This window comes from Dermochelys coriacea, chromosome 5 (assembly GCF_009764565.3).
Source record: "Dermochelys coriacea isolate rDerCor1 chromosome 5, rDerCor1.pri.v4, whole genome shotgun sequence".
Lineage (NCBI taxonomy): Eukaryota > Metazoa > Chordata > Testudines > Dermochelyidae > Dermochelys > Dermochelys coriacea.
Genome location: NC_050072.1, coordinates 35,310,037 through 35,378,908, shown reverse-complemented (window position 1 = coordinate 35,378,908; position 68,872 = coordinate 35,310,037). Strand labels below are relative to the sequence as shown.

The 68,872-nt window shown below is 40.2% G+C and overlaps 3 protein-coding genes across 5 annotated transcripts in view; 1 reads left to right on the top strand and 2 right to left on the bottom strand.

Annotated features, from left to right (window-relative positions):
- Positions 1-10,510: 10,510 nt before the first annotated feature.
- CDC20B (cell division cycle 20B) lies at positions 10,511-58,206 on the top strand. 2 transcript variants are annotated; one of them, XM_038402645.2, is made up of 12 exons: positions 10,511-10,811; positions 11,175-11,246; positions 32,079-32,304; positions 34,048-34,178; positions 37,949-38,048; positions 44,049-44,168; positions 45,956-46,056; positions 47,064-47,158; positions 49,792-50,020; positions 52,194-52,319; positions 53,105-53,222; positions 57,070-58,206. In XM_038402645.2, the coding sequence occupies exons 1-12, from the start codon at positions 10,749-10,751 to the stop codon at positions 57,168-57,170; spliced, it is 1,482 nt and encodes a 493-aa protein (XP_038258573.1). In that variant the 5' UTR covers positions 10,511-10,748; the 3' UTR covers positions 57,171-58,206. The 2 variants fall into 2 exon arrangements, with proteins under 2 accessions (XP_038258573.1, XP_043370327.1); XM_043514392.1 differs by having other exon boundaries at positions 45,956-46,152.
- On the bottom strand, positions 19,049-24,413 carry GPX8 (glutathione peroxidase 8 (putative)). 2 transcript variants are annotated; one of them, XM_038402646.2, is made up of 3 exons: positions 24,144-24,397; positions 23,235-23,496; positions 19,049-19,667 (listed from the first exon to the last, which is right to left on the bottom strand). In XM_038402646.2, the coding sequence occupies exons 1-3, from the start codon at positions 24,345-24,347 to the stop codon at positions 19,504-19,506; spliced, it is 630 nt and encodes a 209-aa protein (XP_038258574.1). In that variant the 5' UTR covers positions 24,348-24,397; the 3' UTR covers positions 19,049-19,503. The 2 variants fall into 2 exon arrangements, with proteins under 2 accessions (XP_038258574.1, XP_038258576.1); XM_038402648.2 differs by lacking the exon at positions 23,235-23,496 and having other exon boundaries at positions 24,144-24,413.
- Positions 58,207-63,453: 5,247 nt separating the features above from the next.
- Positions 63,454-68,872, bottom strand: part of GZMA (granzyme A) — a 12,359-nt gene continuing 6,940 nt past the window's right edge. The window contains 2 exon segments of the mRNA XM_043514391.1: positions 63,454-64,418; positions 66,799-67,071. Coding sequence (XP_043370326.1) covers positions 64,257-64,418; positions 66,799-67,071 — 435 coding nt within the window. The 3' untranslated portion in view covers positions 63,454-64,256.

Genomic DNA, 68,872 nt, shown 5'->3' with positions numbered 1-68,872 from the left:
CCAATCCACCTCAGGATGAACACTTTTCACAAAGCGATCACTCCATATCTGACCTTAGTCTTTTTCCTCAAAGGAAACCTGCAAAATACCTTCAAAAAGACGAGCCTGGGAACTTGAATTCATGATTTTTAGTGTCCAGCAAAGTTATGAACTTAATAAAGACACTGGATTTATAGCTTATTGCAACAATCTGTAACCCACTAACTAATTCCTGTGAATACAGAAGTGTTAACTGGCCACTTCATCTTGAATGGTCTCTGGGAATGTGTGTTAATTACTTTTGCTAAACATTCTATTCCACCTTGCATGTAGCTTTGACACTCTGAGTACCTTTTCCAGACCTGACGAAGAGCTTTGTGCAAGCTCAAAAGCTTGTCTCTTTCAGCTACAGAAGTTGATCCAGTAAAAGATATTGCCTCACTCACCTGGCCTCCAATATCCTGGGACCAACATGACTAAATGGATGGATTTAGTTGGGGTTGGCCCTGCTCTGAGCAAGGGGTTGGAATAGATGATCTCCTCGGGTCTCTTCTAATCCTAATCTTCTATGATTCTATACTACAACACTGCAGTGAATACATTAACATTTAAATGCCTTTTGTTGCTGTTGACCATAGCTTTACTTAGTGGTAAAGCTTGATAAGTTTGAATGGCTGATCTATGGATATTGCATTAAAAACTGGAATTGGGAAGGGTTTAATAGGGTTTATTATCCAAACTCTGGCCAAAATTCTCCTTTCAGATTCATATGGTAGATATCAAATTTGATTTTCTGCTTGATGTGTGTAAAAACAGCAGAGCACCATAGCTGAGATTTGCTATGCTGAGCACAGCAAAACTAGCAACAGGGATCTAAATCCATCAAATCTGCAGATTTCAATTTTCTGGCTATATACATTGAGATGTAGGATGATTGGTCCAGAATTTGGCAGGCTGCCGCAAATTATCAATGTACAAGAGAAAGGAGTTTCTGCCTAGTATATGACACTGCAGTTTCAGGTTTATCCTCTTTTCTGGGAGGGTTACTCCTGAGTACCCTGATTTTGTGTGATGTGGGCTATTTAATTTGATTTGTTTTAGTAACTGATGGCAGGGATACCTAGAGCCCTGAATAGATACCCATTCTTAATCTTTGTATAAATCTAAATTATTAATATTAATATCCTGCCTATTGCTGAAGAGGCAATGGAGAGACTGTCATATTTTCATGTGTAGTGGTGGCTATTCATTAATTCAGGAGGTCTGGATTTCAGTATGAAATATTATTGGACGAGGTAACCAGGATATCTCTGGCCATGAACCCAAAGGTTTTGTTGTTGTGGTGGAGTCACCAGGTTAATTCCTTTAAACAGAGTGGAGGTCTTACATTGTATATAGTCCACAAAATTGACATATATGATCATTTTGATTTTGAAACCTAGGCAAGATTAAGAAGGATTTTTTGATAAAACAACTAACACTACTGGTTTTGAACAGCTGACTATCAATGTGCACAGGAGAAGAAGAAGGAAAAAAAAAAAGAGCAGACAATGAACAATGGGATTAATTGAAAAACCCAGGGAAAGATCATCCACTATTAGAATTTTTGTCATACAGACCGAAAGATCTATAGGGATTTCCCACCCCTCCCCCAACAGAGGGAAATCAGGCATTGGATCAGGAAACAGATCTTTCTCTTCTAGAAGAGTTTCTAACTCATTGCTTTCTTTGCATTTCTTTTCTGAATGCATTCGATGAAGTGAGCTGTAGCTCACGAAAGCTTATGATCAAACAAATTTGTTAGTCTCTAAGGTGCCACAAGTACTCCTTTTCTTTGTAATGTGCTGTGTAAACAACTATATTGTAAATTGCAACTTTTACCTTTCAATAAAGTGGTAAGTTAAAAACCCACTACAATTGTGAGCTAGCAGTGCAGTATATGTGACCCTGAAATCCTCAAACTGTTTGATTACATACTAAATGATATTTCTCTGGGGCCAGGGTTTTAAATAGAGTACTAATTTGTTTTGCTTTTTCCTTGTTTAACATTTTTAACATTGTTGTTTTAAACAAATAATCCACCATTTATGAACTACAGACTGACAGCTGACGCAAATCCTGTCACATGCCAAAGTATTTCTTAGTCTACTTACACACACACCTGCGAACTATATTAGTCATTATTGCTAAATTTAACATGGAAAATAAAAGGAGATTGAGCAACGTTAAGGTGTGGTACAAACTGACAAAAGCCTGAAAAAGTTAAGGACGAAACTCCATCTTTCATGTGCCAGTTTGTGCCTACATAATGCAGCATATATACTTGAGGTTAGCTATTTCTTGCAATGTCCATAATACCTTCGCATAATGGAGCACATGCAGAACAGAGTTCCTGGTTCAGCTTTGTATTTCCTGGTTTGTACCATTTGTGTAACACACGTAATGTTGTTTAACCTCTCAACTGCTGTGTGGACATAATGGACAGTCACCTTCAGTTTTTGTTGCTACAAGAAGGATGCCTGGAGTGAAAGGTTGTCCAGTGGATAGACCATTGTACTGGCAATTGAAAACCTGGGTTTTGTAGCTTTACCAGTGATTTGCTGTATGATGTTGGGCAAGTCATTTTACCTTCCTGGACTCTGTTTCCTGTTTCCCTTCTGATACCTTTTCTGTCTTGCCCATTTAGACTTCTCTTTGGGGTAGGGATGGTCTTTTACAATGTGTTTGTATGGTACCTATCACTATGGGGCTCTGATAATGGCTGGGGCTTCTAGGTAATAAAAATGTTAGTTCCCAGGGAGAAATGGTAGAAATAAAGGGAAGGTATCCTCTTCTTCCATGATCCTAAACTAGATACATCAAATTGCATCACATTCCACTCACTGGGAAAACAGAGCACTGTGTACTGTTGATGTGCCCTTTGTATTTATTTATATTACAGGAATCCCCAGAGACTCCAGTCATGATCAGAACTACTTTATTCTCCGCACTGTAGAAGCACAGTAAGAAACAGTATCTGCCCCAAAGAACCTACATTTTAAAGACAGGATATTAGCAGTGGGTGTAGCACGCAGCAGAGGGTGTTGTAGTAAGTGGAGGACCCAAACAGTGGTAGGAAAGTATGGCTACATAGAGTAGTTACATGCGTAATTTGCAAGGTCACAATAGGGTATGGAGGGAGAGTCCCTAACCAATATTTTTGTTTGTATGGAATTTACATCACTGTCATCAGCTAATCAAACAAGATTCCTTGAAACCCTGCCACACTTTCTACTCTCTTGAGTAGATACAGGATATTTAGAGACCTGTCATACTTTCCAGAGCTTCAAAGTAGCAGCCGTGTTAGTCTGTATTCGCAAAAAGAAAAGGAGTACTTGTGGCACCTTAGAGACTAACAAATTTATTAGAGCATAAGCTTTCGTGAGCTACAGCTCACTTCATCGGATGCATTATGCTCTATGCTCTAATAAATTTGTTAGTCTCTAAGGTGCCACAAGTACTCCTTTTCTTTTTACTTTCCAGAGCAAAAGTGTTTGGGAAGCAGTTGTCATATGAACTCCTTAAATTTAGCATATACATATCTATGGAAGAGGATTCTGGTATTCCTATGACAGGTTTTAGAATAGTAGCTGTGTTAGTCTGTATTCACAAAAAGAAAAGGAGCATAAGCTTTCGTGAGTACAGCTCACTTCATCGGATGCAACCATTACAATGCGGTTCTTTGGACCATGAATGTTCTTCCATTGTTTTTATTCTCTGTGCAGAATTTCACACAATTGCTTTACACGCATTCAAGAAAGCATAAAAGGGAGAATGCTCTAATTCATTCATTGTATGCAGTGTTGGTCCCAGGACATTAAAGAGACAAGTTGGGTGAAGTAATATCTTTTATTGGACCAACTTCTGTTGGTGAGAGAAACAAGCTACCCAGAGCTTACTCAGAGCTCTTCTTCGGGTCTGGGAAGAAGGGCTCTGTGTAAGCTTGAAAGCTTGTCTTTCTCACCAACAGAACTTGATCCAGTAACCTCACCCACCTTGTCCCTCTAATCCACTCAGACATATCTGAACAGACAAGGGATGGGGGAAGAAATGAGGAGCTCTTCACTGAACTAAGAAATAATAGAGACAATACTGGAAGAAAAATTAGCATCCTTAGGTGTATGAGTCCACAAGAAAAGGTAGGTCAGAGTGGGCACAACATAAGTCTTCCTCCAAGTAACGAGGCAGCTGGGAGCCCTTCAGATGGATCTGTTTCTCACGAGAAAAAGCCTCCAGCTAACAAAAGTGAAAGGGATCTGGGAGTAACATTGACAGATACCCTGTTACACAAGTGATCCAAGACTCTGTTGTACATATTACCTCCCCTATATCTGATAGAAAAATGATTCAGATGATAAAGGTAAAGGAAGAACAGGTGAAGTAATCCTGGTCACCCCAAGGTGGCCAAGAAACGTGAATATGACTTTCAGTGTCAAGAACAAGGACTAGTCCTTCATCTACACTCCAAACCTCTACATTTTATAGCCTGGACACTAAAAATGAATAAATGGATGAAAACACCTGTGTTTTTTTTTAAACAGTTACTTAGACCTCCTTTTCTTCAGGACATCTACTCAGCAAGCTTATCATAATACCTGGACCATATTTTCTTTTTGATACAAGGGTAGAAACTTGAACTCCTAAAACTCAGACATTCCAGCAAAACTTAATTGCTGAAAAACAGGAAGACAATTTTGGAAAACTATAGTCAATATATTTTCTTTCAAATTTTTGTAGCAATTCAGAATCTGAGTGAAAGTTTCACTAAATTTTAAAAAATGCCCACTGTCTTCAGTTATAGTTAAAAGTTACCTGGTTATGTATGAAGTTTTAAAAGTTACTTATTACATTTTGGAAGCACTAGTTTGGGCAGCAAGTGGATGGGCTATGATTACGTGAACATTCTTACTGGGCAACAAGTCTTCAGCTGCCTCTAGTTCTGCAGAGGGGATACAACCTAGAAGTCAGGACTAGTGGTAATGTTATTCAGAGAAAACTTTCAATGTCTCTGTAATTAGATAACAAATTTTCTATTCCACGCACAATTCATGTGAAACTCTAGTGAAATTCCAGGGGTCTGATTCTCATTTATGCTCAGGTCACTATTGCCAAAGCAATGTAATCTGGCCTTAGTGTAAATAGAAATTAGGCCCAATGGGATTTTTGCCTGAGTAAGGCCTGCAGGATTCGGTCCTAAGACTATAAAACTAATTGAGATGGGAAATAATTGCATTTTGTTATATTAAAAACTCTGATGTTTTCATGCTATTGTATCTAAATTATTTGTTAAATACAGAAATTAATTTTGCAGAAAAGGTAAGGATTTATGCTTATTTTGAATTAAAAAAGTCTTAAGATAATGGGTTAAAGTTGATTTTTCGCAGCATTTATGGCACCTGCATCCTGAATGGATAGATCTTTTCTCTTTAGAATAATTTGACATCCTCGCATTAGACAATGTGGGTGAGATACTATACCAGCACCACCTAGAGCCAGTAGAGGCAAATAGCCAGTAGAGGCAAATTGCACTGTTTTCATTTATAAACGCCGTGTTTTAGGGCTTTAGTCTATGCTGCAAAAAGTACTGTAGACTGAAAATTGGAAGACCATGTTTTTAGCATGTAGGTAAAATAATTTTTATTTTCCAAATCACTAGTTTTTTGTTAAATTGAGTCAATGTGATATTTAAGAGGCCTCCTAATTAAAATGGCTTTTGTTTTTTCTGTTTAACTTTGAAGAATCTTCAGTTTAAAAATACCATGGATTGATTCCTCAGAAGCTCTAAATAAGCACTGAGGACAACAGAAGTTGTCAGCATCTCCCTGATCTTTAGGCCAGTTTTCTGCTAGTTCCATCCTCAGAGAAATTAAAGCAGCCTCAGGACTGCTTAAAACTACACCAGCTTGTAGAAGGCCCCATGGGTCATTACAACAGGTGGTGATCACCAGCTCACAACATGAACCAAGAGTGATGCAAAGAGACCAACATGGGATCAAAGATTTGACTCTATCTGTGTAAAGTGAAGCCCACAATCCAATTGATTCTAAACTGCTCTATGCGGTTGTTATAAGAGTTGTTCTTTTATTTAACTTTAATTAATCTGCTTTAGTGAGACCCAAAACAAAATGTGTGTAATGTACGACACAAAGGAAAATCTCCCACCTGCCAATTGATTTAGTAGGATTAATACTGAGGGGAGCATGGAACCAGGGAATGAATTAAATGGAAACTTGTCATTGAGACTGTTTACTCCTTGGCTCCATCTGTCACTCTGATATGGCTCCCATAAATACATGCAAAACCCCAACTGCACAGAGGTGTCACAGAGAAGCTGCTACAGGCTCTGGGGAATGTCTCTGCTACCCTTCCATCTTCAAATTTAGGGTCTTCTCTGCTCCTTTCTTACTGTTTCATTCCCCTTTGCACCTCACAGCTCCTACTGACACACACAGAGCAATGAGCAACCGGATGGGGCAGAGAGACAAAAATCCTGTGTATTTGTATATGCTGTTCTGCCCAGATGGTGGTTCCCATTCACTCCTAATGCTCTCTCTGGGCTTCTTCTCCTACATTCACAAGTACTTGACAGAATAATATGTAGCAATTTTCTAACACTTTCCATCTGAAGGTCTCAAACCACTTTACAAAGCAGCCACATCCCTATTTTATAGATAAGGAACATGGGGCACAGAGAATTTAAGGCCAAAGGGTTCAAATTTAGGTGCCTGATGTTAGGAAGTTAAATGCAGATTTAGGCACCTAAATAAACTGCCTACTTTTCAGAGGTACACACAGCTTTCATTGACTTTCAAAGAGAAGGGATGGGAAGGAGGGTGGAGGAAGGAGCAATGGGAATGAGAAAGGGATCTTTTTCTTGGTAAAGAGGCCTGACTATTTAAGTGTGTTAATGCTGGTGATAGTTGTAAGCCTATCGGAACTTTCTATCTCTTGGGCAATCGGAAGAGGCCTGGAAGAGCTCACCTGACCCACCTGTAATTGTAGGGAAGGTGTGTATGTGGGACAAGCTTTTCTCAGATCCTCAGGCAAAAGGAAGTGCCCCATGGAAAATATGTTGAATAAGGCAAAGAAAGGCAGCTTAGTGGTTTTATGCCCGATGTCAGCAGGTGCTCAGCCCTTAACTGCTATTCTAAAAACAAAACACTTTTTGTTTCAAAATTCAGTTAAGGTTCCTAAGCCACAACGTTGTATTTACCTATCACATTGTTTACAAACCCCCACACACTTAAAACAAGGAAATGAGTATTAAGGCACATGATAAGTCTTACTGTATTAATCAATAAACACTTTTTTCTGACCAAGTACAAATAAATCCATATTTCACAACAACCCTAACTCTAAACTTTTTCTGTGTAGTAGGTGTTTTTTGTCTATCTTGATTTCAGTATTTAAATATGCTTAAGATAAACTGGTAAATGGATAAACATTTTATCATGCTTTCTCCTTTGCTACCCAACATGCATCACGAAAGCTTATGCTCAAATAAATTTGTTAGCCTCTAAGGTTGCCACAAGTCCTCCTTTTCTTTTTACAAATAAATAAGTTAAATTTGTCAACGACAATGGATCTTTGGCAATGTATTTATAACAGGGTTCTTGAGAATGAAGTCTTACAGTAGTTTAATAGGAAGGTGCATAACTATATATCCTTGGGAAATTTTGCTACAACTGTGAACTTGCATTTGAGGCAGATGAATATATATCATTAATGTGTACATGTATGGTTTTTGTTTCTTCTTCTAAAGGGTTTTTATTGCATTTATATTTTGAGATGCTGTTGAATGAATACTATTTATTTTGGATTGGTCTTAAGGTGGTTGTGTTGTGATGAAATACACATTTTTAAAATTTCAAGAAAGCAAAGAAAATTGGGATCAACAAAAGCAAAGTTAGGCCAAAGCTGAGCACTTTTGAGAAACCCACACGTTACATTTTGATAGATCATAATTCAAATTGACAAACAAAGGCCAATAATATTATTTTAGGAATTTACTCCAAATCAAATTCACTGAAGAGCTCACAATGGACCAGATTGTGAACCCTTTGCACACATTGTTGAACACTTAAACATGACTAGTCCCATTACATTCATTTCAAGGCTACTCAGGGAAATAACTGCTCATCAGTGTGAACAAGAAGTTCATACTATGGTCCAAAATGACAATTCCATATACATAATAGTTAATAATTCTTGCTTGGTTATTGCTTATTCATGGAGCATTCATCCATCATATTGGTGGTTGCACATGCTGTAATGCATGCCAGCATTTACTACTGTCCAATTATTTTGCACTGTAACATTATATGACAATGTTTACTAAAGAATATTATTGTAAGAGGAATTAATATTCAGTTAAACGATCTAAAGTGTTGCAAATACGACCATGTGGGGGTGAAATGCTTACAAAACTTACTGTATTATTTATTTTTAAGGAAATCATTTAAAACAAGGTTAAGTGACTCTGACATTTTGCATTTCACAAATAAATTGTGGGATTATGAAATGACACTTATGAAATAAATCAAGCAGAAAGTAATATTGTATTTGTATTGTGGTATTCATTTAAGTATTACTCAAAGAGAAAGTGCTAGCAAACATTCTTCTTCATGACCTTGCTTCCCAAGTGCCTCATCAGAGTTGTGTGTACAGTCACGCAGCTATAAAACTAAAGCTGGTTGTGAAACGGATTTTTTTCCTGCAAAATAATTTGAAGGAAAAATCCACTTTTAAAAATTTCTCATCAGAATAGTCCAGTCTTTCCACAGGAAGTTTAGAAAATGTGGGGAAGTGTTTCTACCCCACTTTACCACCCCAGAGGAAGATGGTAGCGGCTCATCTGCCTTATTTAATGCATACTTTGGTCTTGTCCTTAAAACTGGTTACATAGGTGAGTAGTTTCATGCATGTGAATATTCCCAGAAGTTCAAATCAAATCTGTGAGATATTTTTATGTGGTGTGTTTAAAGCTTTTGGCCAGCAGTGTTTCTAACACTGCTCTCCCCATACAGTACACAAAACATGAATGACATATCCTTTTTTTAAAAAAAAAATCCAGGAGTTTTTTGTTTTAGAGATATCACATATAGTATAAAAAGAACAGGAGGACTTGTGGCACTTTAAAGACTAACATTTATTTGAGCATAAACTTTCTTGAGTTATAGCTCACTTCATCCGAGGCATGCAGTGAATTATGCTCAAATAAATTTGTTATCTCTAAGGTGCCACAAGTACTCCTTTTCTTTTTGCGGATACAGACTAACAGGGCTGCTACTCTGAAACCTGTCACATATAGTTCTTGCAAAATGACATCACACTAATGACAACACTGATTATGCTAATGACAGCACACAGATTTCCAAATAAATCAACACATATAGTCACATATAGTTCTTGCAAAATGACATCACACTAATGACAACACTGATTATGCTAATGACAGCACACAGATTTCCAAATAAATCAACGTATCAAGGATTAATTAGATGAATAGGACCATTTCTTAGGAAGAGAGGGGAGGACTTGTCGATGCCCGTTATTTCTGGAGTAAAACAGACACATCCCCTGCCCCCCGCCCCACCGCATCCATTTTAGAGACTAAACAGGCCTGTGATGACGGTTTTGCATCCAAACCGGGTCAAGACTCACACTTCCAAAGGGAAAAGAGGCGTTTGCTAAAAAGTGGCATAAAATATTTCGCTGGCTCGTCATTTCATTTCATGCACTTTTCCTCGGTCCCCCCCCCCCTCCGTCCCGCCCCCGAAGTTTGGCATAAAGTGAAATGTGGGGGGGAGGGAAGGGAGGAAGAAAGAGCCCAATGTAACATTTGATGAAAGCCAGCGAGTGGCTTTCGGCTCCTCAGCTCTGGAGCTGACGGCTCGGGAGATTCAGCTTCCTAGCGCCTGCAGCCGGGATCGCTGCTGCTGCCGAGCGATCCTCTGCCCCGCAACTCAGCCCCAGCTAACGCGCCCCAGGCTGCGGTGTGGCGGCCAGCAGGCTGGGATGGGGGCAGGGCAGCTCCGCCAAGCCCGTTAGAGGGAGGGCCTGGCGAGCCAAGCCCCGCTTCTTTGCCCGCCATCGGTGGCAGCAGAGGGACCCCCGCGAGCCTTGGCGCTGCGGCCAGCAGCTCCGCCCCGCTGCAGACAATGAGGAGGCTCGAGCCGCCCAGCCACCGCGGGCCCGGGAGCAGGAGCCTCCAGGGAGGGAGCGGGCAGGCCCCGCCGTTTACCTGCGTTCCGCGCCCCAGCGTTCCCAAGAAGGGAATCCCCGTCAGTCACAGAGCCGGGCGGCCAATCAGCTGCCAGGGCAGGGAATTCCCGCTTTGCCTGCCGCGCGTGCGGTCTGTTTAAATGGCACGTCGGTCCCTCTGGGAGATCTCATCGGGGACAGGCAGGGTGAGAGTGGGGAGGAGGGGAGCGGAGCGGAGAGGAGCTTGGGCGGCAAGGGGTGGTCAGGGGATAAGGGGGCTCCGAGAGGGCAGAGTGTAAGGCAAGCAGAAGGCGCAGGAGGGAGTTTAAATAAGAAGGGTGGCTGTTAAGGGCAGCTAGCGCATCAATCTGTCCTTGAAGAGAGGCAAAAAGCCAGATTGGCTCAGGACCCTGGTGTCTCAAAAGTGAGTGATATTTATTCGCCTGGGTGCACATAAGTCAATATAGCTACATTATAAATAAGTACTTTTTAAGGTAGATAATCGTGGCAGGAGCTTATCTTCAGAGATGGAGTGGAAATTAGAAAGATCTGCTTCTAGGAAGGTCAAGACAGATGAAGACATGTTGTGGGTAAATGTCATTCATTTTTCTTTTTTTCTAACTCACCAGTGCTTTGCTGGAGTTGAGTAAAGTGATTATCTTCTCACCATTACACAGTACAATAATTGTGGAACAAGTCATAAAGATCATACTTTTTCCTAACTCAGGCAGAACTCATGAAGTTAGCTGAGAGTTTTATTTTAGCAGAGTGTGGAAAAGGGCCAACAGACTTCAATAATTTTGGTACAAGAGGGGGAAGGACTGCAGGATTTGATCTTCCACAAACATCTGGTTTCATGTGACCAGTGATTTAGACTGGGGATAAAAGTAGTTGTTGCTCAGATGATACATGAACATTTAACAGCTTTGTTTGTACTTCTGTATTTTTTTAAGGAGAAAGTAATGAAAACACTTGGGAAAGATCTTAAGCAGATGAGAAAACAAAGTTTACAGAAGTTCACTAAGGTAAGTACATATACAAAAAAATCTGCTTTGTATATTTTTAGGGGCAGGGAGGAAGGGACAGAAAAAGTAGAAAATCTATATAATAATGAACACAAAAATAAAGTTTTAAGAGATTTTTTCCCTGTGTTATTAGAGTCACTACAAATGAAGCTCATTTAAATGCATAATGTGAAACTGTAGACAAATGTACATAAGCTACTCTAGTGGCAAAGTGGCAGTGATATAATGAAAACTTCAGAAGTAGATCCTGGGATTCTTTCTTCATAAGGTTATGGGGACTGATTACTGAATATAAGCTACTTGATCTGGTTGAAGTGGGTGCAGGCATGTGGGAAGATGCCTGTCCATGCAGTATCATAAGCCAGCTGGCACATACTTGTGTGGTTGCATGGTAAAGAATAGAAGAAACAATGAAGAGTGAAAACATAGCGGATAGATCTAAATTTACAGTTTACCATGTGTTAATCACCAACAGTGTGCTTGGCAATGTACGAGATGCAAAATACAGACAGCCCTTGCCTCAAAAGCGTACGGTGTAAATCTGGTGAGTCACTTTAGTAGAATCCTAAATGAGATTCAGATACACTTAGGGATGGAGGCAATGTAAAGGGAGACTCCTAGACTGGAAATTTTAGAGCAGATAAACAGAGTGCATTAAAGACAGAATATAGTACAGAAGTGTAGTAATCACTGACATGCAAGTATATTACTTTACTGTTAAGTATCAGGGGATAGCCATGTTAGTCTGTATCCACAAAACCAACAAGGAGTCCGGTGGCTCCTTAAAGTCTAACAGATTTATTTGGGCATTTAGTGTTAACATTCATACAAGCAATACTATTGGGAAGGCACAATGCTAGAGTAAACATGTTGAACAATAGCTAAGCTATAGAAAGCTGTCTGTGGGACACAGAAAATGGCCAGGAAGCACTGATGGAGCACAAGGATGTGACAGTTTGGCAGTGCATTGCTAGCTGGCTGTTAAGAACTTGATATATGAACAGTTGCTAGCTGCACTCCACGTTGTTGCATTCAAAAGCATCATGGAAGTCATGGAAATGGCAACCTCTTGTGGACTGTGATGGGAATCAGATCCATATTAACCAACTCATTCATTTGGCTTCTGCCTATCCGTGGCAACTGGACAAATCATTGTTCGTATAGGTGGGGTTTTTTTTTGATAATTCAGGAGTATTGCAAGATAGAATTCCTTTTGAGTGGTATAAGAGCCCGGTTTTGAAAAGCAAAGAGAAAGGACCACAATCTGTCCTTATTTACATCCATACAACCTCTTTGGTTCTGCCTTCAGTAACATCCATACAGCTCACTACCCATACGAGTCCTAAAATCCACATTTATAATAATTAAATACCGTGAAGGTGAATTTTTACAGCAACATCAATTTTGCTCATTATGGGCCTGATACAAAGGCCCATTGAAGTCAATGGGACTACTCACATGCTTAAAGTTAGCCACGTGCTTAATTGCCTTGCTGAATCAGGGCATGAGCTAGAATGGTTACCAAAAAAGGGCAGAATTTAGCTTGATTCTGATTTAAATTACACCAGTGTTAATCCAGGGTGATTCCAGTTAAATCCAGTAAAACTGATGTGAATGAAAAGCGAATCTAGTCTAACACCCTCTGAAGTTTTGGCTGACAATTTAGGGCCTGATTCAGATCTCACTTTTCACTGCTTTACACTATTGTAATTCAACTGACTTCCTTGGAATTAGTCTGTATTTCCAGTAATGTAACTAAGATCAGAATCATGCCCTTGATATTTATTGCATGTAAGTATTTACATTTTGGGTTGAAATACATATTGAGTTAATTTTGAAAGAGGTTAGCAACATTGAAATTAGATGGAAAATAGAGTGATTGCTCAAATGGATCTTTAACTTTTCCATCACTTCACTTTGCAAAGTTCCTGTTACGAATAAAATTCAGTCACACCGTCTTTAAAAAGGAAATACGTTGCCTTGCTCAGACTCCCTGTGTCTGGTAGGCAGTGTACTGTTAGCTGGCTGCTTTGTGTGAATCTAGCAGTCTCTACTACACTGTCACCTGCTGCAGGGCCAGCTCCCTGTTATTTTAATGAGATGAACTATGAAGGCATCAGGATACCAACTTATGAGAACATTGGTGATAACTAAATGTGTGTGCTAGGAAGGCAGTGTATTGTTAGCTGGTTGAAAATCTGACACCAGCTAACTTACACCTGCTATCTTATTGCACGTACTGTGATCATCCAACTGCTGCAAAACTTATTTTACATGACAGGTTTCAGAGTAGCAGCTGTGTTAGTCTGTATTCGCAAAAAGAAAAGGAGGACTTGTGGAACCTTAGAGACTAACAAATTTATTTGAGCATAAGCTTTCGTGAGCTACAGCTCACTTCATTGGATGCCTTCAGTGGAAAATACAGTGGGGAGATTTATATACACAGAGAACTTGAAACAATGGGTGACACTTATGCTCAAATAAATTTGTTAGTCTCTAAGGTGCCACAAATCCTCCTTTTCTTTTTATTTTACATGGTGCATCTTGTAGGCCCTTTTTATTTTCTGCTGTAAAGGGTATAATCAAACAATAGTGAAACCTAATATTTACTGTTATCGCTGTTTCACACACTCCTGTTATCCAAAGTACAAAGAGAGAACTTTTGTTTAGTTTTAAATGCTTTTAAATTTTGATCAGCACTTAGAGACCAATATGATAGGAGGCCTTACAAATACTTAAGTCAGATAGACAGGTAGTAGAATTGAAATCATATCAAACAATCACAAATTAACTGACAACTTTCTTTTTAGCAAGACAAGCAATGATTTTCCTAAATTCTTTCCTTTGAAATGTTCTTGCTATTTTATATGGAATATGTCAATACATTAATAAAACAACATTAGGCAAAATTTATATTTTTTTCAATGAGCAATTAAAAGCCGATAGAGTTTAAAAACTGACAAACCCAAAGGTGTTCAATCAAATGTCTTACCACATACCCCAAAATTATATTTTATTGTCATCATGACATTTCCACTATTGTACTGGCGGGAGAGGAAAGGGGAACAGTGTCTTGGAAAAAAAAAAGAAAAGGAGTACTTGTGGCACCTTAGAGACTAACAAATTTATTTGAACATAAGCTTTCGTGTGCTACAGCTCACTTCAGCGGATGCATTCAGTGGAATATACAGTGGGGAGATTTATATACACAGAGAACATGAAACAATGGATGACAATTTGCTTAAGGCATCTACAATCCTGGTGTCCAAGTGCTGGTATTCATTTGATAAAATCCCCCAAAAAAATGCATCTGATGAAGTGAGCTGTAGCTCACGAAAGCTTATGCTCGAATAAATTTGTTAGTCTCTAAGGTGCCACAAGTACTCCTTTTCTTTTTTTGCGAATACAGATTAACATGGCTGCTACTCTGAAACCAGTGTCTTGAAAATGGTTCCCATCTTCTCCAAGTGCCTTCAAATTTGTCAACATCTTTGTGGTTCTGAAGTACTAAAAATGTATGTAGTGTTTCTAGGGGTTCTCACCAGTTCCACATAGAGAAGAACTCTAACCTGAATGTTATGATCCTGCATAATGAAGACCAAAGAGATCGACTTTTTTTATTTTGTTAACGCACATATATATATAATATGCCGGCTACAGTCACTGCATTACTGCTTTGCAAGAAGTATCAGCCTCATACTGAATATTGTTTAATTTCTTTCCCTGTCCTTATGTTAACACCCTTGATTGGTACAATGCCATTAGGTTCTGAAAACCACTCAATTCCCACTGATTTTCATGGGTGTAAAAGGTGCTTTGAACTTTGTGGGACTGGTCCCTTTATCCTTGTGTATCATTTCTCCGTTCTCAGTGATTTTTGCAACATCTCCTAATGTAGCATTATTTGTCAATATTATTAATGTTCTATTAACTCCTCTTCAGGATCACTAATTCAGATGTTCAGGAAAACTAGGGTTATTGTCTTCTGCAGCACACTTATTGGATGCCTCCCTCAGATCAATGCACTGTCATTTACCATTCACATTGCTAGGCACTTTGTCAGTTTTCAGTTCAAGGGAAATGGTTGATAGCCAGCTAATTTAAATTAATTTAAAAAAAAAATAAAGTTTGTTTCTTGATAGGAGTATTTCAATATTAGCTTAAGGCATCTACAATCCTGGTGTCCAAGTGCTGGTATTCATTTGATAAAATCCATGCCTTGTATTTGTATCTAGGCAGTTCTTATTTTAAAAAAACAGACTATTTCATTATATGAGCTCCCAGATAAGCCAAGTAACACATATAGCCCATCATTCTTGCAAACTCTCCAAGTGAAGACCTTCCAGTGAAACAGCGTGTGTGTATATGTGGAGGGCTTGCAGCATTAAGGCCCATAATAGAATTAGTTTTGTGTATGTGCTGATTAGGCAGTGTATTGTTAGTTAGCTGCTGTTCACATACCAGCAACTAAATACACGTCCACATTAGCACACAACCTTGCATCAATATTTAGACAAGCAGATTACAAGTGGTTATTATGAGCCTCTCTGTAAAGATTGTTGGCCAGATCCTCAGCAGATCTGGCCCACAACTGTAAATGTGTGTTGGCATAGCTCCATTGACTTTAGTGGCCACTAAGCCAAATTATACCAGCAGAGTATCTGGCCTATAGATATTGTGGTTTGTTTGACATTAGGAGTTAATATGTTTGGGTCTGATCCTACAAAATTTTACTTATATGAATAATCACATTGACTTCAAAGGGACTACTTGCACATGTGAATATTGCTTTAAGGTTTAGGTCCCATATGAAAATGTGCATTTCGTACAATATTATGTAACGTAACTTTATAATCTTGAAACATTCAGAGAGGATATAAAAAGATTCCTAAGGGAACCAGAGACACAGTTTGGGAATTGTTTGATTTTGCTTGACACTACTTCTGTTGGTCGTTTTGGGGTCAGAACATCCAACAGAGAGGAGGTGAGATACTCCAGCTCAAGTCAGGTTGGTTGAAATGTATTTGGAAAATTTATATTCTTGGTGGCTCTTTACGAAGGAAAGGAGTCCCAGGTTAAACCATTCCTGCTGTAGATTATGGGGAAGAAGTAAAGATCTGTGGAAATGGGTAATGGGAAATTTGATTTCCAAGATATACCCAGACACCAGCACTTAATTTGTGCCAGGGCTTGCCAGGGCTGAGCCGCGGCACCTCTAGGCTTGGCAGTTCATAGCACTGGTACCTCTGGGCTTGCTGCATCAATTATGAAAGTAAAAAAAAATTTTGAGCTCTGGCACCTAATTGCTTGAGCTCTGGCATCTCTTTCATTACCAAACACACTTAAAGGACTCAAGATACAAGTTTTCCTTCAGGTTTCCCACTGGAGAGCTCCTTGCTCTCCCCTGGGTGTCTTCCTCAGCCAGCTCAGTACAAAGGCCTCTGGCCCTCAGGAAGAAACCATCAGTCCACACTCCTCCCCAGTCACCTTTATACACTGCTGGGTTTTCTCCCTTTTAAGTCCTACACCCTACCCAGGTGTGGTAGGGTGGTACTAATTGAATAGGGCTGCCAGGCCCCATGCCTCTTGAGCCAGAAAGGGGCAGGCTGCCCTGTCACAATATCCTTTACTCTCACTACCAGCCTGGATGAAACTACTAGTCAGACTAATGACTCTGAGGTGAATGCCCCAAAAGCCTATCCTTCCCACTCCCCAGCACCTTTGTGTAGATTACAAAGGATATGTGGTACAGTTTGCCTCTTACATAATCTCTGGGAAATTAGTATCCACCCACAAAGCTGTGTGAATAACTGCACATTAATGACTGCTGTTTACGTGTACCTACATTCCACAAATAGTCAGGGCTGGATCAACCTTTTGTGGGCCTGACGCCAAACATATTTGTGGGCCCCCATGGAGGCAATGGAGCACGGTCCGAGGAGGTCAGTCCCCAGAGCAAGGGGCCAGCCAGGGGCAATGAGGCATGGCATGGCAGGGGCGGCCCAGCTCCGCCCAGCCCAGTGCGAGGGCACTGTTTACAAACCAGCAGTTGCCAGATGCCCAGTGGGCCGCCTGGCCCTGTGCTGCCAGCGTGCCCCTTTCCCTCAGGGGGTGGGCCCATGTTGTGCCACACAGCCCCCGCCCCGCCCAACACTCCCCGACTCCCTATGGCCAGAGCTCCCCCGGACCCACTATGCCCAGCACCCACCCCAGACTCCTCCACAAATGCACAGGGCCCTGCACAACACCAGCCCTGCTCAGCGCCCCCCTGCCCACAACCCCACCACAAGTGCTCAGCACCCCCCGCAGAACCTCCACACCCTAGTGCCCCAACAAACAATCTTCCCCACCCCCTCACAGCCCAGCAACCTCCCCCCACGCAGACCCATGAGAGACCCACTCCCCCACGCCCTGCCTCCCGGCCACACTCACCCGCCCTGCTGGGAGGTGTCTGTCTGCCAGGCTGAGCTGGCAGTGCAGCCAGGGTTGGTCCTGGGGCAGGGAATCGCTCCGGCCCCTTGGGAGTGGCGTGATCAGCCAGGCCAGGGCCTGCCCTGGCCAGGTCCCTGAGGGCCCACTTGCCTGGAGAGGACCAGCCAAGCCTCCCCTCCCCCACACTGTCGTCCGCCCCCACCAGCTGAGACCTGAGACTGGCCACACTTCTGCACCACTCCCAGGCAGCTCAGCTCCGGGAGACAGGTGGGGCCACACAGGTGGTGGGAATCAGAGACTTCCTGGAGCCGGAGGTGCACTGGGGTCCGGCCAGGGGACAGAGAGAAGTAGGGGTCTGGGGATGGGGACGGAGAGGAACCCTCAGTCAGCCGAGGCTGAGAGGAGCAAGTGGTGGGTGGGGGAGCCAGCTGGGTCTCAGGGCGCAGTGCAAGCGGAGCAGGCCAGGGCCGCTTCTGAGCATGGGCCTGGCTCCATGGCACCATTGTAAACCCGGCACTGTGAACAGTACAAGGGCGAAATTCCTCCCTCCAGCTTGGCCCCATGTGCATCGGGGGATTCATTTCTAGTGTTCCCAGTGCTGCTCTCCCTCCAGGTTTCTGGCATTGAGAACAACTTCACCTTCCATTGGCAGTTTTGGCTATGCCCCTTCCCTCCCCAGCAATGCCTTCTTTTGGCCTGGGGGCTCCCCAATGAAGCCACAGCCTCCAACCAGATTCAGCTTCAAGATCCTCACAGTTTCCCCTCTCCCCCACCACAAATGGTGAGAAAGTGTGAATACTTTACTAACTTTGGTTTGAGAATGCCACACATAACCACCCATCTTTATTCATCATTACACTTCAGCTCTTCCAGATGTGATATTTACTATAGCGTATCCGCTCTTAGAATTATTCTAGTAATTTATCCTGCTTTGTCTCAGACTGTAAAATACAGCCACAATGCCTGATGAATCCCAGCTTGTCTGCTGCTTGATTCACAAAGTTTAGCAATCTAAGTTTGCCTAGCTCCAAATAAAATAGGGGCTGATCTTAACATTGCTTTAGTGTTAGATTCTCCAGAATGCTCTCAGTGTGTATGACTGCACAGTGTCACAGAACATTTGTGAAATATATCAAAATACACACAATGTAGGCTAGGAACCATTTTGTGATTCTTCTCTTTTTTAATAAACAATCTTCATAGAACTATCTATTTACAATTTTTTTTTAAAACTTAGTTTGTAATTTTCACAATTCATCAGCTTTCCTCTGTTAATGTAGCAAAGCTGGTATTTTCAGTGGCATTCAATTTTAACTACTCTGGTGTGATGCTTCTGGATTGATACAATGGCCATAAAGAAATTCAGTCACAGAAGTTTCATGATTAGCAATCAAATATAAAAAAATCCCTAACACTGTTACAAGTAGCTGGGAAACAAAGCTCTGGGCTTGATAAATTAGTCAACTTCATATTCATACAAATCCTCTGTCTTCTTTTTTAAGCATTTTCATGTTGGTGACATTGTTAACCATTGGCAGCAGTGTGAACTTACAGGGAACATTAGCAATTTTATGCCAAACTAAGGGTCTGATCCTGCAAAGTGCTGAGTGCCTTGCAATACTCATTGACTTTATTGGTGCTCAGCATGTCGCAGGATTGGGCCCTATATTAGCGCTTAAATAATTTGTAATTATTCTCAGTACTGCCATTAAAACCAAAGAGAAATTTAAACACTTGATGGTCTTGCTTCTAGCATCATTTAACAGGAATGTATTAAGATTGTCTATACATGCGGTAAAATGGATTCACAGACTGAATGGTCTTTTCAGAGATCTTCTTTCTTTTTCAAGATGATCTGCCTGATCAGGGATGCTACTTCTGGCTTGATGTTTTCTATGGGCTCTTCAGGTCTCCAAAATTTCACAACTTTACCTTCTGGGCTGACAAGATACTTCCAGAAATTCCACCTAGGCTCTTTCTTTGAAGAATCTGCAGAAAAGGCATCAGATACTTTTAATGGCCTCAAATACTGCTACCCTTGCAATTGCTTATCCACAGAGCAGCTATTCTTTAACAGTCTTTTGAAAAAAGGAAACTCCCATTCTGTGTTAAGTCTCTTGATCTGGATGTTTGGATGGTTCTATTGATCGAGGAGGGTGAAATGAAAGAATTTTTCCCCTTCTCTTTGAAGCAGTGTAAGAGCCAAATACTCTCTTCTGCTTCCTGGGGAGCATGACATGGGAGAGTGCTGCCACCTCTGTAATTAAACCTCTTCTCCCTGCTCTACAGATGCCCTCAGTAAGGGCTCCATAGTATTTTCAGCTCTATGGGCTGGCAGGGGGCAGGTGGGTACAGGAGATGGGGATGTTGGGGGTGAAGGCTGGGTCAATTTCTGCATGATTCTACCCCCTCAGTCTCATGGGGCAAAGCCTCAGAGGTTACTCTGTCCTATGGAATTTCTGGGAGTGGAGGTTTCTGGGGACGACAGGCTGTTAAGAAACACCTGGCAGCATGGCTCCCAAAGGCAGCAGCAGTAGAGTCTCTTGCCTTTGCCATGTCCCTGGAGACCCTCATGGATCCTGCAGGTTTAGTTGATGGAGCCCCTGGCCCTTTCTTGGGGGAACTCATAGCCTGATGGAAGAATTTAAAGAAAATTGTGAGTTCAGAATGATCACTTCTATAGGGGAATAAGCCATGTAGTGGAGAATAGGGTTCTACATTAATTCATTAAAAGTAGCTTGGCAGAATTTGATGGTATTTTTTTTCATTTTGATGGATAATATCAATGTTTGTTTTTAAGTCATTTTTAATTTTTTTTCAATTTAAATTTTCACAGTTGCACAAAACTATGGGTTTTAGGCATTTTTTCTGATTTTTAGCAATTAACATTTTCACAGTAGTGGGAAATTAGGGTTGTATGAGACAATGGGGGTGTCGGACAATATTTATTTAATGACAGCAGATGGTTAGATTTAAAAAGTTAAAGCTTTATAATCGTTAAAACACAAACTGTCACATCGCATGTCAAAATATACAGATATACAAAGTAAATATCCTTAAGTCAACTCTAATAAGTTCTTAAAATGCCTTTTTCTTACTTTAGATTATCTGTACATTTCAATGATCATCAATTGAAATATTTTTTCGTCATTTGTGTGTATACTGTGAAGTCGATGTTTACTGACATTTACAGATACAAATCTAATCCTTCCAAACCTAATTAAAAGCCACTGGCCCAAGTCTGCCACTGAACCATATTCATAACTTCCACAGCCTTAATAGGAATTTTCCATGGCAAGGGATGGCGGGATATGTTCTATGTCATGTTGATCCTTTTCTGTTTAATAATTGTATCTTGATTTAATTGTTATATCTAGGATCAAGCTGAATTGCACACAGTGCAAGTCAGAAGAGGAGGTCTTGGGGTGGTATAAACTCACCATTGCCCTCCTCCTGATTCTGGGCTAGAGTACAGAGCTAGACTCCCAGTGTAAATTAGAGCAGCTTGATGACTGCTTTAATTTACAGCAACTGCAATAGCTCCCACAGTCCAAAACCACTGCTGGAGATCAATGAGATTTAGCAGTGTCCTGAGCATAACCCCATTGCACTGGCCAAGCCCCCCTTTTGCTGTTACGTTGGGTTGAAGGAGTGAAATGACAGTGCTTAATTTGTGCCAGGGCTTGTCAGGGCAGAGCCCTGGCACCTTTAGGCTTGGCAATTTATAGCCCCGGTATCTCTGGGCTTGCTACATCAGTTATTAAAGTAAAAAAATTGCTACAGCCCTGGCACCTAATTGCTTGAGCCCCAGCACCTGTTTCATTACAAATTAAGCACTTCATAAGAGTCTCTGCACCATCTCTATGCTGCTGGAGGATCCTCCTTGCACTAGGACAATTGCTCTGGGGCTGGATAGACTAGATGTATGGTCAGAATCAGCTGGTGGTATAGGGCAAAACTGTCCCAGTGTGGCTGAGAATTTGACCTAGAAAGTATTAAATGTATAAGAAAGTGAAAATATCATCCCCTTTGGGCAGAAGCTACACAGTAAATTCCTTTGAGGCAGGGGACTGCAGGAAGGGAAAGGATGAATTTAATAAAATACTTTCAAAATATACAAATAGCAAAAAAACTGATTTTTTTGTCTATGTCAAACAAGGTATTATGCATTTTAGAACAGAAAGAGTGAATGTGGTATCTCTCTCTCTCCATGGGTATGGATGAGTATTTATTTAATATAGTGAATGGGGCATAGTCTGCACTAATTTATACCATCTGTAATGTAACTGAAGTCAAACACTCTCCTTGTCTTCATGATCATAATGCACAAGCATATCTGAGGGGATATTAGGATTGAAGGGAGTATAAACTAGTGCAGAATTTGATCTATTGTTTTTAGTTAGGTGAAAAGAAAACATATTTGAAATTCAGACTGGTGAAAAGATTTACAAAATCTGCAGCATCTTGTTGTTTTGCTAGTGATATGGCAAGTGATTTTTGAAACTTATCTTCTTTAAAAGTACTTAACTGGCCCCCATCACCAGAGCACCTGAGCACCGCATGCTCATGGAACCCTATGAGGCTGGGAAGCATCACTATCTCTGTTTCCCAGATGAGGAACTGAGGGTAAGTGACTTACTCGAAGTCACAGAGGAAAACTGTGGCAGAGCATAGAATTGAACATATCTCTCCCAAGTTACAGGCTAGTTCCCTGACAACTGGACCATCTTTCCTCTATTATACAGAAATTCAATGATAACCAAAGACCTGATCCAAAGCACATTGAAGTCAGTGGGAGTCTTTCAATTGGCTTAATTGAACTTTAATTTAAGCCCTAAGTAAATACAGCCTCATTCCTATTTGTGAGAATACAGGGCCCATCCCTACAAACCCCTACTCATATGAGTAAGTTCCAGTGGCTTCTCATGTGAAAGAGGCATAGTTGTGAGAATAGGTTTTGCAGATTGGATCCCAAAAATTTAAAAAATGAGTTAATGTAAACCAGTGATTATTTCCCACTGTTCATGCATAACTTGCATCTAAGTCAATAAGATATACATATCTGGTAAGAGGGGAATTTGCTGATCTACACATGTTTGTATTAACTGTTGAACTATTAAGAAATATAAGACAATAATGGAGATACTTCTCTATTAAATTCTCTCAGAATGGTTAATATAGTGTTTTGAACAACTTTTCATGTAAAATATTTTGTAATGATAATAAAAAATAGACAACAACAGTTAAATCAGGCCACTACGTTTGCTTTAAAAATAATATTGTAAAGAGCAGGTAACATTTTGGTTAAGAGTAACCTCATATACATTTGAAAAGATTTGGTTTAATGTTTTAGAAACCTTTGATTAATTCCTAGCAGATGGAAACTGAGATGTCTTCTGTCCCTGTTCCTTCTCCTCCCTCCCCTCCCATTTCTTTACCTTTCTGTTCTTCTGCCATTTTTTCTGTTCTCCCCTTATGTTTTTGGGGAAAAAATCAATATAAATGAAAAAATATTGCAATTATATGCAGCATAATACATAATAGGCAAATATTTACCTATCAGAAATTTAAATGCAGGTTCTGTTTCAGATCCTAGAATCTTAATTTTGTGGAAAATAGGGAAAGTTGCTCCATAGTTTCCCTTGGCAAAAGATTCTATTTCCTGGCTTGAGCTAGGCTCCGATTCTCCAAACTGATTGCACGGAAAGGCCAGCACAGTGAAGTGGGATGGACCAAACTCTCTGTGTAATTCCTGCAGCGTGATGTAATTTTTGTCTGTGTGCTGGCAGTAACTGGCCACGTTTACAACCAAAGACGCCTTCAGAGAAATAGAAGGTGGAACATTTAGAAAGAAACTGCAAGTTCCTAAATTACTTCAAGTCTTAAAGATATAACTCCCAATAGCATAATCTGTCCAGCTTGAATATTATCTGTGATCATCGGAGCATAATCTCATTAGATACATTAAGAATATCAGAAGCTGAAATCAGGTATACTTTAAGATACATTCTTTTAATAAAAATCACTATACCCTTGAAAAGGATAAAATGTTTTTTAATTACAGTTTAGTTTTAAAAGCACACATGCAAAGTCAGACATTTAAGGTTTGTGCATAATAAACAGTCTCACATTATATATTTTAGATCAGCCTCTAAAGTATAATTGCAATATGCTGACATTCTTAGCTACTGTGGTTAAAATATATTTGTTGCATTGTTAGAGCATTTCAGTTATAACAAATCATATTGAATGACCATTTTACATTATTGATTATCACTAAATTTAATATAGCAAGTTAAAATTCATCTGTACTGCTAGCTTAGCACTAAATATTGAAGGAACAGGGGATTTTAGCAAATCTCCCCATAATGCTACAGTGTTTTTTACCATATGCAAATTGAGTATACCTGTTGCTCTCTAAAGATTTAGTAAACAAAGAAATAGTGCTTTGAAGATGCAACTTACTTTGCCTCTGTACTTCTCCAGAGAAACGGTCCTCCCTCTGGAATCCTTCACTTCAAAAGAATAAAAATCTTTGATTTTAGGTTTTAAGAATTTGAGCTGCAACAGGCAGAGCATCACTGTACACAAAACCATCGACAGGAAAACAACAAGCACCCTTGCTTTGGGCACTGAACATTTTAAAGAATAAGTTGTGAGAGGCTCCATTTTGGAGAATTTTGAGGGAAGTCTCAGCAGGCCTGGAATGTGAGGAGGAGCTGAAACTTGAAACCTGCAGCTGCTCTACGCAGACCGTTGTAGCTGCTCATTTTGTCCCAAACTTAGGAGAAATGTTTCTGGGTTTGAAAGCTGCTGCTGGTTCCCCAGACGTAAGCCAGTATGAAACACTAGTTTGATAATATGCACAAATGTGTCTCAGTGAGATAGAGATAAATTAAAACTCAGTGTCAATTACATTAAAAAAATAGTTCCGCTTAACTGGCCTACACAAATAGACACAGAGAGCATGTTCTCTTGTCATTGACATTAATTTTACACCCATGTAACACCACTGACTTCAAGGGAGGTAGAGCCTGATTCAAAGCCCATTGAAATCAATGGAAACACTTTGGGTCTGCTGTGCAAATGCCTGTGCTCTAAGTTGTCCAAGGTAACAAAAGTTTAACTCAGTTTGTTACATAAAATTGTTCATAAAATTCAGCAAACATGAAAGAGCAAATTAGTCCAGACAAAAATGGTCTATTGACTCCACCCCAGGACTGCGTTAAGACTGTGACTGGAAATAAATGGAGTATAGAACTGGAAATTAATAGACCCAAATTGGTGTGTTGGAAATTAGGCCTAACTGGCAAACAAAATAATAAGGGGATGGGCTATTCTGCCCACCACTTCCTGTTGGGGTCCTTAAAAAGAGACATTGTGGGGGAGGTGGGGAGGATCAAAATGGTAGAGAGGTGAACTAGAAGTAAGATTTACCATCATGGCTTCCACTTCCATCTTCTGAGATCCCAGAATCTACCACAACACTGTTGGACCTTCACTGTCCTGATCCTGAGAGATGTCCTGGCCAGACTGGGCCAGAAAAAGTGACCCAGGTGACATCACTGGCTCTGGCTAAATTCCAGATGCTACCTAGAACGTGAGATTTGGTTTCCTGCTGTCTTACCTTATTTATTCTCTTTCCTGTCTCTCTTCCTTTCCTTCTGTTTTATAAGAATCTGTTTTCACCAGCCAAACCTGCATCTTTTCCAACACTGCTGTGAGACCATGACTAGCTAGGCAGCTAAAAGCAATGTATGGATGCTGGATGCTGGTACAAGTTTGCCAGGTTTTGGAGTGACTGATAAGACCGTGTGCTGAGTCCACGTTTCTTTAGCAATGAGGTTGCAGGTGAAAGTCAGCACTAGAGACAGAAGCTGAATTTTCTATCTTTTCTGTTCTCTTCTCTTCCCTTTGATACGTGTTTGACTTATTTTGTCTTCAAGGAAATGAGACTGTACCTTTAACAACACCAGGTCCAGGCCATCTCAACTTCTTTTCATTTCACCAAAAAAGGCTAGTTATTACCATCATTAATACCATCTAAAAGACTGTCAGACTGAAGGATTTCCAGATAAAACTATAAAGGGAAATGGAATGAGGAATATAGTTAAAATCCTTAATTAATACATTACATTTCAAATGCTTTAACTGTTTTTTTTTCTTTTCTGTATGTTTAATAAAAAGTTTAAAAGATTTTGAAAGATGTGTTTGTCATGGAACTAAGCAGTGTCTGTACCCAAGCCCCTGAACCATGTTCAACTGTTTAGTATTGTACAGTGACAAGGTCATATTAACACCTTTTACTCTCTGAGCCCATTTATTCCATTGAATTTGACGCAATAGGTCCCAATGAGCTTTGGGTCCCATTGACTTCAATGAGCTTTGGATCAGGACATTAATCTAGATTTACCATTGAGAGAAAGTCAAGCTCAAACCATTTTTTGGGGGTGGGCGTGGTGTGTGGAAAGCTAGTACAGAAGAAGGGCATAGTTTTGCTACTGTGTATCTGGCTTTTAATTCTGGCTGAGGACTGGAGAGGAAGAAGGGAATGCATCAGAAAGAGGTGAAGTTGCTGGAGGTTTGGAATCCCAGATATACACAGGTTCCAGGGGGGCTTCTCAAGAAAAATGTGAAGATGCTCTACAAGTATTTTAGTGACACAATTCTGAAACCCTCTGCCTTTATTGTATTTTTTTAAAAATAAGTCTTCCTCTGTGTCATTCTGGATCACACCTGTCAATTCCCATTACTTGAACTGACATTTTTGAAAGCATCACTATGTACCTGTGGTAAAAGTTGCACTTACTGGATTTTTTCTCTTTTCTTTTCTCTTATTTTGTTGGTTTTCCTCTTCTTTGTTTTTTTATACTCCTCCATCACTTCTGACCTCATGTCTCCCGACACTGCCTGTCCCCCCTCTTCTTCTTTCTCTCTGTTCTTTCATCTCCTGATTTCCTTTCTTCTTTCCACACTCCCATTTTCAGCCTTCTCTATGACAGATTTGGTCACAGAGACCCCCTTGGGACTACCACCTGATGAGCTGAGACTACCTCTGAGCCCATTTTCTCTGCCAGTTTGGGCCTGCAGAACTCTGCCTTGTTGAGCCAGACACACCAGTCTGCTCCAACACAGACCCAGGGTCTGAACCACGCACCCCAAAGCTGCAGACTTAACTGAAAACAGTGTAAGAAGTGCTCCTGTCTCCAGCACCCAGATACCCAGTTCCCAAATAAATCTGGTTTACTCTGTATAAAGCTTATGCAGGATAAACTCATAAGTTGTCTGCCCTCTATAACACTGATAGCTAGATATGCACAGCTGTTTGCTCCCCCAGGTATTAATTGCTAACTCTGGGTTAATTAATAAACAAAAGTGATTTTATTAAGTATAACAAGTAGGATTTAAGTGGTTCCAAGTAATAACAGACAGAACAAAGTAAGTTACCAAGCAAAATAAAGAAAAACATGCAAGTCTAAACCTAATACATTAAGAAACTGATTACAGATAAATCTCACCCTCAGAGATGTTCCAATAAGCTTTTTTCACAGACTAGACTCCTTTCTAGTCTGGGCCCAATCCTTTCCACTGGTACAGTCCTTGTTCCAGCTCAGGTGGTAGCTAGAGGATTTCTCATGACTGCTGCCCCTTTGTTCTGTTCCACCCCCTTGTATAGCTTTGGCTCAGGACGGGAATCTTTTGTTTCTCTGAGTCTCTACCCCCCTTCTAAATAGAAAAGCACCAGGTTTAAGATGGATTCCAATACCAGGTGACATGATCACATGTCCTGGGAAACCTAAGCCTTCATTCTTCCTGGCCTGACTCACATGAAGGCTTGCAAATAAACAGAGCCATTTATAACCAATTGTCCTAGTTGATAGGATCCATCAAGATTCCAAACCACCATTAATGGCCCATATTTTGCATAATTACAAAGAATGTCAGAGTTATATTTCATATTTCTAGTTTCAGATACAAGAATGATACATTTATACAGATTGGATGATCACACTCAGTAGATTATAAGCTTTGTAATGATACCTTACAAGAGACCTTTTGCATTAAACATATTGCAGTTACATTATATTCACACACATTAGCATATTTTCATAGAATCCTATGGAGTGCAATGTCACATCCTGATTTTCTTTCTTCTTTCTACACTCCCATTTTCAGCCTTCTGTAAGCTATCATTTGTCTTTCACTTCATTCCAGCTTCCAATTTCCCCTTATTCCCCTCTGCTCTGAATCCTTAAATTCCATTCAGGAATTATTCCTTTCTTGGTCATTTCTTGCCTCTCCATCAGTCTATCTCTGACTCACACAAAAAACTTGCTAGATCACCTGCGCAATATTCTACATCTATATTGTGAAGGGGTGATCAGAATGGAGTGCAGTGTTTCAAGAATGAAATCCTGGCCCTATTGAAGTCAATGGGAGTTATATAAGGATTTCATCCCAAATGAGAGCATACCTTGGATTTAGATAATAGCATAATACTGTTTCCAGTATTTTCTATCATATTCTTTATACAGCTACACATTTTGTTTTCTGTTTTTGACTAACACTTCACAATGAATGTGTTTACATCAAGCTGTCAAGATGACCCGAGGTCTTTTCATGAAAGGTTACAATCTACTTTGCATTTGTCAGCACTGACTTTCTGCCATTGTGCTGCTCATTCACTTAGCTTTCTTAGGCTTTCTTAGCTTAACAGAAAGATTGAGAGCAATCATTAAGTAAAATCAGATATTTGTGTGTATGACTCCCCTTAGTGTGCGGTAAGTGGAGCTTTGGAGTGCTGGCTGGGATCAGGTGTTCCAGCAGCATGTATGTAGAAGGGTTCAAATGCATCATTGAAAACAAACAAAAATACAATCGAAAGGTAACATATAAAAACAATTTTGACTTAAGAAAAGTCTGAATTTGTCTTTTAATTCTGGGAAATCTATGCAGTAGTTTAGCCTTCCCGGGGTTTGGCTTGCATTTGTTACTGTTATTACTATTATTGCTAAAATCTTTTCTAAAGCTCTCTAAAATGCAGAAAATCGTATCTGAAATTTCAAAAATGTCTGGGGGAAGAGCTCTAGGTTCTCCCATTTAAATATTGTTCTTCCCTATTGTCTCTCCATAGCTTCCCCATTCTTGTTTGCATAGCTGCATGCCTGAGTGCAGCCACTGAGTCTCTCAAAGTTTCCTGCTTCTAATACAGTGAGAGACTTTCTGGAGGAAAGATGATTTAGGGGTTACGGGTGCTAGTCCAGAACTTGGGTAACTCAGGTTAAATTACCTGACCTATCACAGACCACCTGTGTGAACTTGGGCAAGTCACTTAGCTTGTCTGGGCTTCAGTTCCCCATCTGTGAAATGGGGGTAATAGTTTTGGCCTTCCTTGCAAGGATATTGTGAGGCTAAATATGTTAATGATTGTGAGATGCTCTGCTACTATATAAGAATCTAAGGGTATGTGTTCACTTACAGTCCTGCAGCGGCGCAGCCTCTATCTATTGATTTTATTTGGGCTAGATTTCCATTTTTTGAAGGGTGCTTGATTGACTTGGAAAAGCTCCGTACCTTGCCATTTCATCATGCTTTTTTTCTTTTTGCTTACTGTTTCCTTTTGTGTTTAGTGCTATACATTTCTTCTCTGACTCTGTAGCTTCCATGCAGAGTTTAAGAATTTTAATTTCCTTATTTCAGGTGCTTTGCAACTAGCATAATTACTTTTAAAAATCTTCCCGCAGAAAGTTAAATACCCGGATGCTAGATTTTGGTACTATCCCTCCCCACAAGGGTATTGAACTTAGTTATAATGTGGTTGCTATAACTTAGTGGCTCAATGATAGTTATACCTTGAACCAACACCTGCGTGCTATGTAGTACTATGATGAGAGTAGCTGCTCCTCTTCTGTGCTCCAGAACTAGTTGATCCTGTCAAACTGTCCTGCAATGGCATGAGTAGCAACTTCAGGGCAGCCTGTTAAGAAGCAGGGCACAAAGCCCAAGCTAGTTGTGAGTTCCATACTTTGATTTCACAAGCCAATTATCAACTGTAAACTCCTCAAGTACTATAAGACCCTTAATATGTCACAGACAATCTCCTTGGGTACTCTCTATCTTGCATCCAGGTAAGCTTGGCTTTGTGGTAGATGGCCCCTTACACCAAAAATCACAACAATATTCAAATTACTCCCAGTCCCAAAGGACCAGTCATTTATCCCAGATCAGTTGCATTGTAGATCTCAAACCAAAGACAATACTTGTAGCCAATCCTATAATAATCTATCTAATGGTTTATTAACTAGGGAAACAAAATAAGAGAGTTATTCACAAGATTAAAGCAGATAAACATACACACATGCAAATGAGTTACAGTCATAAGTTTCAAAAAGTAGTACCTTCTATAATAAGCAAGCTTTATATGTCCCTTAGGGCTAACCCAGCTAAACACTGGGGATCTCTTGCTTATGCCTAGAAAATCTTGCCCTTGAGAGTCTAAGCAACAGAGAAATACAGTTTCTTCTAGACAGGGATTTTTATTTCTTTTCCCTCTTCTCTGAGCTGCCACTTCAGTTGATGGGAGGAATTCATTTGAACTTATCCTCTTGATGAGTGGGAAAAGCAACCAATAAAGTCTTTTGTCCTCTGATGTTCCATAATAATTTGTCTGATGTTGATGGGCCTTCTCTGTTGGGCAGGACATCACACCTTTTGTTGTAGGTCAGCATTTCCCATTAATTAACATCTCACTCTGGTCTGGTGCTTTAGAGTCACAGTCAGAGGCTTACAGTGTAAATGCTCAAATATTACCTTACAATATGGGATACAGATGTTATAAGTATGGGTGGCAGGTATAAGAGGCTTGGAGAGGCTAAGCCTCCCCACACGGGGCAAGAAATGCCGGATGTGGCGCATCGCTCTTTGGAGGCCAGCCGGTGCCTTTGGAGCACCGCTGGCAGAAGCTCCTGAGAAGTGTGTGGGAGACACTGGCACCTGGACCATGGCTCTGCCCGCACTCTGCCCCAAGGCCCCACTCCCCCCCGACCTCTTCCCCCATTACTCCCCTGTGCCACACCTCTTCCTCCTAAGACCTCCCCTTGCTATGCCTCTTTCCCCATAGCCCCCCATATCTGCTGCTTGAGCTTCTCTGCCAACACCCCTGAGGCCTCCCCACTTGCTGCTCACGACTCTCTGCTCTCACCCCAGAGGCCCTCCCCAAGCCTCCTGCTTGCTTTTCTCCGTCCCCTCCCGCAAGAGGCCCCCTGCCCACTGCTCGGAGAGGAGGGGCAGAGAGGAGAGGGCTGAAGGGCCTCAGGAGAAGAGGCCAAGAAGGGGCAGGGTCTCTGGGTGGAGTGGGTGGGGGATTGGGCCACAGTCCAGGCACCAGTGGCCCCCCCACTTATTGCGAGCTTCTGGCACTCGCGCTCAGCCACCCCAAATGCAAGAGTCACACACCACCTATGGGTTATAATCCATACAGCAATTTACAAGCATTCAATAAAATCTAAACACTAAGCACGTTTTTACAACCTTAATACCTATTTTAACAACAGTAATATACACAGGTGAGGCTGACTAATTCCAGCTATATATTTGTCAGCATCCAAGTGAAGCATGGGGACCTTGGCATAAGCTGGCACCTAGTTTGCCAGTGTCACAGATCCATGAACCTTTCATTTAAGAAATTGTTAAGGTGTTAAGAAATTGTGTCCTGAAGTGACCAGTTTATATGCGAGAAGTTGAAATGACCCATTATTGCTTTATTAGTTGTACTTACCTCTTTGGTCTCTGTTAGCATTGCACACCCAATGTTTTTCTCCTGATCTGGATGTCAGTAGTATGTTTTATATTCTGATGGCTTTGGAATTATATCTAGTGACGCTGTATTGTCCTTTGGGGAAAATCTTACTCCTTTAATGTGGATTTGAAGGACCTTGTTAGCAGTGGCACTGATGTGCACCCACATGCCAATAGTCATGGGAGTTCTGAGAGGAGTTGAGGGAGGAGCAGGGACAGTACATTTGGATTTGTGACCACCTGGATCCACTAGCCATTCCTCTTTGTAGAGCAGAGACACAGGCACTGCAGAGGTTGCAGTTGTGTTCCCAGAACAGCTGCACTGCTACTCTGCAGATCTGCAGGTCATGGGGAGAAAACTTCTTTCCAGGTGGCTCCCAGAGAGGTCCTCTGCATAACCTGCAGTTACATGGGCTACATGCTGGGAGGCAGGATTGCCCATATGCATTAACAGTGAAAAGGCTTTTCTACAGATAAATAAAATGATACAAGTGCCAACACTATATTAAGTCATTTGGATTGTTTGACAATCCATGGGTTTAATAACCATTAACCTTCCTATCACATAATTATTACAGCTAAATTCTCTACTCTTTTAAATAGATGCCTGATTCAGGAAAGCCCACCTATTCAAGATTTAAAAGTTGCATTGTGAAGAAACTGACATCCAGTGTCCCTGTTGCTAGTAGCCCTATCATCACAAGATGGCAGCAGACACATGCAAGAAATCACCCTGAGCAAACTTTCACAGAGTGTCAGCCTATTAATCTCTTTCCAGCTGATGGATCTGAGCTAGTAAGGACTCCTGCGAAGATCTCAACAATCCCAGGTCAGTCTGCAGGTAGAAGAACAGCATGGGGACTGGATCACTCTGGAGATTCACAAGGGCCTCTAAAGTCCCCAGTTAATTTGCAAAGCTGGTAGTGACCAAAAGTGGTGGGTTCAGTGTCCCACCTGAGATGTATGTGTTGATGTCAGTCCAGTTCCTAGTGGATAAGTATTATTATTAGAGAGACAAGGTGAGCAAGGTAATATCTTCTATTGGACCAACTTCTGTTGGAGAGAGAGACAAGCTTTCGAGCCACACGGAGCTCTTCTTCAGGTCTGGGAAAGGTACTCCCAGCATCACTGCAAAATGCAAAGTATTATCATTTGTACATAGCAGCATAAGTGTGCAGGAGCTTTAGAGGGAGAATAAAAGCACAGGGCCTGATTCATCTTAGTAGAATTACGCTGCTCTTAAACTGGTGTAAAAGGAGAATTAGGCCCATGACCCCATCCTGTGGAATGTACAACCTAGCATAGATAGGGCATGACATGCTGGTAATGCAGGGACAGGTGACATCAGGGAAGGCAAAGGGAAAAAAAGAGCCAGATCCTTGTGTCCAGACAAGCTGCTTTCAGTGTAGGACCACTTTGGGCCCCTGGTCCTCGGGGGTAGATGGGGGCTGAGTGCTCTGAGATGCACAGGTTTGTAACAATACCTTCAATGGTTTTACACCAGCTGAGATTGCCTGGAATGCTGATGCTCAGTCTGTAAACTGGTTTCTTGGTGAGGGAGGTGATACTCCCTCACTGCAAGTTGCAGGTTCAGACATCTGTCAGATCATTTCCTGGCCTGGCTTGGACCAGCTCTGGCAGCCCAGAGGTTGTGTGGTATGTAGAGGGTCTTGGGAGGAGACCCAGGCTTGTGTCTGTCCTTGTGTGTGTTGGCAGAGAGGAGTTATGAGGGAGCAGGCAGTGAACTGGCCAGACCTATGGTAGCTTTAACTGAGAACCTGAGGCTGTGTGGGTCGGCTGAGCTCAGTGCTGGCTCACTGAAAGAACAACCATGAAAAGGGTACACAGTTTCCTTGCTTCTTCCGGGGTGTCTGAGATTTGATTCCCATATGCAGCAATATCGAGGACAGAGGGGGAAGTCATTCACTCATTGCATGCACACAGTTGGCTGAGTTATGGGACAAAGTGAGATCCATATTTACCTGATTCAGGATCCAAATCATTAGACACCTAATAAAGGTTGCTCCTAAAAATAGAGAGTGAGTTGTCACCCTGTTCCTACCAGCCAAAGACTGTTAGGGACACTTGCAATGTGTGCCACTTTTCTCTATTGAATGGAACGTGACAGTTGCTCAAGAATGTGATCCTAACTCTCTAGTCTCTGGCTCACAAAGAAGGTATAAGCCCTTAAACAAAAGGAGTTCTCCCTCCTTTAGCTTTAATGGTAGGAGCTTGTCTGTATGATGCAGAAATCCCTGCGTTCCATTTCTGATGGCAGTGGTGAAGTTGTGTGTAGCCATGGAATCCTTGCCAATATTCCTAGGAGACATTTCCTCGGGGGCTGAGTGCAGAGCCCTGCTCCTACCAGCCATGAAGCCTGGAATCAAGCTATCGACATAAAATTTGGATTCTCTTTGTGATAGTGCATTGTTCTACTAACAAAGCATCAGGCCAACCCTCAGGATTAGTGTTACCAAAGAATCTGCTCTATAATGGAAAGGAACAATACAAGCATTGGGCAAATATAATCATATTTTTAAAGGAAATGTATCCATTAAAACCTTTTTTGCAGTATCTTTTCAGGTGCCTATCAAAAATTCTACCAATGAACCTTATGTCATTACTAATGCCACATCTAAGTGTCATGAGACAACTTACTTACAAGGAAGAAATAAAAGGAGAACTGAAATTGCAAAGAAGCAGGTAAGTAATGTAACATTGAATATGTGTTGACAGGATTTATATTAAACCCTTTTCTGATATTTGCATTGTTAGCATATTTTGTTACCTTGTCCTCTTCCCAGAATCTCCTGCTTATTTTCTACCTTTTTAACTTGTAAAACAGTGACAAGAACAGCAGGCTCCAGAGCAGCCATCTAGATAAGTGTAATGAAAAATTGCTCTGTCACTTGTGGTTAACTTACATTCATGTATCTCTGCTTCTCCAGACTTGTAGAGAGACAAGGATAGTGGGGTAATATCTTCATTTAAAGTTTTATTGAAAACTCACTTCTCCCATGAAGAACATGATGCTGATCCATGTCAGTAAAAATTATCACCACATCATGAAACACAAACTACACTTTTTCCCTCTCTTCTATCTTAGTTCTATCTGCTTGGACTCTCAGTACAATCTTATGTTGTTCATTTGCTCAGTCTGTAAGCTGTTTGGGTCAGTGACAGTGTGATGGCTGCCACCTTTGCTGATACACTGGGGTTTGAACCGGGGATCTCCAGAGCTAAAAGCATGAGCTAAAGAGTCAAAGTTATATAGCTAGGGGCTGGAGCAACTGCCTCTCCCTTTGGCTTGTACAGCGCCGTTCACATGGTCAATATTGTCACAGGGTAACTGGCCCTCTGAAGGGGTCAGAAACCCAGCCTACCTGTGACAGGCTCTGCTAAGGAGAATGAGCCAATGCAGATCCACCAGTGAGTAATTAATTGCCTAGGGTGGCAGTTAATTGAGCTCTCATGACCCTAATTAGACCCAGGTGTTCCTTAACCCGTTAAGAGGTCCTGGAATACAAGAAGCTCCTGAGAAAAGGGACTTCTCAGGGGAGCTGGTTAGAGAGTTCACCAGGAAAGGAGACCTAATTTGGGTTGCCGCCTCTCGGGAACAAAAAACTGAGACCATAAAACTGGACAGCTCACAGTGTGTACTGAGCACCCTTACAGATTTCCCAGGACATCTACCTCAAAAAAAAAAAAAAAAAAAAGGAACAATCCTGGGGAAACATGGGTGTGGTAACCTGAGACCTAGGGAAGGTGCTCCTAGGAGGAAGACATTCAAAAAGGGAAGCACTACAAACATCAAGCCCTAGGACAATCTTGTCCTGGAGAAAGAACAGCAGCAGGAGGTCCAGACTGCAGAGGAACTATACTCTGCTCTGGAAAGTTGCAGTAGCTTGATCGCTAGGTTGACAATGAGCCCAGAGAAGGAACCCTTCCCCCAGGTCATGGCAAGAGGCCTGACTCCAGAGTGGGTTCTGGGTCAAGAGGACCAAACTGGTGAGGAGATTTGACTGAGATTGATGGACCCAGGTGGGCATAGGTAGATTAAGACTAACTTGGCCCACTGGCTAAGATGTTTGCGGTAAAGACTTGCTTGTGTGTCTGTTTGACCTTTGGTTAAATGAATTAGAGCCCTGAAGGGGCACTGTTCACTACATAAAAGCCTTGTTGAACTCACTAAAGTCCGTTAAGGAAAACTGAGGCAGATACATACCCATGGTTTGGCACCAGGCTACCAGAAAGTGCTCCAGGGTTGTGTCTACCTTAATAAATAATACATATGAATAATAATAAAGAATACTGATGTGCCATTTTCACATAATCTTTTTCATCACCATACCCACACTTTAAGGATGGAGCATAGTTGTTAACTCTGAATGTCTTTGCTTCTATTGGTTTGTGTCACATCATTAACATTATTTAAACATAAATGATAGGCTCTGGTCTCAGCACACGAGCAGCCAAACTATTGTCAAGTTTTTAGTAAGTGTCACAGCAAAGGAGAGTTAGTGTAGGTGTCTTTTCTATAATACTGAAAGAAGAACAGAAACAGTGGCCAGCGCTGACTAGAAATATATGGGAAGATGCTCTAATAATTTTCTACAGGTATAGTAATGAATAAAGCTAAGATTTAGTCAGTGGCTAGTGTGGCTGCTAGACTGCCCCTAGACTGCTCCAGCAGTGGCTGGCGTGGCTGCGCTGGAGGCCACCTGAGCAGCTGGCCCTGGGGTCAGTCACACTGGATACTGCAGAAGTCACAGAGGTCGCAGGAAGTCATGAAATCTGTGACTTCTATGACCTCCGTGACAGACACAGAGCCCTAGTAATGAATGACCATTTAAGGTGATAAATAGTGCTCATTCTGCCTGATAGCAGAAGGGGGTGGTGCAAATCAAGAATAAAAGTCTCTTGGACATTCCAGTGAATGTGTGGTCCTTTTGTGGTCCAAAAGATTATTTCCCCATGTATATAGTATGTTTTCCATATAAATGTCTGCACTAGTTTCAGAGACATTCAAATCCAAGTAATCTGATTATCTTTTTGCCAACTTGTTTGTATAAATCATTAATAAAATGCCTCTCAAAGAGGGCATGGTTTAGAACAGCTCTGGGACATGCAAAGAAGAAATATTACTTTTCCAGTGATGTGTTTGTGAAACATTTCTTGTAATTGTTAAAGTAGGATTTAGAAGAAGAGCAACATTTTGTCCATTTGGAGACATTGGATTTCATAAACATTTTTTAACTAACATGCTATTAATCTTGAGTAGTTGGTGAAAGCATCAACTATATTTCCACCTGTCTGAAAAAAATATTATATACCAAACTGACATTTCTTTGACCTCATAACAAACCCACAGAGAAACTGTCATAATACAATTCAATGCAATATGAATAAACATTTTGGCCTCTTGTTACCATCACATATTAAGAAGAAATATGGTGTTAGGGATAGGTTAAGAGGTTAGGATCAAATAAGAACTGGCCTGAGCCTTTGCCCAAATCGTGACCATAATCTTAAACAGGTCTTTTCTGAAGACTGAAAAAGTTCCAATAACAGTTTGCTTCCCCCCACACTTACTTTCCATTATCACATGCTTAGCATTTTCTGGTTATATCTGAGACCCAAAGCAGGGAGCATCAGAAATCTCATTAAAGACCCTCTTTCCATGAGATTAGCCTCCCTGATTTCAGCACCAGGAGTTTCAGATAGTTTTGACAAGGTTTGGATAAGCATCTGAACTTTTGGGTGATAAGTAGATGTTCTACTTACAGAGGATGGTGGGAGGGAGGATGGTGTTGAGATTAAGGCACAGGGTTTGGAGATTAGAGACTGATATTCTACGCATTGCTTTGGTACAGACCCAGTGCCTGACAGTAGCCAAATCACTCAACCTCTTTGAACCTCAATTCCCTCATCTGTAAAATGGGGATGATAATACAGGGATATTGTAAGGGTTAATTCGTGAGTGTTTGTAAAGTGTGTTGAGTCCCTTAGATCAGTGGTTCTCAGCCATGGGTCCAGGGCCTCAAGCGGGTTTCAGGGAGGCCTCCAAGCAGGGCCAGCATTAGACTCGCTGGGGCCCAGGGCAGAAAGCCAAAGCCCCACCATGTGGAGCTGAAATCCAGGTTCCTGAGCCCCACCACCTGGGGCTGAAGCTGAAGCCTGAGCAATGTAGCTTCATGGGGGGGGCCCTGTGGCATTGGGCCCCAGGCAATTGCCCTGCTTGCTACCCCCTAATGCCAGCACTGGCTTTTATATGCAGAAAATCAGTTATTGTGGCACAGGTGGGCTGTGGAGTTTTTATAGCATGTTGGTGGGGGGAGGGGGGCTGCTCAGAAAGAAAAAGATTGAGAACCTCTGCCTTAGATGGAAGGGGCTATGGATGCGCACATAATGATGTCATGCATAATACTTCAAAATTCCTCCACAATAATGTTTTCATTTGAATGTATTTGTAGAAATGTCTTACTCAGCTGTTAATGCTCCAAGATGGTGGAATTGGCATCCCAGAAAATGGCAGTATAAAGATCTGTGGAAACACTGAGTGTATTTGGAAAGGTATGCTACTGGGACAGTGAATGCTAGTAGTATATCTTGGCAATAAGGACAATATAAGATGTTACTTGGGCACCAAGAGGATTCTGATTATCATATGAATCTTGTTTATCTACTGTTTATGAAAGATGTTAATTTGTTTTAATGGTCTAGTTATTTCTATGCATCTCATATTCTCAGCAGTTAGGTCCTGATCCAAACCCTTGTAATCAATGGGAGCCTTTCCATTGACTTCAATGGGCTTTAGATCTGGCCCTTAGTACCAGACTGCACAGATACTAACAGCCAAGGCGACCAGCTGAATGCTCCATTGCTACTGACCTTAATTATGAGTCAAAGCAAGAGAAATATCTCTCAAGAGTTCTTTTAGAGTAGCTGGATAGAAAGATTTGCTCCTCTCTGTGGTTTCTGCTTCACTAATTTTAATTAGTGAGAGGCTCAAATATCTGATTTTTTTTTCAGGGGCCCTCAATATGGAAGCTTAAATATGTGGGATGGAGGGTACCATTTAGGTAGACAGCAGTGAGCAATTGCTTGGACCCAGATTTTGGTAATCCTCCTTGGTATTCTGACTGTCTGAGAGAAATTTTCAAACCTGATCACATATGTTGTGACTGCAAGAAAAGAACAAGAAGTCTTGGCTCTCTACAGTTTTACATGTCATTACGGAACTTTGGTAATTGCCCACAGAAATGGCTACTTATGTCTGCAATAACCTGATGTGCCTGCAAAAATATAGGCATGTGAGCTCCTAACAGATGTGTGTATAGTTTTGAATCCACAATTTAGGCAGCCGCATGTGAATATTTAGCTTGCTGGATCAAATTGTAGAGGGAGGTAGGAAAGTCAGAGGCTCATCCTTCTCAGGTGCTACCCTGAGTTTTCTTCTGTTGTTTGTCTATAGCCAAAATCTTTAGGCATTAAGCCCAATGGTGACTGGGGAGAGATTTTTAAAGGCATAAATGGTAGCTAGGTGCCCAGTTCCCATGGAAAGTCAGTGTGAGGTAGGCACTTAGCAACCATGTGTGCCTCTGAGAATTTGCCCCTGAGAATCTGGTTCTGGTCTCAGTTACTCAGGTGTAAATAAGGAGTAACTCCAATGAAGTCAATGGTGTGAGAACAAATCAGGCCCTGGGTGGTTAATAACAGTGTTACCTAGTGGATGGAATAGGGGCCTAAGTGTCAGGAATACCAGGTTTTATTCCTGTTACACACTTGCTATGTCAATTGTAAGTCACAATTTTCAAAGATGTCTAAATCCCATTTCCAGAAGTGGCATGGGCACTTGGGCCCAGATTTTTAAAGGTATTTAGGAGTTGCTCTGCTCAGTTTTGCAAAGCCTAAAACCCAGCTGCTAATCCCCCTAGATTAGACACCTAACTCCTACTGGGCCTAAGTGATTGAGATGGCTTAAATCCCATTTTAAAAATGATTTAGGAGCCTAAGTCTCACTGCAAGTCAATGTTAATCTGTTAATACATCTGTAAAATAACACAAAGGGGTGCGATGAGGTTCAGGCAGCTCAATGACGTAAAAAATTCACACATGGAATATATTAGAATGCTGTGGTTTTATCAGCATGCACTTCGGGTGGGTACATTAATCATGAGAAGAGAAACCACAAGTGCGTTATGCTGATCATCCCATCCTTTATAATCGACTGTGCCATACCATAGTCTGTATATGCTACAGAAGACCCGTTTTAGGAATGCTTTTAAGAGCTTTTCAGTTTTTATTGTGACTGTCTTACTATATTCCTCCCTCTGTAAAACCAGATGTCTTAATTGTCACTAGTTCAACTGTAGTGGGCCGAGAGAGAGTCAGACAGGTCCCTAAAAATAACCTAAAACAACTTTTCTGTACCCATATGTCACACCTTTATCATCAGTTATTTTTGGCCCGTCTAGGGTTAGCAGTGAGTACTATTCCCCCCCCCCCCCCGGCACGAGGGAATTTCCCTTATCCAGTGACTTTTGCAGGACTACAGGATATCAGACTTCAAAGTTCCAACATGTTTATGCATTGAACAAGTTGTCACTGGCCCAGGGATGACTCTTGCTCACCTTCAGTCTAAGACAAGTGTCACTTTCTGGGAGCAAATCCCATATTTGAGAGAGGAGAAAATGTTTGTCTGGCAGTTTGATTTTTTATTTTAATGGCATATGTTTGAACCTGCTCCGTGATGTTGGAATGCTAGGATAAATCTTGGGGAGAGGAATATGAGATGCAGCAGGGCATCATGAACAGAGCTGTTTATGAAAAAGCAGATTCTTCCAAAGGAACATCAAGCTCTCGTCACAGACACATTGATTAGGAAATTATCTGTTAAAAGTCTAAGGCTCTTAATTCTCAAAACCCACATACGCTGCATCTAAACTGGGGAAATTTACAACCTAATCCTGCAATGAGCTCTGCCCAGATGAGCCCCACTGGCGTTCTGCACAGAGCTCCTTGCAGGAGCACTGGCTTAGGCTTAACTTCTTATGTAAGTTTAAGAAAACAAAGAAAACTCTTTAAGATGAATCCTCGAGTATGGCTCCAAATCCTGCATTTCCCACAATCACACTTCACTTGCAGATTCCGGTGGAAATATTAAAGGGTTTTCAGAAACACAAATACAGTGAAAATGGCTTAGAGTCAAGCGATTGGAGCCTGACAATCAGCTTTGTGGAATTTTTCATGAAATGTATTAAAAGTTTTCATGAAATCTCTCTATAAACATGGAAGGAAAACTGGCAGTTTGGATTTAAATCTTGCCCTGAAGCAACTGAAAAAAAACAAAGAAATGTTTGGGTTGCAAAAGCACAAAAATATGCTAAATTCTGCACAGAACAAGTAGAGACATGGCCTCTGTGCTGAAGAATTTACACAAAACATTGAATTAATGCATGAGAGCTAGAAAGTGACACCAGCTAAAAAGAAAAAAATGAACCATTTACCCTGTTTTCCCTGTCCAAGTTGAGAGAAGTACAAAAAGATAAAGGGTGAAAAGAATTTTTAGCAGTGAAGGTATTTAGCCATTGGAACAATTTACCTAGGGATGTGTGGATTCTCTATTACTTTTAAAACAAGGCTGGATGACTTTCTAGAAAATCTGCTCTAGCTCAACCAAAAGTTATGGGCTTGATGCAGCAATCACTGGGTGAGTTCTGTGGCCCGCACTATGCAGGAGGTCAGATTAGATTATCCTAATGGCCCCTTTTGACCTTCACATCTATGAAACTAGGTAATCCAAGGTGAGTGTTAAATACATTTATCATATGGCTCTGCAATTTATGACAGATATGACTTTCACAGGTGGTGTTTGGGGGTGTGAGTATGTATATATGCACTGAGGTAATAGCTTTGTGATAGATTGCAGAGCCATGTGATAATACAGATTTGTTCTTGACAAACTCAACATTTACTGATTTGAAAGCTGAACATTAATTATCCTTGTAAATCAGTTTCCTTAGAATGCCTGGAGCATTCCTTATTCATTCTGAATATCTTTATCTAAAGAATTTGACAAAAATATTGCTTGTAAAGGGGAGTTTCAAAATGACACAAGGAAGGTGCACAGATGCGAATGCCTATCATGCCGCTGCAAGATAATTTCTGAAGTGTAACAAGAAAATAAAATCTTGTTGCTAATTATATAGCTCTTTTCTGCAGGACGTGGGGTCTTTGCATTAGAACGCAGACAGTGACCACAAGGCTGACTGTTCTGCTTGCTCATACTTGTGTTTTTCTGCTGGTTTTTTTCTGTTTCTCACTTCTTCCTCATCACATACCTAAAATGGAGTGATCAAAGACATCAAAGGCAGGCCTGATGTGAAAAGTCTTTTCCTGTGGTTTTGTTTTGGGGGGACTCTTTTGATGGGAACTTAAAACCAAATAGCAGCATATATTTAGAGAATGAATTAACCGCTTCATTTGGGGATTTTGAGGTGACTGAGCATCTAAGAAGTCTTTGAAAGTTAAAGGCCTTTTAACAGAGAACTAAAGCAGGAGAAAAAGGCAAGGCTAAATTTTAGGGCTGTCGATTAATTGCAGTTAACTCTTTCAATTAACTAAAAAAAATTATTCACAATTAAAAAAATTAATCGCGATTAATCTCAATTTTAATTGCACTGTTAAACAAGAGCATGCCAATTGAAATTTATTTAATGTTTTGGATATTTTTCTACATTTTCATATATATTGTATTCTGTATTGTAATTGAAATCAAAGTATATATTGTTTTTTATTACAAATATTTGCACTGTAATAAAATGATAAAAGAAATAGTAGTTTTCAGTTCACCTCATACTGTAGTGCAATCTCTTTGTCATGAAAGTGCAATTGACAAATGTAGATTTTTTTTGTTACATATCTGCACTCAAAACCAAAAAAATGTAAAACTTCAGAGCCTACAAGTCCACTCAGTCCTACTTCTCATTCAGCCAATCGCTGAGACAAACAAGTTTGTTTACATTTACAGGCAATAATGCTGCCCTCTTCTTATTAACAATGTCACTAGAAATTGAGAGCAGGCATTTGCATGGCACTTCTGTAGCTGGCATTGCAATGTATTTATGTGCCAGATATGGTAGATATTCGTATGCCCCTTCATGCTTTGGCCACCATTCCAGAGGACATGCTTCTATGCTGATGACGCTCATTTAAAAAAACAATACATTAATTAAATTTGTGACTGAACTCCTTGGGGGAGAATTGTATGTCCCCTGCTCTGTTTTACCCACATTCTGCCATATATTTCATGTTATAGCAGTCTCGGATGATGACCCAGCACATGTTGTTCATTTTAAGAACACTTTCACTGCAGATTTGACAAAACACAAAGAAGGTATCAATGTGAGATTTCTAAAGATAGCTACAGCACTTGATCCAAGGTTTAAGAATCTGAAGTGCCTTCCAAAATCTGAGTGGGACAGGGTGCGGAGCATGCTTTCAGAAGTCTTAAAAGAGCAATACTCAGATGTGGAAACTACAGAACGTGAACCACCATAAAAGAAAATCAAACTTCTGTTGGTGGCATCTGACTCAGAAGATGAAAATGAACATGCGTTGGTCTGCACTGCTTTGGATTGTTATCAAGCAGAAGCCGTCATTGTCATGGACGCATGTCCCCTGGAGTGGTGGTTGAAGCATGAATGGACTAATGAATCTTTTGTGCATCTGGTACGTAAATATCTTGCAATGTTGGCTACAACAGTGCCATGTGAATGCCTGTTCTCACTTTCAGGTGACATTGTAAATAAGAAGTGGGCAGCATTATCTCCTGCAAATGTAAACAAACTTGTTTGTCTGAGCTACTGGCTGAACAAGATGTAGGACTGAGTGGACTAGTAGGCTCTAAAGTTTTACATTGTTTTTTTATTTTTGAATGCAATTTTTTTTTTGTTCCCAATTCTACATTTGTAAGTTCAACTTTCATGATAGAGATTGCACTATAGTACTTGTATTAGGTGAATTGAAAAATACTATTTCTTTTGTTTTTTTACAGGCAAATACTTGTAACAAAAAATAAATATAAATTGAGCACTGTACACTTTGTATTTTGTTTTGTAATTGAAATCAATATATTTGAAAATGTAGAAAACATCCAAAATATTTAAATAAATGGTATTGTATTATTGTTTAATCGCGTGATTAATCGCGATTAATTTTAATCGCTTGACAGCCCTACTAAATTTGTTTCACAGTGGCCTTTGATATAATTGAAATGGAATATAACAGGATGCTTTATTCTGGCTCAGGTACACTTCATGAGGGGATGAACAAGGTAGAGGCTTTAATCTACACTTCTTATTTACATCTAATATTTTGGGCCTGGCTAGGTGTGTGGCCAGCCCCCACTGTAAATTAGAGCACCCTCAGGGTGCTGTAATTTATGCCTGGGTTATCTCTGGCCTCATAGGATGAGTAAAACAATCAACAATGAATAAAACAGCTATTGTCTGGGGAAAACTAATGGCATTTTTAATGAGTGAATCACATACTTTGAATCTTTAAACGCAGGCTGCCAGAATGGAATGAATAATGAATTTACTGCTCACAGAGTTTCCACTAATACTGAATCTTTCATACCATTGGAGCCAGAGATCAGGCTTCATATTACTGGCTTACGCAATGATTACTGTAAGTTTTTTATTTCTTTCATTACTTGGGCGGTTGAATTTGTAGCAGAGAATGGGAACTTTTGTATGTTATGTTTTAAGATGGGTAGCTGAAGTGTGGCCCTTACACCAGATGTGGTCCATGGAGTTCTACAGTGAGGCCTATTGCTAATCTCATTTTTCTTGCAGGAGTGCAGCCTGTGAAAACTATAGGTCCTAATATGTAATTCCAGGCTGCTTGGATGAAAATGGAGCAGACTGCATGCTGGGAATTATAGTCTCTGTGGGTAATACCTCTGTAGTTGTAGTAATTATAATAATACCTAGTTCTTATATACTGCTTTTCATCTGTAAATCTCAAAGTATTTACAAAGGGGATAGGTATCATCATCCCCACTTAATAAAGTCAAGTGCAGAATAGGTGTTATTCTTGGGCTCATAGCAGTTTACCTATGGGCCAGTCCCTCTATTGGGCAAAACTTGAAATCTGGTTGTATTCTGAGATTTAACAGAGGTAGTTTGCAGTTTATATGATATATACATTTTGGGGAAAATTTTCTCCCAGGCCTTTAGCCGATCTTCAAGCACAGGAATGTAAATGTGCTTGCACTCTCCAACTGCAAATACCTGGGCAATCATTTTAAAAATTCTAACAATCATGAACATGCAAGTGTTAGAGCTTCCACTTGCAAAACTATCTTGTCGTTGTGGTGTTTTGTGGATTAACATGAAAACATTTGCCTATGTGTATTAGACTAGTTCACTTATATCTGTGAATGTGCACAATTTTGCTGATGCATAAATTGAGTTTGGGATTCTACCTGGTTATTTACACTTATTTCACTCAAGCTGCCCGCTCTCTGAGAGTGACAGCATCAGCACAGCTCTGTTCCTGCAAATTATTCCTTATTAGTGTCGGTTTATATTCATTTTTGATGGCAGCAATTTGGTTTATAGGCAAAGTAGAGGAATGACAGATTTAATAATTCTAAAGGGTAACAGCTTTGTTATGGAAATATTAAGCAAGATCCCGCCCTACAGTAAGGTCACTCCATGCTGCTGGAGCAATGCAAAATGACCTTAGAGTTGTGCTAAACAGGCAGATGAGAATTCCCCAGTAAGTGGAGGGAATCCTTGGCTGGTGTAGCCTGCCGTAGAGTATAACATCAGACCTAGACTGTAGCCAATGCTACATTAGTCCTTCCTGGTATAGGTAATGTATAGGTAATGTCTGGCCAAGGTATGTAGTAATCTGATTTACCAGCGTACAAGTCAGTGAAAGTTAAAGCAGCTCCTGACCATCACAGTATCACAAGACATGGAAATATTGCCTGGAGCCATCTTTGCCTGCTCACTCCTGACCCGAGCTCTGGAGCTGAGGATGCAGCTCTTTGTCTGATTCTTGTTTTTATAGTGTGTGCAGGGTAAACTTCAGGATTATCCCTGATGCCTACAAAATAAGGGAAGGATTATAATCCTTTCAGGTAGGGATTTTTTCTTTCTGTGATTGTACAGTGCCCAGCACAGTGGGGCTTTGGATACTACTGTAATATATATATTTAATAATAGCCTGCAAGCAAAGGCTTAAGTGGAATCTTGTTTGGTGTACTAACTATGAATCTGGGAAAATAACATCTTGTACTCATTCACAAAGGTGGACATGGGAAGGATCCTGGCACTATTAGAGTAACTTGATTCATTTGGTTCTTTCTCTTTAGTGTCCCAATTGAATAATAACCTGAAAAAGCTGCATAATTAAAAACTATCCCCTTACAGGCTTATTAGTAATTTTAACTAATTTTCTTCTAGATCTAAACATCCTGGACTGGAACCAGGAAAATCTCATTGCCTTTGCTCTAGGATCTGCTGCACACATTTGGAATGGGGAAACCCACCGAAGCACTGAAAGAGTTAATTTAAATTCCAGTTTAAAATATATTTCTTCTGTAGCCTGGATAAAAGAGGGAACTTGCCTTGCAGTTGGCACCAGTGATGGAGAAGTGCAAGTACTAGATACCTTACTTTAAGATCCTTTTTTTCTGTTTAGATAAAGTGGCCACAAGACAATTCACATCACATAGATTCTTTTTATTAATAAAAAGTTATGAGTAGTGAACTATATAAAATTCAGAAAATCTCTGTTGGAGAGAGATTTATAGCATCTCCTTAAGCAGTGCTGCACCTCACTAAATGCCTTGGTATTACCCACCATTACCTAAAAGTAATGGAGCTCCGAGAGCCACGTAATAACTTGTAGCTGGGTAAATGATTCAGTCACCCAAGGGCCTCTAGAGATTTTGCAACTATGAGTTGGAACCTCTCCACACAATTATCTTCTCCAGGGTGCATACTTTTTTTACCATGACTTTCTAACACATTGCCATGTGATGTCTGCTGTGATGACATTTGCAATTAGAATCCCGGGCAAAATTCTCCTATCTGGTCCACCGAGCAGATCTTGCCCTCAATATTCTGCTGTCCCTATATGTATAGAACTCCTTGTACAGTACACTCCAGTTATCCAGAGATCTTGGGGGACATCTGGCTGAGACTGTCGGATGAAAGGGATAAGCCAGGAGAGCCAGCCCTACGGGCTTGAAAATCAGTAATTGAAAGAGCATATAAGACAACATTTTCAAATGTGAATTTCTAGATATAGGCACCTAAATTAATGGCTGTATTTTCAGAGGTGGTGAGTAACTGCACTACTTTGGGAGTAGTGATTTAGGAACCCAGTGTGGAAGTGTTGGCAGAGAGCCCAAAACTGAAGTCTTTGTGTGAATAATGGTTTTCAGGATTGAGCTCTTGACCATCAGCATCATGTCAAATTAAAACTGAATGGTGGAAGAGGCGTGGCAGTAAAAAAAATCTTTTTTTACTTGATTTTAGAATAATATTTTGTGTTTTGTTTTGTCAGTTATGGGACATTGAAACCAAAAAGAGGTTGAGAAACATGTTTGGCCACCTGTCTGTGGTGGGAGCCATGAGCTGGAATCATTATATACTTAGCAGGTGAGCAGTTCAATATATTCATAGGATGCTTTGTCCCACAGCTTTTACCTATGCTGTCTACCTATCTGCCTACCTGTCATCTCAGGGTGGGAGGCGCTATTATAACACCCTAGATATCTATCTATCTCTGGTCTTATGAGGTGAAATTCACCCTTATGCAGAAGGCCAGCACAATGCCTATCCACCACCCAGGTGCCATTTTGAGGACTCAAGTGACAAATAAATGATTGTTAGACGATTTGCTGGCCCTCTGCACAGGGGTAAATTTCATCCCAATTGCCTAACACTTTGTATCTAAGCACTATTTCAGTACAGGGGTTGAGGTAAGTCAAACATATTTTCCTCAGCCATTTTGGATTTACAATCCACTTCACTTTATGTTCCCAATTCATTTTCTCAAAGACTTGTAGGGCTGAGGAGAGACCTGCCAAAAATTGTAATTATATTTGGTGTTGTATTCTGTGCTTTGTAAAGCTTCCATTTCAAAGCCATGTGAAATTCTAATAATTTGGGTTAAAAACAGAAATAAAAATTGTGTTTCATTCATACTTGGTTTACAGCCTTGAACCTTACAGTAAAACTCAAAATGAAACTTTTTACTATCTCTGGACAGGGACACATTTCTGGAGAGTTTTGTGGTTTCATTTTGATTTCACAATAAAACTTTGTGTGACAGTTGATTGTAGTACATCTGCTGGATAGCCTACCTACACAATATTCACTAGTTTCAGTTTGCATTTGAACTTTGCCATATGAGACAGATGAAACAGAAACCAATAGGTTACAAATCTATCTGAACAGAAAATGACAGTAAGATTCAATAATGCGTATATGAACAAACACTAACAAATTTATCTGTTTCTATGGGTTAAAATTCATCTAGGAATGCTCCACTTATAATTTCTTAGGAAATTCTCCATGCCACTGCAGTTCCTCTCAGATAAGGAAATCTTTGACAGGTTTCAGAGTAGCAGCCGTGTTAGTCTGTATTCACAAAAAGAAAAGGAGTACTTGTGGCACCTTAGAGACTAACAAATTTATTAGAGCATAAGCTTTCGTGAGCTACAGCTCACTTCATCGGATGCAGCTTATGCTCTAATAAATTTCTTAGTCTCTAAGGTGCCACAAGTACTCCTTTTCTTTTTAAGGAAATCTTTGTGCATGATGACATTCACCCTGCATACCATGTGATGAGACTTGACATATGCTACCCAAATTTGCCCTGTGGGGCCAGTATCATTCCATATAATATTAATGAATTAGGGGTCTTCTAATTCCCCTTAAAGTTCCAGAAAAAGGTATCACCCCAAACCCACAATAAACAGAAATCTGCCATTTTGTAGCCGTGTACTTAAGCCACCACTTTAGCTTATCTTATTGGAATCTATTCAGGCATTTGGGGGCTTCATTAATTTCAAGAATTTAGCATGTCAATATAACACAGGCTAATGAAACACTCTCTTTACCTTACAAACCAGTCATTTCTTTTTGCATTTATGTTAACAAGAGGCTACAAGTCAAAGTGATACTTGACTTGCATATGAAAAACCTAAGAATAAAAGCCTGTCTTGAAAGAAAAGCTCAACACGAAGGGGCTATGACAATTTACTTTATGGGATAGTTTGCTGTAATTATTATATTGACTAGATCTTCTTGTAGTAATGTCAGGTGCCTGGCTTTACCAAATAAGGAAAGTTATTATTAATCTAGATGGTAGTTTTCCCAGTTTGGTCAGAATGAATTTATGAATTTCCTGTGGAAGGATCTCTCATTTTGCCACTGATTTGCTGGAATCCTTTGCTGGGTAGAGAATGGTATCAGAAGCAAGGCATTTTTAAATATTATTAATTTGCCTGGTGTTTTTGTGCTGTATAATAATGATGCCACCAAGAACCAGACTGTGACCCTGGCTATGCTCCCAGGGTAGTAAGGGAGCCCCTTTAGTCCCCTGGGGGCCATTACTTGCCTTCCTATAGGAGGATATATCAGGATTCAGGAGAGGGTGTAGCCTTGGATCCATTCCCCAAAATGCCAGTCAATGCAGCTGAGCCAGCATGGCAGGGAAAGTAAATGGAGCCAGGTTTGTGGTTGGTACAGATTACCTCTCTCTCTGCAGGAGTTGGGGAACCAGAGACCTGATGGTGACTCTGTGAGTCAACATCTGGTTCCTGATGTGTTCCAGGCTATGCAACTATGTACTGCCTCTTAGCTGGGAGTCGGGGCAAAGCCACAATTGACCTTGCAACATTTCACAATACAGAAAAAATGGCTGATTGCTTTTCTTAGGGATAATGGAAGTGATTGAATTGAATTGTTTATAGGGGGAAATTGGTAACATACACTAGACTATCTCTTCAGGTAAGTGCAATGTGTAATGGAGAACAATTAATCTCCCTGACCTGGGCTGGGCATTCACTTTTCCCTGATCCATTGTATGGCAGCACTACAACTTGAGTTCGCTTTTGACACTGGCTTGTTTTGCCTTTGATTTGTCATCTTGTTACTGTATTTGACATACATGTTCCCCCTCCCCCATTGTTGTGTTTTGCTTCTGAAGCCACAGAAGACTTGTGAATTTGCAAACATATCTGAGCTCTATCTTGCTAAATGATGCTGTCTCCTCCCATCTACAGTGGTTCAAGACTAGGATTAATTCATCATCATGATGTTCGGATTGCTCAGCACCATGTAGGGACCCTTTGCCATAACAAGCAGAGTATTTGCAGCCTGAAATGGTCCACAAACAACAAACTGCTGGCAAGTGGGTCCAGTGATGGTCTATTGAATATCTGGCCTAATGACCCCGGTGCAACAGTGCATTGCAAGCCACTGAAATCCATACCCCATGCCTCAGCAGTAAAGGTACAAAGGAAAAATGCTTTATTATTTTATTTCACATATAGCACATTTAACAGAGAGAATAGATATTTTTCTAAACATATTTCCATGCAGTATTATTGCTGATGCAGTAAAATTATGACCTGAATAGAAGGCTGTCAAGATAAAATAGTGTAGCCTTTTATTTTATTTAAAGTGTATTTTGTAATGTGGTATTATACCACTGTGGGTTTCAAGCTTAACAGAGTGAAAGTCACCTCTGCTGCTTGCTTTAGATTTAGAGTGTCTAGGATACATAAAGACTAAAGGTAGTGACCACACAGACATTCAAAAGTACAAGGGCCAGCCTCTTTTACAAGTTTTATTAAAGTTCCAATTAAAATTATGATTGCCCAAGCATATAGAAATTTTATACAGACCTATGCACAAGTCACAAATATAGTTATACTCGCATCCTTAACAATAGTGTTTACGGTCAAGGGGTTTCTCATGAATTGCTCATCAGCAGAGGGATGGTTCCTGCTGGATTTTCCCATAGGGAGCTCAATTTTCCCGCCCTGGGCACCCTCTTTTTATAATGTAATTCTGACTATACCTCATTAGCATTTATGCACGTAGTACATTCTGCAGATAGGGCATGTGTTAGAAAAATGTGATTACTGGGTATCTTGTAAGCAAAAATTACTCTTACTGTTAATTTCACCCATTGGTACATCTTTCCCCGTAATCCTAAGGCATCGGGTTAACATTTCTTATCTCTATAGCCTAGCATGGCTAAGCTAAAATCTTACAGGCCTCAGCCTGTAGGCCTTGTGTTTCAGCCCTAATTACATAGATACCTAATGCATTATTGTTCCTTCTAACTACTGATCAATTTTATACTTCTATATTCCTACAATTTACTCTGTTTAATATACGATGATTATATATGACATAACTTGTTAGGTTTCAGAGTAGCAGCCGTGTTAGTCTGTATTCGCAAAAAGAAAAGGAGTACTTATGGCACCTTAACTTGTTAGTTAATCCTAGTCACACAATAAATGAACAATAAACTAAAATCATTGGCTACAATAGTACTTCTTCCATTGCTGTACATGGACTTTTAAACTTTTAGGGTTGACCAGTGGTCCTGCTTAAGTTCTGCTACTCAGAAGGCACTAAAGTTAATTTCAGACACCAGTTCCCCAATGAATCATTCTAGACCACAAGTAAGTTATTAGCAGTTTTTGCTGGTGCTTTGGTTTCTCGGATGTTTCTCCCCCTTCCCCACCCCTCCCATTTAGGAGCTATTTTAACTATGATATCAGAGGATTAATACAAAAACTTTCTGCCACTTCTAGAAGAGAAGCATTAGAATAAAATTGTAGCTATTCTCCTGGAATTTTTAAAAAAACAAGGTGTTTTCCTCCCCCTCATAACCTTGCTTTCCTTCCTGGGTGTAACATCTGGTGACAATGGTTATGATGGGATGAGTAATGAGGGGAAGCACCAGATGATTGAAAGTGTGGGGCCTAGATTTTTATGGGCTCCTTAATCTTTAAAATACCTGAATCTGTGGAAGAGTAGAGATAGCAGAAAGCAGCAAGGGAATTGGGGGAACTGTGTATGGGCTGTGTATCCCTGAAAATAGTTTGAAACTGCAATGGAACAGCAGCAGTAAAAGGTACTGGCAAGCAGCTGAAAATTGGTGGTATAATTGGTGTGTTTTATTGGCACTCCATCGGGTATAGTCTGTAACTCAGGAGTAGGCAAGAAGCAGTTTGAAGAAGTCCTAGAAGCCTGGAAGCATATAGGTCATAAAGAGTGAGGTGCAGCTTCAGTCCTGTCTGGCCTTAAAATCTATGGATAAATGGAACACAATGTATAAGCAACAGCTGGATCCAAGGGAACCTGAATTTTATGGGCTTACATGGAAGCAGTGAGGCTACAGTGAAGCATTCACAATGGGGGCCTGAAGCAGTGGCTGGAGCTGAGGGACCTACATTTGTGGTTTCCCTGGAAGAAGTCTGAGCTGAGTTAGGTGTGTGTGCATTGGGATGGGGGGCAGAAGCACCTTGAGTTCTGACCCAGGTGTGTTCTGAGTGACTGCTTCATTTCTCCAATCCATTTTATAGGCAAAATCAGTTACATTCCCCATTTCCCCTCTTCCAGCTAACCACCTTTTAATCCAGCATCTTATCTATTTACTTTCCTTTAGGCTATGAACTGGTGTCCATGGCAATCAGAAATCCTTGCCACAGGAGGTGGAATGAAGGATGGATTTTTACGTGTCTGGGACATAAGCACTGGGAAAATCATTGAAACTACAGACACAAAATCGCAGGTGAACGCATAAAATGTCTTCACACTTAAGCTCTGTGAGCTGCACTCTCCTCGTACAGCTATATTTTTCTGGCAAAACTCCCATTGACTTCAATGGGAGTTCTGTGTACAGAGTGGCTGCAGAGTTCTGTCTGTCTGTCTATGCATTTCTACTACACTCAGTGCTGTGTTATCTCGTTGGGCTCAGGATCAGTTAATTCATGTGCCAGTCATCACCACCGCTGTTTCCTCACAACTTTTAATTTGGTCGGAGAGGAGGTAACAGGGAAGTGGTCTCATAGCAGAACCATATGCTGTCCATCAACCCTGGTATTGATCAAATGCCTAACAAGGAGAGGAAGATGTGAGAGAAGCAAGTTTCCCAGGAAGCATGAGAGCACTAGAGCCAGGAGGCCATGAGGAGTCAGAGAACAACAATCAGTCTCCGTAGGTTGAATATGAGGAGACAGTGGGCCAGACTCTCAAGTGGTGTAAACTGTCATGGCCCTATTGATTTCCCTGGAGCTATACTGATTTCCATGAGTTGAGGCTCTGGCTGAGGATTTTGTTTTTAGATCTGACAGGATGCCACCCGTTTTAGAAAGGATGATAATGCAGCTGCACTCAGCAACAGTCGCTATAGAGGGAAATCAAATAATCCTTCCATGAATATATAACTATTTTTCTGTTGTTGCTCAGAACTTGTACATTTTGAGCATTTACTAAGAACATTGTCAGTCTAAAAACAGTTGAATGGTACATGTAGGTCCTTTAAAAAAATTTAAATGATGTTTTAAACTACACTAGATTTGCTCCCTGTTCTGGTTACCCAAAACCAATGAATTAATGACTGGACAAGGCCTCCCTAAAAATCAGATGAAAATATGGAAGTATCCCACACTTACAAATTCAACTGATCTCTATGGTAAGTATTTCAATAAACCAGTTTTTATCTTTCTAGTTGCACTTTCTTTCTCTCTCTATGTAATCTATGTATTTATACAGACACACACACAGACACACATACTTAAATAAAACAAGCTAAAAAAGCAGCCTTTTCAGTCACACACACATACTGGTGTGACTGAATATACTTTGAATATTTTATATTGAATATACACATACTCGGTGTGCTCATGAATATATATATATATATATATATATGTGCATCTAATTATCTATCCATGTGCACACATGCACACACAATGGATGTCTATGTATGTGATTTGAAAGGCTGTGATTTAGCTTATTTAACTTAACAATGAACTACCTCTATAAAAATACTTTTTTTAACAATGGGATTCCTTTACATCAGCATATATTATGCCGGAGGCCATTTAAGACCCAGTCTGAGGATACCCACCATTTCTCCCTCTTCTGTAGGTCCCACAGTCCAATTTCACTGAGCATGGAGGACTGGATAGAACTCTTGTTTCATCACTGTCTCTCAAAAATTAGCTGACATGGACACTACAAAACTTTCCAAGACTTATCCCTTCTTCTTTCCTTGGGGTGGAGTGTACTAATGCAAGACTGCTCCCATCCTGTTCTGGCCTGGAAGACATAGTCCACAAGCTGAATGTGGATATTGAGTCTAGCAGCTCAGAGTGCTACCTGTAGAACACTAGGTCAGCAGCTGCTTCCAAAATAACTTTTGAAATAATTCTTTCCACAGGTCTATTTGCTAATTAGCTTTTTGTTTGTTTTAATGAATGACTTTGACCTAATAGTACAAAGGAATGTATGTCATGTACCATAGTGACAGCTAGAATGAGTGTGTTTTCCTTTCTGCTGTGTGAATGGTGTTTCATGAGGCTGTGGTGCAGGAATACGTCCTATTAGAGTCTTTTCTTGCAATTTGTGCTTCTTTTAGCTGTCACTCCCATATGTTAAATTACAGATCACCACTTGTTTCAGCATAATCTGAAACAATTCAGCACAGGCATCCAAAATTAAATTAAAATACATGACCAGTTTATGTACAAAAATGCACACATATTTGTATATCTATATGTGTAAGCATTTACTGCAGTTCCATTTGTGTGTCAAGTATTTGCATGCTCAATGGCAAGTTATTGCTAACATGATTTTCTATTTTTTGTATAATAAGAGTGTCTGTTCATTTAAAAATACTTTTTCTAGCACCTTTTGGGTGCATTTTTGTGCAGTCTTTAATCACTGATACACACTGGCTGGCTTTCTTACCACTCTATGCCTTTATACCATGGTATTGATAGTAAATCTGAATCCATTTTCATCCATTAGGGTTGCACTGGGTGAAATTCAATCCTGAGGTGAAATTCATCCCCATGCAGCATCCGCATAAAGCCTGTGGAACACCTAGATCCCTCTTTAGACTTATTTTGAGGGGTTAAGAGGAACTCTTATGGTGTATACTCCACAGAGTCTCTGTGGGGGGTCCAGCCAACCAAGTGGCTGCACAAATACATTCCTATGCGTCTCTTGTGTGCCAGCAACTTGGTCCCAACACCAGACTATGGGGAACTGGCATCAATGGTCATATTGAGGGTAAAATGGGGGAGGGAACTGATGATACTTATACATATGTTATGGCCACAGTATTCTTGTGCAATTGGCAGAGAAGGCTGAAGAATGACTTGTTATATTTATGGCATAATCAGTTTAAACTTTTGCTTTACATTCAGTCGGTAAGGACAATCTGAGACTTTTCATGTGTTTGAATAGCATATGTTTAAAAAGCCTGAATGCATATGGAAATTAACCCTGCTTTTGCTTTAACTTTTGATAAAAACTCAGCTCTCATGCTTATATACAAAACACTTAGCACACAAGTGACATTTGCTACGGCAGTACAGTTACCCGGCGTCACTCCATTTCCTCATCAGTTTTACTTCTTCACAATGGAAATTAATTTTCTTAACTGTGAAGACCAGATAATTATGAACCAGAAGAAGTTTCTACTGAAGGTGACTCTGCCCTGTTATAAGCATATGGAGTTAAGAGAGACTATTGATTATATATATCCGAGAAACCCTTAGTCACACGAGTTTCACAAGAAAGAAAGTAACAGATGAGTCATTATTGGGTTTCAGTTTTTAGAGGCTGGATTGTGCTGATCACCTCACTTGACGGGCTGAGCTTCTGCAGCTACCGTTGAATTCAATAGGAATTGAGGTTGCTCAGTACCCTGCAGGTTCAGAATACAACACCTCTGGAATAGAACCATCTTTTTAAAAACATTGAGTCCATTCTTTGGATATTTCTGATAAGTCTCTGACTCTTTTCCTTCTGTGTTTATTATAGCCACCCAGAGGAGACTGTGTTAAGAATTCTTTGCAATGCAGACTCATTCCCACTCACATGCACTCAGCATAGGACTGCCCATGCTGCACTCTTGCTTAAGTAAGGAAGCAAAGCCTGAAAACTAATCCATAGTGGAAATAAATTAGTGACAGTCGCACTTTAATATTAAGCCTTGGGCAAAATTCCAGCCTAAGGGCACTACTACAATTAAATCCCTCGACTGGCCTGTGTCAGCTGATTTGGTCTCACGGGCCCCAGCTAAGGAGTTGTTTGATTGTAGTGTGGACGCTGGGGCTTGGGCTGGAGGACTGAGCTCTGGGACCCTCCCCTCTTGTGGGGTTCCAGAACCTGGGCTCTGGCCTGTGTAATTAAACAGCCCCTTAGCCCGAGCCCCATGAGCCTGAGTCAGCTGACACAGGCCAGCCACGGGTTTTCAGCTGCAGTGTAGACATACCCTTAGAGTCTCTGCCAAGTGACATCAGCATCAGTACTGCTCTAATTTGCTCTAAGTCAAAATGGCTGCAAGGGGCCATTCCAGCAGCCTGGCAGTACTAGACCACTCTATCTAAGGGACTCGTATGGCCCTCATTGCCATCTGAGCATCTCATCTTTTTATCCATACAACATCCCCGTGAGGTAGGGAAGTGCTGTTATTCCCATATTATAGATGGAGACTGAGGCACAGAGAGATTAAGCAAGTTGCTCAATGTCACACAAGAAGTCTATGGCAGACCAGGGAACTGAACCAACTCTCCTTAATCCCAGTATAATACTTGTCCATCTTTACACTATGGCTCTGTCTGGATTTTCTCAGTGATGCCTGCATGCTGGGGGAATCCTTACATAACCAGGTAAGCCAGTTTTGCAGCTTTGTGCTTGTGGACTGGGGCAAAGTAGCCACAGCAGCCAGCCAGAATCTTGCCCCTAATTTTTTCTATAACCATGGGTGCACTCAACATACAACTCCAATAAATTGTTGTGTAGGAGCTTTTTCAAGAGGGCTTTATAGTGCAAATAACTCGGAAGTTGGAGACACTATCTCATAACTGCTGGATCAGTGACAAAGTGTCTGAGAAGCATGTGCAGCTACAGGAGAAAGATCAGTAGTGAGGCACATTACCAGTCATAGATTAGACACACATTTTGACTGTAGTGAAGAATCAAGAGTTCAGGTTTAAAACAAAGTGGCATAATATTCTCCTTTGAGAGAAAAGCCTTGCGGAGCTTTTGTAAAGTCCTGATAGTTCAAATGTGACCCCAATAAGAGGAAAATTTTGCTTTCAGCTTTTTCTTAGTGTAAAACTGCTGTAAATCTTAGGCTTGCTCAAACTAAACAGCATATCCAATGCAACATGTTGTGCAGCTGTAGTTATAGTAAACCAAGCCTTACCATGGGTGGGCAATTTTCAAAATGGCAAAGAGTTCTCATTTTAAAATCATGACATCTCCCTGATCTCCATTATAAATATTGTGGTTTTGTTTTGTAGGTCATAAAGGAAGAGTCTTGCACGTAGCACTGAGCCCAGATCATAGCAGGATCTTTTCTCTTGCGGCCGATGGAATGGCTTGTGTGTGGAAATACTGCTAATCTGGTGAAAGCAAGGACTTTCAGGAGGATTATTCTAGTTAGTTGTGGCAACTATTTTCCATTGACTTTTGAAAGTGAGCAGTTAAAGGTTTTTGGCAATGACAGTAATACAACAAATCTGCATTCTTTCCCAATGAAACATGGAATAAAGATAACACCTTTGTTCAAGAGAAAGCACTATTCTAGTTAGTTCATTATCACATGGAATGTGCTTGAGCCCAAACTGCCCATGCTTTAGATGAAAAACATTCTAACTCTGATTAATAATATCACATTTGTTTTCCTTAAACCCATAACACATGGACAGAGAGCCAGCACGAGGACTATGCACCAATTAAGTCTCACTTAGTGCCTGTTTTGAGCCATAGGCCTAATGAAAAAGGCCTATTCTCAGGAGTACAGTCCATTAGGGTATGTCTACACAACCCACAGAAGCAAGCCTCCCAGCCTGGGTTGACAGACTTGGGTTAGCAGGGTTTGTGCTAGCACAATAAAAATAGCTGTGTAAACAGTACTTTGAAGTTGGAGCTCGGATTCTGAAACCTAGGGGGGCTTTTATTAAACCCCACCCCTCTATTTCAAAAAGTTTTTAACATCTAAAATAATAAATGCATAATAATCATAATTAAATGGTCTTTTTGTAACTTACTGGTCAGTTAGTTGTCTGTGTCCAGGAAACAGAGGCTGTGTGGCTTTTGGCTTAAGCTGTGGTGACTTACGTCTTTTGCTTTAGAGGTCACCAGTTTGATCCCCGGCATTAGCAAAGATTATAGCTATCATAGTTACATAGTTTCATACTTGCTGGGGCAAACTCTCTTTGATAGTAAGACTTTGCCTGAATAAGGACTGAATACTGACATAAGCTAAATAAGGACTGCAGGATTTGGCCCAGTGATCAGCAAGCTCTCATTCAAAGCATTTTAAAGCCTTTGCAACTCCACGAATGTCTCTGACGTTCTCCTTCCACCATCTGAAAGCAGGAGAAGTAATGGACTTGGAATGGGCTAATGAGAGACAAGAGAGAAGGAAAGACTTGCCTCTGTTCCCAAAAAGACCCTTGAAACATTTTTGTGTGTGAAAAGAGCCCTGCAGGAGTAGAAACTCATAGCCCTTTCTATCTGAAAAATATTAGAATGGTTCCTGTAACTCAGCTGGGGAGGTGGGAGTTGAGATGAGTGATATAAAGTCAGCCCATGGTTTTCAGAAACGAAAATTCAGCTGCGGCTGAATGGGTGACGAAAGGCAGACAATGTTAAGAGGGCTGCAGAGGCATCTGGAAATGAATCTATGGGTCACATATTTTGTTCTCATCCATAATTTAAAACCACATCTCTGCCGTTTATAAATCACATAAGAACTGACTTTAGGGCTGGAGAGCAGACACCACTAGTTGCATTTTCTCAGATGTCACAAGTACATCAAAAGTTGTTCATTTACAAAAAGTGTGATATAGCCCAAAACCTCTGGTTTAGTGGCCACCTGTTGTGGTCTTACTTCAAAGCAGGTTGGAAATCACTCTTTGGTGGTGCACATAGAAATAACTACAAAAAAGCTGAGGTCTAAGAACAGGAAATTATTAATTCAGAGTTTGTCTTCCAGTATGAACATGGCTATTGCAGCTGATTTTAACAAGCATTTAAAATCTGTGACCAGAATAGTGATTTTTTCCCCCTCCAGTTGCAGGAAAAGCAGAGGGAACAGTAAATTGTGAATTTGTTGTGAACTTATTTCTGGGATTTTTTCCCCATTTTTCTGTTGGGGAAGTTTGAACATCATAACCTCACCAACTAGATTAGGGGAGATATTTGTTTTGAATCTGATCATACTTTGCTTGATAAATTGGAAGGGGATTCTCAGAAAATACAGTGCTGTGAGGCTAATCCTTTTTCCTTCTTACATTGCAGAGGTCCTTAAAATGTGAAATCTTGATTCAGTTTAATTTTTCCATTGGCATTACGTTTAATGGTGACATGGGAATTTGTTTCTCTCCTTGGGCTGTCAGAGTTAGTATTTGTTAAGCTTCTGAGCACACAGCAAAGGCCATCTTTTTTCCCTCTTTGCTAAGGCTGTTGAGGATGAAGTAGATTGAGATGGATATATTTATGGGCAGTCCTTTTTCTATGTGTTTTTTCATTTCTAGGATCGGTACCCAGAACACTGGATGGGTACCTAGAGACATATTTAAATAAATAATTAGATTAAATTAAATTAGTGCACTAATGAATGCATCCATCTTAAATATTCATGTATTAAAACACAATAAAAAGATTATGAAATGTTTTTGTTGTTACTGCCTTTTGTGACATGGACGTGATGTAATTTAGCACTTCTGCCATAGATGGAACACTGTAGAATGAGTATCAGAACAAAGAGAGTATCAGAACTGCACACAAATTATGTCTACAAATAGCAGTCTCTTGAACTTTTGAATAATCTATTCAAGGATTGCATCCTCCTGGGTTCTCTAGAATATAACAAGGTTGTTTTTATAGTGCTGCATAACTGAAGAGATTAGAAAATTTAGATCCATGGAGCTCTTTGATTAGCTTACAGTATAACCTACTGAAATGTTCACTAAAGAACAGACATGGGGCTTGCTTGCTTAAATTCATCACCTTATCTTACATGCATCAGGCCTTCACTGCTACAGGATGGTCTGCTGTGATGATTCAATGATTAAATGATTATACCTGTTCATTTCTCACTGGCTACCTCATTAGCCTGTAGTAAGTGGAAATCATTGCATTCTAGATGGCAACATGTCATTAGCTAATCACGGTCAGTCTTCCTTATCTATCCAATAAACTTTTATTGGCCATTCCCTAGAGGGGGAGATCTGATGGGAATGGGTGCTTTTTCTTGATCTGAAGATCTTTCCAGTTTAGGTGAGAGGGCATTTCAGTATCCAGGCTCACTAGTGTCTTTGCTGTAAATGCCAACAAGTTTAAACAGCGACAGAGGTATTTAGGTTATTTTTACTATGTGAGTCCTGAGCCACTAGGAATGATACTGAGTCCAACTGATCTTACAGAAGCCATCAAACAACATTCAGGTAAAATAATTGCTATTCACCAGAATCAAACTGGGCAAGATTCAAGACATTTCCCTAGAGAAGGAAGGCTTCACATTTTGTTCATGCTTATCATGTCTTCTAGCCCAGCATATCTCTTAGACCTTTACTATGCCAGACCCACTCTTTCCTAGTCTCCTGGGTTCTGTTGTGCTAGGAGGACCATGAACTAGGGTGACCAGACAGTAAATGTGAAAAATTGGGACTGGGGTGGTGGGTAATAGGAGAAAGAATATATAAGAAAAAGACCCCAAAATTGGGACTGTCCCTATAAAATTGGGACATCTGGTCACCTTACCACGTTATCTGACTGTGAAATGGAGAAAGGATGAATCTTTGGTTCTGAGCAAATTGTTGTTTTTAATTGACAAGATTGGTGTCTCTAACATCCAAAATGAAGGTAAAGAGATTAGAAGAAAAGAAGATGGAGAAAATGCTACAATAAGGTGAAAATAAGAAAATGACAACAAAACAAAAAGTGGACAGAAAGAACAGAGAGGGAATTAAGGGGAGTTTGTGGGGAGAGAGAAACACAAGATAGAAATAGTCCCAAATGGCAAGTGTCTTTGAATATCAACTACATATTTTCCATTACATTTTTTACTTTAAAAATCTTTATATCTTTTTCTCTTTACTTGGATTTTTAGAATCACTTCCCCACTAACCACCGGATTTGTGCTGGTAAGAGAAAAAGAAATTGTTCAGACTTTTATTTAGTAGAGTACAATTAATTTTATTCCCTCTGTTTAGGCAGAATATTTTGGGTGTAAATTCCAGTCACTGGGCCAAATTCAGCTCTCAGATACACTGGTGTAATCCCATTTGGCCTGGTATCCTTCTATCCTCCCTTATTTACTCACTATGTGTATGTGTGGTTCTTTTTACAGAAAAATAAGTTAAATAAGTAATAGCAGGAAATATGATTCCTAACTGAAAGCAGTGGTTAAGCACTGGAATAAATTGTCTAGGGAGGTTGTGGAATCTCAATCATTGGGGATTTTTAAGAGCAGGTTGGACAAACACCTGTCAGGGATGGTCTAGATAATAGTCCTGCTTTGAGTGCAGGGGACTGGACTAGATGACCTCTCGAGTCCCTTCCAGTTCTATGATTTTATGCAAAACTATTTTTAGGAGGAAAAATACTGAATACTGCAAATACTGACCTGTTGCAATAGAAACACTCATGAAATATTGAACAGAGATTTTTGTCTTTAGAACTTTTAGTAGGAAACGTAGTTTTGGCCCCAGGAATTTAAAGTTCTCTGTCTTCCCTACCCACATCAAATACTATTGGTATGACAACATGCTTTTTTTTTTTTTAACTCCAGCAATATGTCAGCTGATGCTGTATGCATAGGCTGGTTTTAGTCTCTGTTTTGCTATGTTGTATATCATCTTCAATGTTTAATGGCTCATAAAGAATGCAACAAAATGACTTTTTAATTAAAATAATATGCAATATGTCTCCACCCATTAAATATTCTTTTCCCTCTCATAAATCTGTTAGCTATTTCCTACTGCTGGAGAAAAAACTCTGAAGATATTTATGGAACTGGAAGTGGCTGAGTTTATCAGTATGCACATGACAATACATCATTTTGGATCACAATCCTGTTGCTGGAAATGTTGGAAAAGTGGTCTGATCATTTCATAGCTAAGATGTCACTGAAATCTAGCTAACTACTGACCTGGTAGTTATGAAATAGGACTTTTATATTTTACCAGCTAGTATTTATTATATTAATATTTTATCTAACCAGAGAAATTGTCTATCATTTCACTTGAGGGTTTTATATAGGTGTGACACTCTGTACCTCAAAGTAGCACCCTGGAACCTCCATATTTACCACTGTCATATAATTATGATATGTTTTGTACAAAGTATGCCTTGTGAGGTATCATGTTAAAAGTCTTGATCAGTTGAACATTAATATCGTGTTGGATCGTATGTACTGTCATTGTATGTGAAGTTACGAGGTATTGCTATATATGTTACTGAAATATGTTGTGAGTTGGGAACACCCACAACCAGCCTTTCAGTTGCAACAAAGGTGGGCCCATCAAGAAAAGAATCCACTATCCCCGAGGCTCTTTAGAGAAGGCATATACTCAGTGGAGACAGCTTGACCAATGGGGACTGACCGACCCCAATGTCACAGCAAGGATCTTTCTAGCAGCTGGAAGAAGGTATGAAAAGAGAGACAGTAACATCAATTGGCCTCTCTCCTCTATCATCTCAACAGTGGGAAGAACATCTGGAAGAAAAAGATTTTGAACTGGGGAAGAGTGGTCCCAGGTTGGAGGGTGTCTAGTCTATGTATTGAGGAACTGTAAGCTGCTTGTACCATCTGTTAGGGTGAGACATTGCTTGATTCAAATCTTGCTTAGTCTGTTAAAGTTAAAATTTAGATTGAATTTCTATTTTATTTTTTAGGTAAGCAGCTTTGATCTCTTTGCCTGCTACTTATAATAATTTAAAAGCTATCTTTCTGTAGTTTATAAATTTGTTCATATTTTATCTAAAACAGTGTGTTTTGGTTGAAATGCTTGGGGGAATCTAAGCTCAGGTTAACAAAGGTGATGCATGTCCACTTCCACTTTCCTATGAAGAAATGACGAACTAAGTAATGATAGGTTTCAGAGTAGCAGCTGTGTTAGTCTGTATTCGCAAAAAGAAAAGGAGTACTTGTAACACCTTAGAGACTAACAAATTTATTTGAGCATAAGCTTTCGTGAGCTACAGCTCACTTCATCGGATGCATCCGATGAAGTGAACTAAATAATGAACTTACACTGGTCAGGCTTCTGACCAGTGCAAGATGGTACAGTTATGGGGTGCAAGACTGGAGAGCTGAGGGGCATTGGTTGAAGCTTCCCTATCTATGGTTTGTGAGTGGCTGGGAGACCATTAATGTAACTCAGTTGGATGTGTCCCTGCCTCTGGATGTCTGCGTAAGTGCAGTGCCTGTCAGAGGCTTGTAACTTGACATCAGCATCACATATGAGAGGCAGCCCAGGTTGGTGGGTTTGGAGGGCTCAGCAGTCCCACAGTCTAGGTTGCATCCTGCAGACCCTATCATAATGGAGTTTTCAGCTGAATGTTTAACATAATGTATGTTATAAACAAGTATATACCCTGACTGATTTACAAATAGTTTACATGTTCAAAACTGCACATAGTATTTTTACTGCAAGAGACAGGGTGTTCCAGATAATTGCATATTTCAAGCCACAAACTTTATTAAATGCAAAATATTATAATGTAATGAAATGGTTGAAGTTTTGAAATACATAGAAGTTAGGAAATTCAAAATCATTAAATTTCATAGTCAAATAAACTTCCCTACAAAGTATGCAGTCTTTGAAATTCCTCAGGCTGCCAGACCTAATAGCCCCCTTCAGAGGGCCTTCAGAAGATGGGGGATAAAAATAAATCATGGGATCTTCAGAGGAAGGAGAGGCATCAACAGTATTTCCAGGATTCTGGGGTTATTCCTAGAATCTCAGTGACTCTCCAGGATTTTTACGGAAATCCAGATATAGATATGTGTAGTTATTCTCAATATGCAATTAGGACCAAATTCTATTAAGTTTGGTGAGAGTCAGATTGGACCTTGAGCTGAAATGCTCATTATCTATGCAGAGATCTAGTAAATGTGCTTTTTAAAGGTGAAGTAATACTCCATTCCTTAGCCATGAAGCACCTGTGTAGCCCCTCTGTGGCTGAGAATACATATACTGTTATAGGAGAATGCTATGCTTATGTTGTGCTGGGGTTAAGGTAATTTCTTTGCTGAAATCACATATATGAAATTTGTGCCCCAAAGTGAATTCTGATGGGAAAGTTACAAGCAATTGAAAGGGCTTATAGTGAAATTACCACTTCAACCATAGTATGTACATGAAGCTACTGCATAATACTCTGACTGCATCAATATATTGACTGCATCATTCAAAAATAAATTTTGTTACAAATAAATGTATATCAGAGCAACAGAAAATCAGGCTGACTCAATCTATAAGTCACCCCCTATGGTTTTCTTTATCCAGAGAAGATGCGTCTTCGTAAGACGAGTATAGACACCAGGGCTTTGAACAGCACCGCACTTCTTTGTCTTGCCAAAGGAGGTGATGCCTTTCAATTCACCATTACATATCAAAGGACCACCAGAATCCCCCTAAAGAAGAGGAAGACAAACTTGACATCAGAATTTACAAAGGTTTGAAAACACATTGCTAATTAAACTGGTGCATGTGTGTGTGTGTGTATGTGTGTGTGTAGACAAGGTCTGAGGAAAGTTTTCAGAAATTAATTCTTACTTCTATTGGTCTTTCCTAAGAATATGTGTTCTGTATTTAAAAGAAGGAAAAGGTTTGAATCTGATCCGTTCATTTGTGAATTAGATAGAGAATAAATCTAATTTAGTAGTAATGAACATGTCCTTTTTTTTATAATCTGAAACAATCTGGAAACTTTGCCCTTTGAATGCAGAAAGTTTCTGGAAATAATTAGTAAACCTAGTAGAAAAGTGAAACTTCTGTGTTGGTTGGAAAATTAATCATCTAGTAATGTACTTGTCGGGGTGTGCATAAAACAGGTAGTACAGCGTGTTAATCCTTTTATTGCTGGATAGAAAGGCTTCTATGACAATGGAGAATTGGACAAAGCCTTTGAAATCATCAGTAAGTCAAGCCATAATATACTAGACAAATTTGCCAAGAGGTGTGATTTTCCCCCATACCCCCAGTGTGTATAAATGGATGGAATAGTCTGCAACAGACAAAAGTTAATCCTTTGTCTTTTTCTCCTCTTTCTCCTGATTTAGATTATAAGTAAAGTGGATTTGAAGATCTATATTAGGAATTTTGATAGTGCCCATCAAAGTAGTATCTACCTTCCTGATCCTTCAAGCCCTCATTTGTACTACTCATGTGATTAAAGTTATAAATTTCTAAAGTATATTCAAGATCAGAGACTAAGTGGTGATAAACCATATCAGTCTTTGTTAAGGCCTGAAAATGTATTACCTAAACTAGGATCAATTTAGTGTATAAATATGATGTAGAATAAATGTTTTTAGACTTTCTCAAATATTTTTAGAACAACAGCCTTGGATCATTACTGATGACAGACTGTATGAGAGAAAGATGCAGGACATGAAACAAAGGAATGGGCGTGACTTGTTAGTGCATTGTAAGGTATTAGCCATTACTTCTGGATAGGTTGGACAACCTCCTTTTTGAATCTACCAAATGCACTTGGGTGTTCCTTTACTGTATCAGAAATGAAATGATACAAAGACATGAAATGACTCATGAGAAATATAAGCAGGACTTGGGTCTTGACTCTGCTTCCATTGAAGTCAATGAGAGTTATAGAAATGACTTTAATAACAGTAGAATCAGACAACTGGGGACTCATCTTGTAAGGTCTTGAGCAACTTTTGTAGAGTGTTTTTTGAGCACCCTCAACTCTTCAGAGGAGGGTACTCACTGCTCCACAGGACTAGCCTAGGAACCTCAATGCAAACTTGTACTTATTTTCTGTTGGAGTGCAAGTATTTAAGTTCTTAATTATTAAATGTGTCTCTCTGCATAAAATTAGAAGCTATAAGGCTAGTCATGAGCAACTGGGGTGGGGTCTGCAGTGGGTACTCATTTATTACCTGCCAGAGAATGTGTATACTAATGTTTTTGTAAAAGTCCACTCCTTGATGGATGATTCCACTTATAGCAAAAAACATTATATAATATTTAACCTGACCAATTAAATATGTAAACATTGTAAAAATATGGCTGTTTATGTATAGCCAACACCACTTGATATGGCTGAAATTTGTTTTATCACTTGACTTATGTACATATGAAATGCACTAGACCATGTAAAGCCTGTTCCAAAGCTCAATGGAGTCAATGAGAGTCTTTCCATTGATTTCAGTGGCTTTGAATAGGTCCATGTAGCTTAATCTGAATTACCATAGTAAAGACTGGACATTTCCACTGCTCTTTTTCCACTAAAGACCATTTGACTTCAGAAAAGGAAAAATATTTTCCTCTTTTCCTTGCTCAGAAAAGCATAAAAGTCCAGTAGCCCTCAAGATAGTTTACAAATCAGAAGCTTTGATTTTAAGGCTTAGGAAATCAGATCAGCACAGTCCTTTATAACTCTCAGACACACAAAGGACTTGTCTATATTACCCGCTGGATCGACGGGCAGCGAGCGATTCAGTGGGGATCGATTTATCACATCTAGTCAAGCGCTCTCCTGTTGACTTCGGTACTCCACCAGGGTGAGAGGCACAGGCGGAGTCGACAGGAGAGCATCAACCGTCAACTTACTGCAGTGAAGACAAGTAAGTAGATCTAAGAACGCTGACTTCAGCTACGTTATTCATGTAGCTGAAGTTGCGTAACTTAGATCGATCCCATCCCTGAGTGTAGAGACTTGTTTTGCAGCTGAACTAAAGACCTGAGCATTCTGATGGGCTCATCATACCCATTGTTCTATGTTTTATTTTTAAGAGCCTCTAGATGGGTACAACCAGCATATCTACTTACAACACATGTGTCTTTTCCTCCGTTCTTATCTCCAGCACACACCATGTTCATAGTTATAATGGGTTTATAATTATAGTAATTCTGATCATTGCAGGTTCTTCTGTCGATGATGGTGATGTTGACTTCCCTCAAGATATCAGAAGGCTTACGCTCTTGATTCTTAATTATTCCCCATCCTGCTACTTGGCAATTTGTTCCTGGTTTGGGATCAGTGTCTGTGTTAGGTAGCTTAATGGTTTTCACAGCTTTATTAATTGTTGCTGTCTGTTTAAGCTATTGGATAATAAGAAGACATGGTTATTGCAGGGGGAGCTGGTAGTAATCCCTGTCTTTAAGTTGCTCAATACTCTCCATTATGATTATAAAATATTTTTGTGACCTTTTCTTTGAGAAGATCTCATACCTTTGGTATTCAGCAGCAGAATACTCTTGAGCTAGGGAAGTGCCTTTTATTTGCCCCATGAAGCTCATTCCGCTTTCCATAAGAATTATGGAAAATCATAATTTCCCTTCTCTGGCTTATGTTCGTCAGAAAATTTTTGGCAACTTGCTAAAATAACTGAACACAAGAACATTCCAAAGTGCTGGGCTTATACCTCTGCAAAGCAGCAAAACCCACTGTTTTGGGAACATTCGGAAGTCGGGCTGGTCAAAAATTTCCATTGAAACTGTCTTTTGACAGAAAATTGGGTTTTCATTAAAAAGTTTTTGTGTGAAATGTGTCTGCTTTCTGCAGAAATTTTTGTTTAACTGAAAAACTAAAAAATGAAATATTGTGGCTAAACTCAGATATATTTCTATTTAGAATGGCTTTGTAGTGCCTCATGGGAACTGTAGGTTGGGAGTTTTATGCTTCAAGTCTCTTCTCTGGGCTGGCTCTCTGGCTGGCATATATTCCCATGATGCATCATGGACAAGGACTCCTATATGCACCTTCTTCCGATACCAAAATGGGAGAAAGTGATACATTATGGAGATGGAAGTAGATATTACCACATCTGAGGTGGAAGTCAAATTCAAACATCTTAATTTGGACTAAACTGGGGGCCCTGGATAATCTCCATCCAAAAATATTAAAGGAACTGGCACATGAAATTGCAAGGACCAACAGCAGGATTTTTAACGAATCTGTAAACTTGGGAGTTGTATCTATGACTGGAGAATTACTAATATAGTACCTATTTTTAAGAAAGAGAACAAAGAGTGATCTGGGAAACTACAGGCCTGTTAGTTGACCTCAACTGTATGCCAAGGTCTTGGAACAAATTTTGAAAGAGAAAGTCATTAAGGAAATAGAAGTAAATGGTAATTGGGATTAAAATACTGCATGGTTTTACAAAAGGTTAGATCTTGCCAGACCAACCCCATCTCCTTCTTTGAGAAGATAACTGATTTTTTTAGACAAAGGAAATGCAGTAGATCTAATATACCTGAATTCACTAAGACATTTGATATAGTTCTACATGGGAAATTATTAGTTAAATTGGAGGACTATGGGGCTTAATATGAAAATTGAAAGGTGGATAAGGAACTGGTTATAAGGGGAGACTACAATGGATCATACTGAAGGTGAACTGTCTGGCTGGAGGGAGGTTACTCAGGTATTGGTCTTGTCACCAGTCCTACTTTACATTTTTATTAATGACCCTTGGCAAAAAGTGGGAGTGTGTTAATAAAATTTAGAGATGACAGAAAGTTGGGAGGTATTGCCAATATGGAGGAGTACCAGAATATCATACAAGAAGATCTGGATGACCTAGAAAACTGGAGTAATAGAAATGGGATGAAATTTCAATAGTGCAAAGTGCAAGGCCATGCACTTAGGGGACTAACAACAAGACTTTTTCTATGAAAAAGGCTAATTCAGTCTTAGGATGCATCAGGCAAGTATTTCCAGTAGAGACAGGGAGTGTTAGAACCATTATAAAAGGCACTGGTGAGACCTCCGCTGGAATACTATGTGCAGTTCTGGTCACCCATGTTTAAGAAAATTAATTCATACTGGAACAAGTGCAGAAAATGGGCTACTACAGATGATCAGAGGAATGGAAAACCTTATGAGAGGAGACTCAAA

Coding starts and splice junctions, on each gene's coding strand:
- CDC20B (XM_043514392.1), top strand. CDS start 10,749: ATGGAGTGGAAATTAGAAAGATCTGCTTCTAGGAAGGTCAAGACAGAT. Junction 10,812..11,174: donor CAGATGAAGACATGTTGTGG/GTAAATGTCATT, acceptor TATTTTTTTAAG/GAGAAAGTAATGAAAACACT. Junction 44,169..45,955: donor TGGCTTACGCAATGATTACT/GTAAGTTTTTTA, acceptor ATTTTCTTCTAG/ATCTAAACATCCTGGACTGG.
- GPX8 (XM_038402646.2), bottom strand. CDS start 24,347: ATGGAGCCTCTCACAACTTATTCTTTAAAATGTTCAGTGCCCAAAGCA. Junction 23,497..24,143: donor TGGAGAAGTACAGAGGCAAA/GTAAGTTGCATC, acceptor ATTTCTCTGAAG/GCGTCTTTGGTTGTAAACGT. Junction 19,668..23,234: donor TGCATTTAAATTTCTGATAG/GTAAATATTTGC, acceptor CCTTTTCTGCAG/ATTCTTCAAAGAAAGAGCCT.